General features: G+C 41.5%; 1 protein-coding gene across 1 annotated transcript; it reads left to right on the top strand.

Moving 5' to 3' along the window:
* The first annotated feature begins 29,683 nt into the window (after nucleotides 1-29,683).
* Nucleotides 29,684-41,664, top strand: LOC137756365 (nuclear RNA export factor 2-like). The gene is given in 19 exon segments (XM_068532644.1): nucleotides 29,684-29,779; nucleotides 30,389-30,472; nucleotides 30,588-30,692; nucleotides 30,809-30,889; nucleotides 31,028-31,097; nucleotides 31,244-31,332; nucleotides 31,452-31,559; nucleotides 31,744-31,853; nucleotides 33,653-33,689; nucleotides 34,082-34,150; nucleotides 34,234-34,289; nucleotides 34,433-34,536; nucleotides 34,643-34,705; nucleotides 34,814-34,929; nucleotides 35,025-35,067; nucleotides 35,951-36,023; nucleotides 36,566-36,748; nucleotides 41,423-41,483; nucleotides 41,620-41,664. Coding segments are annotated over 19 exon segments (1,593 nt in total).
* Nucleotides 41,665-72,089: the final 30,425 nt, after the last annotated feature.

The following is a 72,089-nucleotide window of genomic DNA, read 5'->3' as shown; positions in this document are numbered from 1 at the left end:
GGGGCTACTAACTGTCAGAGAAGAAAGATATGTGTCTGGAATATAACTATCAGTCATCCACTTATTCATTCATTCATGCACCTAGTACATGTCAAGCTTAGTGCTAAGAAGGGAAGATAGGACCATGAAAAAATTCAGACAATGTCTCTGTCTTCCTGAAGATTAGGAGTCGAAATAGAGAACTGCAAGTGGCTCTGGTTGCTAAATAGTAAGGGAAGTATTTGGTGAGATAATTGGGCCCCCAAAAGGTCTAACCGCAGTGCACAGAAGCAACTTTTCCCCTTCTGCATGTCTCATAGACAATGCTGTGGCATAACCTAGAATATAGAGCTGTTAGAATAGAATGAACCTGAACATTCTGTGCATAAATGGCTGAGGAAACAGCTTTCCAAACCTTCCACCCAGCAAACAGCCCTGATTATGTGCAGAAGTATATCTCAATTTCATTGAATTCTCACAGTTGGAGTTGTATGACTAATTATTTTATCTCTGTATCTAATTAAGAAGCTGAGGTTAAGAAGGGTCAAGTATCTTGGAAGAAAATAGCAGATCTATTGATAATAGGAAAGTGTTAGATTTTACGCTGTGAGCTATTAACTAGTGTGGAATACTAGTTCCCATCCTTTAGGTCCAGGCTGAGGTAGTAGCAATGCAAATTTCTCAGTCAAATGCCTGGGATTCATTCATTGGCCATTAGAGAATTTTAGGAACTGGAGAAGCTATAGGAAAATGAAAGCCTAACATACCATCCTCCTGCCTGCTCCACATCATTGTTCCTGCCTCTGCTCTCTTGTTTTCTGTGATAATGTCATCTTAACATTAGGTTTGGTTATTGACTGAACTGTGTTCTCCCAAAATTCATACACTGAAGCCCTAATTAGCAGTGCCTCAGAATGTGACTGGATTTGGAGATAGGGCCTTTAAAAGGTGATTAAGTTAATTTACGGCTGTTAGGGGATACGTTAATCCCATCTGACTGGTGTGCTTATAAGAAGAGGAGTTTAGGACACACAGAGAGACAGCAGAAGTGTGTATACACAGAGGGACAACCATGTGAAAAAGCAGCAAGAAGATGGCCATCTTCAAGCCAAGGAGAGAGGCCTTAGAAGAAATCACCCCTGCTCACACCTTGATCTTGTACTTCCAGCCTCCAGAACTGTGAGAAACAAATTTCTGTTGTTAAGCCACTTAGTCTGTGGTATTTTTGTTGTGGCAGTCTGAACAGTCTAATACAGGCATTATGAACGTGTTTCAACAGGTCATGAAGCAGGTAGAGTAGACTGTCAGAAAGGATGAAAATAAAGTGATAGAAAAAAATAGCAATGATCAGTAAAACTGAAAGAAACGTGGTTAATTTGTATTACTATCAGGCAAAATAGGCATCAAGCAATTGCAACAAAGAAGGCCACTATCAAATCATAAAAGAAAATGTATTAAGAAGATTAAAAATTCTGAACTTACATTCACCTGATAACATATCTTCAAAAACATATATAGCAGTAAGTAACGAGGTTACAAGTAACAGAAAGTAAAATCCACTTTTGTGTATACGATAAGGAAATATATTTGCTTACATAACTGAGAGCCCAGAGGTAGAGGAGACTTTAGGTTAGTTGATCCAGTGACTCAAAGATATAAAGACTCAGGCCCAATCTTGAACCAATGACTGTGGCTAGGGACATAGGATTATTGCGTGAGATCTAGAGTAACTCTGGTCTCACCCTTGGAACTAGCAGTCAAATTCCCCCCAAACGTGACTGTATGAGGGAGGAAATACACTCATGAAAATTTGAGACCAGTTAGGAAGAAGAGGAATGTATATTGCGTAGGTAAACAAAAATGTCACCTTCAGGCACCATTTGAAAGCACAATTATCAATATGAGCATAATACCCACAATACTCAAGCTCAAATGGTTTTCAACTACTATGTCTTTCCAGGTAACAGATACTTCTATTCAGGAAATACCTACATTGAATTAGTGAATGGGTAGTTACAAAGCACTAGAGCTCTCACCCCTGCAGTAAGTTTAGGAAGAACCACAAAGGCATCCATGGTAGCATAGTTAAATCTCATTTTCCTTCTCAAATTTTTGGCAAAGCTTTTTCTTTACTATCATACTTTGATATTATTGTGTCAGGATAGTTTGACTAGAAGGGAATGGATTCTTTATAGTTATAATTTTATCAAGTCTTACTATTCTGTAAACATACAACACAGAGTTCATAAAGATATGAAAGATGAGAAGCAAGAAACTTGTCAACATTTATGATCAGCAACAATTTTCTTTAAAAATTGGAATATCTTTAAAAGCTTTAAGCTTTTAGAAGAAATTCAGTCTCATAAAATGTAATAAAATTAAAGAACAGCTTCTGTTAATGTACATATTTGTAAATATGTAAAACAGAATATTCCTCTTGGAACACTAGCCCAAGAACCACCGCAGCCCTGCCGCCTGGCATACCAGGACCCAGCACATACACCAACAGGCTGGCACCAGCTCTGGGACACATTGGGCCCCTCAACCAGCTGCTCCTGGATATGGCCCCACTCACCAGTGGGATGACACCAGCTTTGGGACACGCCAGACCGCATACCCAGCCATGTCAGGAACTGGCCCCACACACCAGCAAACCGACACTAGCTTCAGGACTCCAAGGCCCTGCAGCCAGAGACCCAGGAACCTGGCTCTGCCCACCAGCGAGCCAGCACTAGCTCCAGGACTCCCTGGGCCACAGCCCCACCCACCAGCAGGCCAACACCAGTTCCAAGACATCTTGGACCCCTCAGCCAGCTGCCCTGGGATCCAGCCCCACTCAAGAGTGGGCCATCACCAGCTTTTAGACACCCCCAAACCCTGGAGCCAGCCATGTGGAGCTGGCCCTGCCCACCAGCAGGCTGACACTAGATACAGGACCTCTAGCCCCCACCACCACCCACTGCAGAGCCTAGCACCACCCACCAGTGGGCCAGCACTAATCCCAGGGCTTCCTGGGGCACTGTAGCCAACAGCCTCATGACCCAGCCTCACTCGCCAGTGGCCACCAGCCTCTGCACAAGGCAGGGCCTGGCATCCCATTGGACCAGGGGCCAGCCACACCTACCATACCACCCACAATAATGTGCCGGTCACAACAGAAGGACACACGCAGCCCTAACAGGGGCACCCTTAGAGCATATAGCTCTGGTGACCAGAGGGGAGAGCTCGGCTGGGACACATAGGACGTCTCCTACAGAAAGCCACTTCTCTGCGGTTGGGAAATGGAGCCAACCTACCAGATACAGAGAAATAAAATAGCAAATGGGACAAAATGAGGCAACAAAGGAATCTATTCCAAACAAAGGAACACGATAAAACCCCAGAAGAAGAACAAAGTGAAGTGGAGATAGGCAATCTACCTGATAAAGAGTTCAAGGTAATGATCATAAAGATGTTCAAAAAACTCAGGAGAAGATTGGATGAACAGAGTGAGAAGTTTTTAACAAAGATTTAGAAAATATGAAGAAGAACCACACAGAGAAGAATACAGTAACTGAAATGAAAAATACACTACAAGGAATCAACAGTAAATGAAATGATGCAGAGGAATGGACGAGCAAGCTGGAAGACTGAGTAATAGAAATAACTGAAGCAGAATAGAAAAAAGAAAAAAGAGAAAAAGAAATAGGACAGTTTAGGAGACCTCTGGGACAACAGCAAGTGTACTAACATTTGCATTATAGGGGTCTGAGAAGGAGAAGAGAAAGAGAAAGAGAAAGGGGCAGAGAACATATTTGAAGACATGATAGCTGAAAACATCCCTAACCTGGGAAAGGAAAGAGATATACAGGTTTAGTAAGCTCAGAGAGTCCCAAACAGGGTCAAGCCAAAGGAGATCACACCAAGACACACTGTAGTTAAAATGGCAAAAATTAAAGATAAAGAGAGAATATTAAAAGCAGCAAGGGAAAAGCAACAAATAACATACAAGGGAACTCCCATAAAGCTATCAGAGCAACTGGAATGAATCCAACTGGATCACGGTGTATGATCCTTTTTAATGTATCATTGGATTCGGTTTGCTAATATGTGGTTGAGGATTTTTGCATCTATATTCTTCACAGATATTGGCCTGTAATTATCTTTTTTGGTCATGTCTTTGTCTTGTTTTGGTATCAGGGTGATGGTGGCTTCATAGAATGAATTTGGGACTGTTCCCTCCTCTTCAATCTTTTGGAAGAGTTTCAGAAGTATAGGTATAAGTTCTACGTATGTTTGGTAGAATTCACTGGTGAAGCTCTCTGGTACTGGACTTTTGTTTGCAGGGAGGTTTTTTGTTTTCTTTTAATTACAGATTCTATTTCACTTCTAGTGATTGGTCTGTTCAAATTATCTGTTTCTTCTTGACTCAAATTTGGCAGGCTGTATATTTCTAGAAACTGGTCCATTTCTTCTTGGTTGTCTAATTTGTTGGCATATAACTGTTCATAGTATTCTCTTATGTTTTATGTTTTGGGTTTTTTTTTTTTGTATTTTTGTGGTATTGGTTGTTGCTTCTGTTTCATTTCTTATTTTGTTTATTTGGGCCCTTTCTCTTTTTTTCTTGGTGAGCCTGGCTAGAAGTGTGTCGATTTTGTTTGTCTTTTCAAAAATCTAGCCCTTGGTTTTATTGATCTTTTCTATTTTTATCTCTATTTTATTTGTTTCCCTCTGATCTTTCCCAAAGAACTGACTTTGGAATTTTTTTGGTTCTTCTTTTTCTAATTCTTTTCCTCTTTTTGTTTACTTGAGATTTTTCTTGTCTGTTGAGGAAGGCCTGAATCATTATGTACTTCCCTCTGAGAACTGCTTTTGTTGCATCCCATAGATTTTGGAAGGTTGTGTTTTCATTGTCATTTGTCTTGAGGTATTTCCTGATTTCTTCTTTGATTTCATCATTGACCCACTGGTTTTTTGGGAGCATGTTGTTCAGTCTCCATGTATTCGTTCTTTTCCCAGTTTTCTTTCTGTGGTTGATTTCTAGTTTCATAACATTGTGGTAAAAAAAATGCTTGAAGTCATTTCTATCCTCTTAAATGTGTTGAGGTTTGTTTTTTGACCTGGTATGTGGCCTCTCCTAGAGAACGTTCTTTGCACGCTTGAAAAGAATGTGTGTTCTGTTTATTTGGGGGATGTAGTGTCCTGCAGGTATAAATTAAGTCCAAGTGGTCTATTGTGTCATTTAGGGCCTCTGTTGCCATATTGATTTTCTGTCTCGAAGATGTGTCCATTGATGTCAGTGAGGTGTTAAAGTCTCCTAGCATTATAGTATTCCTGTTAATTTCTCCCTTTATGTCTGTAACTATTTGTTTTATATATTTAGGTGCTCCTATATTGGGTGTATATGTGCTAACAAGTGTAATATCCTCTTCTTTATTGATCCCTTTATCATTATATAATGTCCTTCTTTGTCTTTATGGACTTTGTTTTAAGTCTATTTTGTCTGATATTTGTACTGCTAACCCCACTTTCTTGTTTCCATTTGCATGAAATAGCTTTCCATCTCCTCACTTTCAATCTGTCTGTGTCTTGTGCCCTGAAGTGAGTCTCTTATAGGCAACATATTGTAGGTTCTTGTTTTTTGTTTTTTTAATCCATTCAGTAACTCTGTCTTTTGATGGGAGCATTTAGTCCACTGATATTTAAAGTATTTATTGATAAGTATGTACTTACTGCCATTTTAAACCTTGTTTTCCAGTTGACTTTGTAGTTCTCTATATCTTTCACTTTTGCCATTTTAATTATGCCACGTCTTGGTGTCACTCTACTTGGGTTCTTCTTGTTTGGGACCCTCTGTGCTTCCTGTACCTGGATATCGGTTTTCTTCTTTAGGTTTGGGAAGTTTTCAGCCATAATTTCTTCAAATAAATTTTCTATCCCCTTTTCTCTCTCCTCTTCTTCTGGTACCCCTATTATGCATATGACTGTGCACATTATGCATATGATTATGCATATTACGCAGGCTTTATATTATCCTATAGATCTCATATGTTTTCTTCATTTTTAAAAATTTGTCTTTCTGTCTGCTGTTCTGATTTGGTGATTCCCATTATTCTATCTTCCAGATCACTTATTTATTCTTCTGCTTTGTTTAGTCTGCTATTTATTGCTTTTACTTTGTTTTTTATCTCGGCAATTGAGTTGTCTAGTTTTGATTGATTTCTCTTTATAGTTTCTAGTTCCTTGTTGCAGTGATCTGCATTTCTATCAATAATCTTTCTTAATTTCTTTAGCCTTTTTCTTACCTCCTTTCTGAATCTGGGGTCTAGTAGACTGGTGAGGTCTCTTTCATTATTTGTTCCTTCAGGGGATTTCTCTTGTTCTTTCCATTGGGGATAGTTCCTCTGTTTTTCATTCTACTTAACTTTCTTTGTCTCTGAATTTAGGAGAAGCATGAATCTACTGTGTCCTTGAAGAGGATCCCTGTGTAGACGGTATGAGTCCAATATCTTTGGTGCAAGGGCTGGTTTTGGTGTGGGTGCTTGCCACGTATTTCCTTAAAGTGTGCTGGCCCTTGTTCCCTTGATGGGGGTGTGTTTGAACTTGTGTTGACCAGAGCCTGCACTGGTTGTTGGCTGGGGCCTCCTCTTTGCTTTATGGCTGTCACAGCCCTGTTGGGGCTGGGGTGTGCTTCCCAGCTGTTGGAGTAGAAGCCCTGAGGGTCAGGTTCAGTCAGGTTCCATTGCCCCTGAGCACATGCCCTGATGCAAAGGAGGTGACCACTGAAGCAAATGAGGTCCGTGTGGTCACCGCAAACCTATGTGCCTCCCGTTCAGGCATCCATGGTTCTGCCCAGAAGCAGCCCAAGGTTGCATCCCTTTCTCTGTTGTGTTCATTCCAGACCTAGTGCTGGGCTGTGGTGTGGAGTAGGCTGGTGCTGGGGGCCGGGGCCCTGTGGCTGCAGGAATTGAGGTGGTTGTGCCGCTGCCTGCAACCTGGGCTGCCTCTGTGGCAGACCTCTCCCAGGACCTGTCAGCTCCAGATCTGGCTCCAAGCTCTGGTGTAGAGTGAGCGGGGCCAGTGTGCTCCCACCGTGAAATGAACGGCTGCATACTCCTGCCCAGAGCCCGTCCAACTGAGATGCAGTGCCCAGCTGCTGTGCCTTTCCATGGCGCCATCTGGTGCACGTGCTGGCAAAGTCCACCATGGCCAGACCTGCCCCCACTGTGTGCACACTGACAATGGGCACTGTGGCAGGACCTGCCCCCACTATGTGCGGGCTGACAATGGGCTCCTTGGTTTGGCCCAGACCATACCCCAGGCCCTCCGGGCTGTCTCCACACATCTAGATCGAGTCCTCTCCCTGGACCTGTCTACCTAAGATTCAATGCTCAGCTGCTGTGTGCATCTGTGGCCCCACCACTTTGTGTGTGCTTTGGATTGGGAAGTGCAGCAAGGCAGCAGCCGCCAGTGCCAGTCTCTCTCTGCCCTGATTGTTCGCAAGCCAGCATGCATGCACTCCTTGTGAGTAGAAGTTAGGCTTTTCCAGCCCCTCCATCTATCCCAGCGGCTTTTCCAGTAGGCACGGGGGCTCCCCGGGGCAAAGGTCTGCCTATGTGTACCTTTCCTCCTTTACAGATCTCTCCCAGGGGTGCCAGGACCGTCCTCATGCCTTTAAAAAATTTTTCTGTCCTTCCTGGATATGTAGAGATATTCCTTGCAGCTTTGGTTGTATGGGAGACCTTCTGCCAGTTTCCGGTTGGTTTTCTGTGAGAATTGCCTCACATGTAGGGGTATTTTTAATGTGTTTGTGGGGAGAGGTGAGCTCCACATACTCCTACTCCACCATCTTGATCCCCCTCCCTATTTGAGAGACTTTGAATTGCATCAAAGTGTCCCATATAAAAACAGATACACTAGACTAAATTAGAATTTCAGAATCCAGTGATAGTCAACTATTGCAAGTGCCTGTCAGTTTTTAGGGAGCACAGGATATGCCATGTTTTTCCAGATTTTGTGAGGAAAAAGAAGGTAGAGCATCATGTACATTTTAGATTATCATTGGACCCAAACAGGCTACATGAAGTAGATAATTCAAAAATCATCTGGTGATGTTACGGAAATGCAAAGTTCATTGATAGAACTTAGTCCTCAAAGCCTGCTTTTATTCTAAAGAAAACTGGCAAAGGTCACTCATTTACATCATATGGAACATATCCACCAGCAGTAGATGGCAGTGTGATATCGTAACAAGAAAACAATGTGGCTGTTTACGTAAAAACCCGTCTCACACTACTCTCAAAGACTATAGTTAGAATTATTTGGGGGTGTGGCAAAAAAATAGTTACAATGAGTGGATAACAAGAGCCAAGCTAGGACCACTTCAATTCTCCCTGTCTAATAATTTTTAAAGTCTTGAACCACACTTATTTAATTTGTAAATAGTCTTCACATGGATGGGACTTTCAAACTGTACCAGAGAATGATACCATCACAAATGACATAGTTCATGAGCAAAATCCCTGTAAGGAATCCCTGCCTTCTTGCCCCTTTCCATCCTTTGGCCTCAAAAGAAGTTTTCACTGTGGATGTAATTTTCTGTTTCCAGGCTGTGGTAGTCCCCAAGAATGAGCTCATCCCCTAGAACTGTTAAAATTTACACTGTGCTGGGGGAAGGGAGCACACTGAGTACTCTGACAGGGAGCACCGTCTACAATTGTTTCTCTTCTTTCCCACTGCTTGACACTGACAGTAAAGTCACTTCTAGTTAATTAACGAGTTTCTTAAAGGAACAAAGAAAAACATGTTTCGATTACCATTTCTATAAAGGTACAGCAATATCTGATAAGTTCTCTTGGATAATGTTACCAGATTAAGTCAATTTTACTTTCTGAAAGTAAATTCACATAGGATCTCTACTTGAGTTGTACATATTTGTGTTTGAACCGAAAGCATTTGAGTATTTGTGTTTAATTTAACAGCATCACAAATGTCTGTTATTCTCCTTTCCCATTTCTCTGTGTTAAACAAAGCCTCTAGCACTGACCTCCAAAACAGAAGTATAAAAGAAGTAAAAGTTGTTCCCAGTAAACCTTGCCAAACAACATTCAAGAAGAATAGCTTATCAGCCTGCCTCACCTAAATAGACACAGCACCTGACACATGCAGTGCCTAAACTGCCTAGCTCATATAAGCTGTGTTCATACAGGTGTTTATCCATAGCCTTAGCGTCCCTTCCCCAATGTATGTTAGAAAGAACTGACAGGCACCCACTGGTGTAACTAAATATATTTTTTAATCCTAAAATAACTCCTGGTAATCATCACAGGGAAAGAATAAATGATATGACCATTAGTTCTGACAGGAGAATATCTGACCCTTCCCAAGAAAAGTTATAATTAGAACTCCAGGGTTTGTCTTTTGGTGAAAGAAGTTGACCTCAATCACCATTAGTGGATTTGTCCATTATAGAAACTACAGTTGGGACAGACATCAGGTCTTGATGTCAGATTCCATCGAGTGATTGTATACAGATGCTTCCTAAATCCATCTTGAAGTTTCAAAATAGGCTCTGTTGTAAACATGTGGCTCCATTTTCATACCCTGCATTTACATGTGTCCCATAAATAATTTTCCAAAATTATCTAAGTAACACCAATGTGCCCAGAGTCACTCCAAAAAATCACTACTTCCTTCAGTAGGCTTAGAACTACAAACACAGATTGTTATCCTTACTAGTATATTCAAATTTAACCATGCTGCAAAATTTGGTCTGTTGTATTTTCTTCAGGTTATTTATGTAGCCATGCCACATCGCAGGGTGCCAGCAAAATAATCCCACTGCTTGTAGAGCATTAAGTTTGCCTAAGCCAGCAAACGAGCAAGATCACATCAAATCTATTTTGGATATACAGACAGATCTTCAGTTTTCCACACAAATCAGCAAAAGAGGTGTTTGTAAAACTGCAATTAAAAAAAACACAAACCAAAATTATATTGTATATTCTCCTTTCCCCTTCCCTGTCCTTTCTAGGAAGATGCAAACAAAATATAAGTGCAGTAATATCTAATTCAGATTCTACTCATTTTTAACTTCTGGAATTCCGTTAAGAGCCATAAAGTCTGCAATATTTCTTTTTAGAGAAAAAGAGCCATACATGATATACTTAAAGAGATGAAAGGGAAGAATCTACAACCAAGATTACTCTACCCGGCAAGGATCTCATCCAGATTTGATGGAGAAATCAAAAGCTTTACAGACAAGCAAAAGCTAAGAGAATTCAGCACCACCAAACCAGCTCTACAACAAATGCTAAAGGAACTTCTCTAAGTGGGAAACACAAGAGAAGAAAAGGACCTACAAAAACAAACCCAAAACAATTAAGAAAATGGTCATAGGAACATACATATCGATAATTACCTTAAACGTGAATGGATTAAATGCTCCAACCAAAACACACAGGCTTGCTGAATGGATACAAAAACAAGACCCATATATATGCTGTCTACAAGAGACCCACTTCAGACCTAGGGACACATACAGACTGAAAGTGAGGGGATGGAAAAAGATATTCCATGGAAATGGAACTCAAAAGAAAGCTGGAGTAGCTATACTCATACCAGATTAAATGGACTTTAAAATAAAGAATGTTACAAGAGACAAGGAAGGACACTACATAATGATCAAGGGATCAGTCCAAGAAGAAGATATAACAATTATAAATATATATGCACCCAACATAGGAGCACCTCAATACATAAGGCAACTGCTAACAGCTATAAAAGAGGAAATCGACAGTAACACAATAATAGTGGGGGACTTTAACACCTCACTTACACCAATGGACAGATCATCCGAAATGAAAATAAAAAGGAAACAAAATCTTTAAATGACACAATAGACCAGATAGATTTAATTGGTATTTATAGGACATTCCATCCAAAAACAGCAGATTACACTTTCTTCTCAAGTGTGCATGAAACATTCTCCAGGATAGATCACATCTTGGGTCACAAATCAAGCTTCAGTAAATTTAAGAAAATTGAAATCATATCAAGCATCTTTTCTGACCACAACGCTATGAGATTAGAAATGAATTACAGGGAAAAAACACACAAAACACAAACACATGGAGGCTAAACAATACGTTACTAGATAACCAAGAGATCACTGAAGAAATCAAAGAGGAAAACAAAAAATACCTAGAGACAAATGACAATGAAAACACGATAATCCAAAAACCTACGGGATGCAGCAAAAGCAGTTCTAATAGGGAAGTTTATAGCTATACAAGCCTACCTAAAGAAACAAGAACAATCTCAAGTAAACAATCTAACCTTACACCTAAAGGAAGTAGAGAAAGAAGAACAAACAAAACCCAAAGTTAGCAGAAGGAAAGAAATCATAAAGATCAGAGCAGGAATAAATGAAATAGAAACAAAGAAAACAATAGCAAAGATCAATAAAACTAAAAGCTGGTTCTTTGAGAAGATAAACAAAATTGATAAGCCATTAGCCAGACTCATCAAGAAAAAGAGGGAGAGGACTCAAATCAATAAAATTAGAAATGAAAAAGGAGAAGTTAAAACAGACACCACAGAAATACAAAGCATCCTAAGAGACTACTACAAGCAACTCTATGCCAATAAAATGGACAACCTGGAAGAAATGGACAAATTCTTAGAAAGGTATAACCTGCCAAGACTGAACCAGAAAGAAATAGAAAATATGAACAGACCAAACACAAGTAATGAAATTGAACCTGTGATTAAAAATCTTCCAACAAACAAAAGTCCAGGACCAGATGGCCTCACAGGTGAATTCTATCAAACATTTAGAGAAGATCTACCACTCATCCTTTTCAAACTCTTCCAAAAAATTGCGGAGGAAGGAACACTCCCAAACTCATTCTATGAGGCCACCATCACCCTGATACCAAAACCAGACAAAGATACTACAAAAAAAGAAAATTACCAACCAATATCACTGATGAACATAGATGCAAAACTCCTCAACAAAATACTAGCAAACAGAATCCAACAACACATTAAAAGGATCATACACCACGATCAAGTGGGATTTATCCCAGCGATGCAAGGATTCTTCAATATACGCAAAGCAATCAATGTGATACAGCATATTAACAAATTGAAGAATAAAAACCATATGCTCATCTCAATAGATGCAGAAAAAGCTTTTGACAAAATTCAACACCCATTTATCATGAAAACTCTCCACAAAGTGGGCATAGAGGGAACCTACCTCAACATAATAAAGGCCATATATGATAAACCCACAGCAAACATCATTCTCAATGGTGAAAAACTGGAAGCATTTCCTCTAAGATTAGGAACGAGGCAAGGATGTCCATTCTCACCACTATTATTCAACGTAGTTTTGGAAGTCCTAGCCACGGCAATCAGAGAAGAAAAAGAAATAAAAAGAATACAAATTGGAAAAGAAGAAGTAAAACTGTCATAGTTTGCAGATGACATGATACTATACATAGAGAATCCTAAAAATGCCACCAGAAAACTACTAGAGCTAATCAATGAATTTGGTAAAGTTGCAGGATACAAAATTAATGCACAGAAATCTCTTGCATTCCTGTACACTAATGATGAAAAAACTGAAAGAGAAATTATGGAAACACTCCCATTTACCATTGCAACAAAAAGAATAAAATACCTAGGAATAAATCTACCTAGGGAAACAAAAGACCTGTATGCAGAAAACTATAAGACACTGATGAAAGAAATTAAAGATGATACCAACAGATGGAGAGATATACCATGTTCTTGGATTGGAAGAATCAATATTGTGAAAATGACTATACTACCCAAAGCAATCTACAGATTCAATGCAATCCCTATCAAATTACCAATGGCATTTTTTACGGAACTAGAACAAATCATCTTAAAATTTGTATGGAGACACAAAAGACCCCGAATAGCCAAAGCAGTCTTGAGGGAAAAAAACGGAGCTGGAGGAATCAGACTCCCTGACTTCAGACTATACTACAAAGCTACAGTCATCAAGACAGTATGGTATTGGCACAAAAACAGAAACATACGTCAATGGAACAAGATAGAAAGCCCAGAGATAAACCCACGCACCTATGGTCAACTAATCTATGACAAAGGAGGCAAAGATATACAATGGAGAAAAGACAGTCTCTTCAATAAGTGGTGCTGGCAAAACTGGGCAGCTACATGTAAAAGAATGAAATTAGAACACTCCCTAACACCATACACAAAAATGAACTCAAAATGGATTCGAGATCTAAATGTAAGACTGGACACTATAAAACTCTTAGAGGAAAACATAGCAAGAACATTCTTTGACATAAATCACAGCAAGATCTTTTTTGATCCACCTCCTGGAGTAATGGAAATAAAAACAAAAATAAACAAATGGGACCTAATGAAACTTCAAAGCTTTTGCACAGCAAAGGAAACCATAAACAAGAGGAAAAGACAACCCTCAGTATGGGAGAAAATATTTGCAAACGAATCAACGGACAAAGGATTAATCTCCAAAACATATAAACAGCTCATTCAGCTCAATATTAAAGAAACAAACAACCCAATCCAAAAATGGGCAGAAGACCTAAATAGACATTTCTCCAAAGAAGACATACAGATGGCCAAGAAGCCCATGAAAAGATGTTCAACATTACTAATTATTAGAGAAATGCAAATCAAAACTACAATGAGGTATCACCCCACACCAGTTAGAATGGGCAGCATCAGAAAATCTACCATCAACAAATGCTGGAGAGGGTGTGGAGAAAAGGGAACCCTCTTGAACTGTTGGTGGGAATGTAAATTGATACAGCCACTATGGAGAACAGTATGGAGGTTCCTTAAAAAAGTAAAAATAGATTTACCATGTGATCCAGCAATCCCGCTACTGGGCGTATACCCAGAGAAAATGATAATTCAAAAAGACACATGCACCCCAATGATCATTGCAGCAATATTTACAATAGCCAGGTCATGGAAGCAACCTAAATGCCCATCAACAGACAAATGGATAAAAAAGATGTGGTACATATATACAATGGAATATTACTCAGCCATAAAAAGGAACGAAATTGAGTCATTTGTTGAGACGTGGATGGGTCTGGAGACTGTCATACAGAGTGAAGTAAGTCAGAAAGAGAAAAACAAATATCGTGTATTAACACATGTATGTGGAACCTAGAAAAATGGTACAGATGAGCCGGTTTGCAGGGCAGAAGTTGAGACACAGATGTAGAGAACAGACATACGGACACCAAGAGGGGAAAACTGCTGTGGGGTGGGGATGGTGGTGGCTGAATTGGGCAATTGGGATTGACATGTATACAGTGATATGTATAAAATTGATGACTAATAAGAACCTGCAGTATAAAAAAACAAACAAAACAACTAATACTAAACTTTCATTGGGTTATTTGTATGGAAATATGTTAATATAAATGTTTCAGACATTACATGAAATTTCTAAAAATCTTATATGTTCTGGTATAATGTTATAAGTCATAATCCTAGTTATTACTTTAAAATGTATATCTCAGAAATAACTAAATTTCCTTGTCAATTGCATTATTATGAACTTTCATCAAATCTTTAACCGTGGTCATTTTTAAGTCTTTTGTCATTTACAGACAGTTCTGGGTGTACTCTGGTGGTTTTGCAAATATGTTCCTATAAAAGGGTTTCATCTTCAAGGAATTCATGGAAAAGACTCAGACAAGTACAGGTTTCTGGTAACTGACTGTACTGCTGAACTGAATGAATAAGCATTTTCAGAACTCTAATGAAAAATGGATGAACTCATAAAAGTGCTAACAAAAGATCAAGATTAAAAAAATTAATTACATGGGACTGAGTGAACTGATGAGGATGATTATAATTTTTGTGACTTTCTGTTTGAATTAAAAAAAAAACTAAAAAAAAATAAGAACCATAAAGTCTGCAATATTTCTCTTTAGAGTGTTTAAAAATAAAAGAAGGAAACGTTTTCAACTAACGTCTAGCATTTTATACCACCTTTTATATACACAAATACTTCACTTATTAAGGATAAGTTTATACTTATACCTTAAAATGAATCCGAGGGCCTTAACTGGCTTCAGCTTGGATTAGTTCTAATTACTGGTAGTACTGGAAATTATTTAAATGGCACTTTAAAGAGGTCCTCTATGATCTCCACTTTTCAGTAACTGCAGATGGCTTTCCAGTTAGTCTGAATAAGGAAGACTGAATTATTCTTAATTTTCTTTGGAGAATCTTGTGGGTGATCAAAACACAAAGTCTGGAGCCAGGGTGCCTGGGAGTAAACCCTGGTTTGGCACCTACAGGTTCAGTTACCTCTTAGGCAAGTGACTTAACACATCTGTGCCTCCACTTTCTCATCTGTGAAAACTGGAATAATAATCATAGTACCTAGTTTATAGAATTGCCACTATTAAAGGAGTTGACGCTTTAAAGTGCCTGACACATAGTAATCATTATATACATTTTTTTCCAAATTAAGAGCTAAAATTCACTTATTGAGTTTGCTTTAATTTCTCTTAGACTTGCATGAAATTACGGCAACAAAGCTTACCTGTACCCACTGCTTAGGTTTTTGAAGTGGTCCTTAAAATATGGCAATGCTTATGGATTTAGGGAGGACCTAGTCCATTGCTATGTGTTAATTTATGTGTTAAATTTCACGTGTTATTAGGGAAAAAATCAGCACATGAAAGAAGCACATTAGCACATTAAAAAGAGGTTGGCGCAGGTGAAGCCAGCTTGTGTTCTGCGGAAGATCATCCGGAGGCACCACCATCGACGGGAAGCCCAGGAATGTGGGCAATCTCAGCTCTCCAGGTCTCGTGAAGAGAACGACCTCCTGAAACATGCAGCCGGGAGAACCCTACTGTCACTATCCTACACTCAGGAGGCTGACCCAGCTTTTGAGCACCGTGGGCTCCTAAGGCTATGGTCACACGGATGCGGCCATCAAGTGGCAGGCCCAGACAGTTATGTGGCAGGCCCAGACCTAGTGGTCATGCCAGCACCATGAGCCCTTAAACCCTGAGCTCATGCAGTCTCTCTGGACCTATTGCCACTATGATCATGTGGTAGATCCAGCTTTTCAAGTCGCTAGAGCATGGCAGACTCCTAAACCCTGCCCATCATGTGGATTCATCCTGTCATGTGGCCCTCACTAGCTAGTGGCATGTGGAAGCCTCAGCCCTCCAAGTCACAAAGGTGACCCGCTTCTGAGAGTCGTCTGGATGCTATGGTCGGTCACATATCCCGCTTGGTCACATATCAGGCTCAGCCATCTCTATCTCGTGAAGATTGCTGGCTACCAGAATCTTCAGATCCCTGAGTCAACAGGGATGTGGCCGCTTCCATCACATGGCAGGCAAAGCGCCTGCAGTCATGTGAACACCGCACCGCACCTAGCTTTCGGCTGTTGGTCGTGTATATTCTACAGTCACGGGACATGCTGTGGTGTCTTGAGGCTCAGTTCTCTCGGTCACAGCTGAGGATTGAGGGCTCCTGAACCCCGAGGTCACCTGCATCCTTCTACTCCGTGGCCTCCCCCACCCAAGCCCCTGGAAGTCAGGTGGGGCCCCACGGCGGCGCACGTTACGTTACGTACGTCCCACAGTCATGTGACGCCGTAAGTCGCGACCGAGGGGGGCGCCCTTTCCGCGTGTGGAGAGCCTGCCCAGCGGTGGGTAGCTCGGCTTGGCCTTCTGAGGAGTCAGACCGAGAGGTGAAGACCTTTAGAATTAAGGTACTTGTCCTGGCTGAGGGGGAACTTTGATGAGGCTCTGGCTCCGATCCCAACCTTTCCCCCGACTTTCATATTCTGCCACGGTAGGCGGTAGGCGGTAGGCGGTAGGCGGTAGGCGGTAGGCGGGTAGGAGGGGCGCCCGCCTGTCCTAGAGGTTTACTCAGAATTGGCGGGACAGCGGGCGGCAGGCGTTCATGGGCTGCTCTCGGCAGCTCGGCTCGGGAAACTGGGTGGACCCCTCCCTTCCCCCTTCCTTCCCAACCCCCACATTAAAGCCCTACTCTTGCTAATCTCTCTTCCGTATTCCTATTCACTGCCTGCCATGTGATGGCATCCTCTGCCCTCCTCTGACCACGTTTGTTATTAAGAACACCAGAGAACTCCTAGATGCCAGTTCGTATCGATGATTTCAAATCTGATCGGAATTTCTGTCTCTTAATTTGTTCCGTAGAGAGAGGCAAGGAGAGAGACTTTTTTTAATTTGATATTTTTTCAGTAAAAGTGTGAAAGTAGCCAGCACGTTAAGGTTCAGAATTTGTTTTGTGTATTTGCTTTGCTGATCAGTAGTTTTTCAAAGTGTGTGTGGGGTGGGGTGCCATAATCTTTTTCTCCTTGGACTCTCTAAACGGCTTAAATTAGTCCAGCCAGACACCACTGGCTTCTGACTTTCCTCCTGATTTTCTAACCATTCCTTGCTACATTCCTTGAAAGCTCTCCCCTTTCCTTCATGTGGGAAAAAAACAGTGAATTTATTTAAGAAAACCATGTTAAGTAAAATTATAGATGATACATTTCATAAAAATCACATAGATGGTACTTAATGAGTAAAATGCAGCAAGAAAAAGATGGTGTTTACATTTGTGAGGGATTTAAATATTGTTTGAGAGATGGTTAAAGGGGTGGTATATATATTTTTTATTATATAATAGCCATTTCTTTCCTCTCATTTCAGCACTTTCAGGTTTGTTCTACAAGACACTATGTCTGAGAGACAGCAACAACAAAAATGGTTTTATCCATTGAAGAAATACGGGACATACAAAAATGAAGGTAAAAAGGATTTCTATATTGTCATATTTTTAAGATAATATGCCACTTGAATCTCAAAGAGAAGGGTAGTGTCTTAGCTTGTTCAGGCCGCTGTAGTAGAACACCATGGACCGGGTGGCTTATAAATTACAAAAATTTATTTTTCACGGTTCTGGAGTCTGTGAAGTCCAAAATCAAGGCACCAGCAGGTTCAGTGTCTGGTGAGAGCCTGCTTCCTGGTTCATAAAGGGCTGTCTTCACGCTGTGTCCTCACATGGCAGAAAGGGCAAGGGAGCTCTCTAGGTGCTCTTTTATAAAGGCACTAATCCCATTCATGACGGCACCTCCCTCATGACCTAATCACCTACCAAAGACTCTACCTGCAAATACTGTCACCTTGGAGACTAGGTTGGTACATAAACATTCAGCCTGTAGCAGGTAGTTTCGTCAAGCTCTATGGGAATGGAACATTTTTCCACAGACCACTGGAAGTACTAGTGTTCCTCAGAAAACATTTTGGGAAAGCCTGTTCAAACTAAATCTCTTGTACCGCATTAATACCTTGTACCTTTGTTTACTAAGAACAATGTATGCTTACTAATAATTATAATCTGTTCTTCTCATTAAGAAACTACTTATTGCTAACTCATTTTATCTTATGTCATTAGTCATTCTCTCTTTTGCTTAATCTTTCCACTTTTTCATTCTTTACATATAACCTCAATTTATGTTTCTGATATCATGATGGCAAGAAATAAATGCATAAGTGCTAGTCATTAGGAAGCCTTCAAAATAAAATAAAATGCCCCACTCTTGAAAAGACGATACAGCTTACCCGTAAGGATGAGTGGATGAAATAGCTCTCATTTTATACCAATTTTCCACACTTTTTCAAAACTAGTTTGTTATTATTATTTAATAATTATAGCTGCCATTTTTTGAGTTCCTGTTATATGTCAAGCACTGTGGCAACCTTGTCATACCAGCTTTGTCATTTAATCCTCAGAAAAATCCTGAGAGGATGTTATTTTAATTTACAGATAAGATACAAGAATCAAGATAGGCTAGATTATGCTGTGGTAATAGACAGTCCCCGTATCTCAGGGGCTTGTTCCTCACTTCGACTACATGTCCATGGCAGGTGCATGCCCCTCACGGGATGGTGGACAATGGGGGTCTGAGCCATTCTTGCTGGAATGACTTGGAGACCCAAAGTGACAGAGCAGCCATCATCTAGAGAGTTGTCAGTCCCTGTGCCTGAGGAGAAGAGGACCCTGCAAGGTCTCAAACCAACAACCATATGTTCTGGCCCAGAAATAGCACATGTCACTCACAACCCATTAGCCAGAACCAGTCACATACACAGCCCTGCCCAAACAAAGGAGGTCAAGAAGTACAGCTCTTCCAGGTCCCGGGAACAGGGACAAATGGAAACCCATGGCAAACAGCACTACTGCATGATGAAATTGAGGCTCAGAGAGGTAAAATACTTGCCTAAAATCACATACGCAGTAAGTGACAGAGCACATTCTGGATATATGATTTCAAAGTCCGTGCTCTTTCTGTTCCTACTCCTTTCTATATTGTATGCTGTCCTCTTCAATGAAGTTCATATGTACTTATCATAGCAGTTCCTTTGCTTCAATGCTGCAGTTCCATCTCCCTTAATCATCTGATATTCCAACAATGGATTTAATTAAACCCCCCACATTGGTAAGCCACAGGTCTTTTCCAAGTAATTAAATGTACTGGATATTTGGATATCCGTGCTATTCGAGGATAGCAATTATAAAAGAAAACATGACGGTAGATGAAAAGACTGTGGATTTGTCACATACTTGATACAAATCATCTCATGCATTTCCATATTGGCAAGAAAAAAATAATAAAAGAGCCAAAGTTAATGAAATCGATAACAGATATGGAAGAGTTGAGTAAAAATGCTAGATGTTAGTGCTTTCAAAATATAAAAAAAATAAGGAAAGCTTTGGCAGTACGGGTCAAGAAAATTAGAAGGCACAGATAAGCCACTTTCGAAGAAGGTGTCTTGCTTGTACTGACAGTAAAGATTTAAAAGATAATATTATGAAAAAGATATGCTGATAATTTGAAAATTAATACTAAATGGGTAAATTCTAGAAAAAAGAAATTTATATTGGGGAAACAGAAAATATTAATATTAAGCTTATTCTTGACAAAGCATGCATGAGAAGGCAAAATTACTGGTGAATCTTAATTAGTTATAAAAATGCCAAAAATAGAAATAAGATAATGGCAAACTTAATCCAGCAATGGCTAAAACAGATAATACAGCAGGGCAAAGTTGTGCTTATACCAAACTTGCAATGTTGGTTTAACATTAGGAGATTCATAATGTAGTTCAACACATTAATAGGTAAAGGAGCAAGAAGAGGATGATTATCACAAAGATTCCAGAAAAAAAATGCATGCAATAAAATTCAACAACCAATCAAGATTAAACAACCACAAAAATAACTCTTAGCTAACTGGGAATAGAAAGATATTTCTTTAAAATGATAATGTGTACTTTACAAAAACTACAACAAACACCGTACGTAATAGTGAGACATTAAAAGCATTCCATTCAAACTCAGAAGAGGCAAAGATGATTCATATAATCACTTCCGTTCAACATCTTACTGAGTCTCCTAGGCATTGCAGTAAGCCAAAATACATACGTACATTAATTAATACATGTGTAAAAGTGAAAGGGAACAAAACTGTGAGAATAATTGTCTTCATATAAAACTCAAGAGGATCTATGGAAAATTATAATAATAGTGATTAACCAGTTTATTGGATGCAAGACTAATATACACAAGATAATTGCACGAAATAGAAAATAATATTTTCATTGTGAGTATACCATTTACGAGAGCAAAAAAATTGGTCCTGTGGAATATACCTCAAGTTGGCTCAGCTGGCAACTATTCCAACACTCATAAACACTCTTACATGTTTTCCTGTACTGTAGAGACCTGGAAAGCTAAAAAAAAGAATGGAGACCTACGTTCGTATGTGTGTGTGTGTGTGTGTGTGTGTGTGTGTTTCCTAGACCCCCTTTTGTCTAGGGTCCCAAAGAAGATCTCTATGTATCAAGCCTATGCACCATAGTGAAACTTGGAGGTGGAACTGAGTAATGTGGGAGCCACAGGCAGCATCAGCTTTGTATGATGGGAGAAGTCTCTGGCTTTTACGGGCAGCCACAGCAGAGTGCCTAGAATTCAGTCTCTGTCATACATGTTGGTTAGCTCATAGGCAGCAGGGGTGTTTCAGCTATACCAGTCCCATGGTGTGAGGGGGCTTCCCCTGGCTGTGCGACATCCAAGCCCACTTTTCTGGCCCTCACAGAATTTTTGTAAGCTGTGTGATATGTTTTATTAAAGATGTCTTATTTTTATAAAATAGCTAGAATGAATATCTGGCATAAGGAAGTGGGAACTTTGATTAATAGAGTACTTGACACCAAAATTGGTTGCAAGCAAAGGGCCCTGAAGGAAGTGGGGGTCGGGGATAGGTCATCCAGTCTAGGTGGATCTGAAGATAGTAAGGACCCAGTTGGTAATAGAGGATGAATCATTAGTGTTCCATGGCACACAATGGTGAAAGAGTTGCAGTTGCGTTACTGGACAGAACTTGGGTCCACTCACCTGCTGCGCAGCAAAACCAATCTACTGACACTGGGTTGTTGGTGAAGGAAAGTACAGTGTTTATTTTCTGGGTGCCAAGCAAGGAGAACTGGCTGCTTGTGTTCAGAAGACTCTAACTCCCTGCTGACTTTCAGGGAAGGGTTTTAAAGGCAACATCTGGGGTGAGGGCTGCAGGGTGCATGACTTTCCTCTGATTGGTTGGTGGTGAAGAAACAGGGTGCTGTTTCAGGGATCTTAATCATCAGCATTCTGGTTCTAACCAGTCTGGGGTCTGTGTGCTTGTGGTCAGCATGGAGTCACCGTCCTCCACCTGGGCAGGGGATCTTAGTTTCTGCATAGCAGCTCAAAAATATGTATCAAGTTGTTATCTCTTGCGGAGAAACTAGGACTCTGCTTTATCACTGCACTATTGTTTCTTGACTGCCTTTCTTTCTTTCTTTCTTTTTAACATCTTTATTGGAGTATAATTGCTTTACAATGGTGTGTTAGTTTCTGCTTTCTAACAAAGTGAATCTGTTATACATATACATATGTCCCCATATCTCTTCCCTCTTGCGTCTCCCTCCCTCCCACCCTCCCTATCCCACCCCTCTCGGTGGTCACCAGGCACCGAGCTGATCTCCCTGTGCTATTCGGCTGCTTCCCACTAGCTCTCTGTTTTATGTTTGGTAGTGTGTATATGTCCGTGCCACTCTCTCACTTCATCCCAGCTTACCCTTCCCCCTCCCCGTATCCTCAAGTCCATTCTCTAGTAGGTCTGTGTCTTTATTCCCGTCTTGTCCCAAGGTTCTTCATGACCATTTCTTTTTAGATTCCCTATATATGTGTTAGCATACGGTATTTGTTTTTCTCTTTCTGACTTAACTTCACTCTGTATGACAGACTCTATGTCCATCCACCTGTCTACAAATAACTCAATTTCGTTTCTTTGACTGCTTTTCCTTTGTTTCTGCATTTCCTCACTTCCCTAATTAGTAACTGCTTGAGTCTGTTCTTTGGAACTCAGGGAAGGCCTAGGAGGCCAAAGCCTTTTTCTACAGACAAGAAACAGGGAACACAGCGGGGCTTTTGTACCCAGGAGGGCCCTGAAGGGTTCTGTTCAGTGTCAGTCCCCCCTTTTCTTTGATACTCCTCAGTCCTAAGGGGATCATGAGTGGGACAAGAGAGGGAATAAAGTTTTGGATAGAGAAGTTAATCATCAACCTGGCAAGGGAACTCGGTTTTAGGGGGACTCGGTTTCAAGAGTTACCACCTGTGGTCACTTGAATTGAAATGTCTTTGAAGTCAATGTGTTGGTGGACCAGGCAGCTGCTGTTTGGGACCCAGGGGACACTCCTTTCCCCCACAGCATTGAGAAACACATTAGTGTGGAGGGCATCTTCATCTGTGAAGTGTTCTGAAGTGGCTGACTTGTGTAGGCCACAGATGAGATGGGAGATTCTGCCATTGACATGGTCACCCTCATTTGAGTGGAGATGTTGGGGTTCTGGTGTTGCAGGCCCAGTAGGAGCACTTAATCTCCTGCCTCAAGGTGAGTGCTGTTTACCTAATGAACAGCAAGGATGGAAGGGTAGTCACATTGGTTTGACCTGTAGCAACCTCTGAATGTGGCTAATTGATCAACAGATCCCTTGGATCTTGAAATATCTGACATACTCCAAAGTTGCATTTGAGCAGTGTAAAAATAAATAAAATATAAATAAATATTTATAATAAAATATAAGAACATAAAAATAAAGAAATCAAGCTCTAGGTCTGGTGACTTGACCTATCTTGATGGCAAATGGTAGTCCCTTACTCAATTCCCACACTTGAGCCAGAACACCATGAATGAGTGGACTACTGAGGAAGGACCCTATGGTGAAGTCGCAAGTTACTGCAGTAAATCTTCTTCCCAGCCTTAGCCAAAGGGACCGTCAGCCATTTACCACAGTTACTGTGCATTTGCTTTAAGGACACTTGCTCTAAGCCAGAGCTCAGCAAACTCCCTGGAAAGGGCCAGGTGACAAATATTTGAGGCTTTGTGGGCCAGTTTGTCTCTTTCGTAACTACTCAGCTCTGCTGTTGTAGAGCGGAAGGCTCCAGAGAGAAGTATGGCTGTGTTCCAATAAAACTTTGCATATGGACATTGGCGTGTGGATTTCAAATAATTTTCACGTGTCAAGAAATATTATTTTTGTAACCATTTAAATATGTAACAACCATTCTTAGCTTGCAGGCCCTAGAAAAACAGGCCACAGGCCAGGTTTGGCCCATGGGCTGTAGTCTGCCAATCTCTAATTTAAGCTAATGGAATCACTAGGTCCCTAAAAGAACAGAGTGGAAAGCCAGCAAAATGAGGTGGCATCCATTCCTAGGGTCTCTGGCAAGCATAAACCAAAAGCTGATACTTTAATACAGTAGCTTTCAACTGTGGTAGCACACTTCAGTCACGTGGAGAATTTAGAAAATGTGGGTGCCTGGGTCTCAACCCAATTCTGCTTTAATTATTGTGGGTATAGCTTGGAGCTGGTGGCATTCTCAAACTCCCCAAGGGGCTCTACTGTGTAAACGAGGTGGAGAACTACAACCCATACTGTGGGATATTACTCAGCAATAAAAAAGGCAGGAACATAAACGGATTTCAAAAACATGATGCTGACTTTAAAAAGCCAGACACAAAGGTGTGCAGTATGTATGATTCCATTTACAAGAAATTCTGCAGCAGGCAAAACGAATATATAGGGACTGTGAGCAGATCAAGGTTTATATGGAGCTGGGAGATGGAAAGATTAACTGGGAACCATTTGGAGTGTGGTATGTGCTTTATATCTTGATTGAGGTGGTGGTTAGCTCTAATCCCTGATTTTTACATGTAAGTAATTTGAGATCAGGAGAAGTCGGGTGAATTGTCCAAAGTGATGTAGCTTAATAATCAGAAGACAGGTGGATCTGATTATCAGTAATTGTTTCTATTATGCTAGGTAATGAGTCAGTAGCAATAGTGCTTCCCCCCAAGCCCGTGGCAAATCCCTGACCCAGCCTTTTATACAAGTAGAGCATGGACATGAAAGTACACCTCTTGTGTATTCCAAACACCTACTCATAAGCACAGTTGACATTCTCATGTGTTCTTTATGTTGACTTCTTTACGTTTGTATTTACATATCCAAACAAAAACTTTTCTTAATATTTCCTTTTGAGTAATCACACTCTAATGTACAGGTTTAAAAATTATGGTAAAAATGCGTAACATAAAATTTACCATCATAACCATTTTTAAGGGTACAGTTCAGTACTGTTAAGTTGATTCACATTGTTGTGAAACCAATCTTCAGAACTTTTTCGTCTTTCAATTCTGAAACTCTACACATTAAACAGCAATTCCCCTTTGTCCCTTCCCCCCAGTCCCTGGTAACCCCATTCTACTGTCTGCTTCTATGAATCTGACTACTTTAGATACCTTTTCTTTTTAAACCCATGGACTCTGTTTACTATAGTTTTCCCAACTTTTTTTAAAAAAAATTATTTATTTATTTATTATTTTGGCTGTGCCGGCTGTTTGTTGCAGCATGCGGGATCTCTAGTTTCGGCATGCAGACTTCTTAGTTGCAGCATGTGGACTCAGTTGTGGCATGCAGGCTTCTTAGCTGTGGCATGCGGACTCTCAGTTGCAGCATGCTTGCAGGATCTAGTTCCCCGACCAGGGATTGAACATGGGCCCCCTGCAATGGGAGCATGGAGTCTTACCCACGGGAACACCAGGGAAGTCCCTAGAAACCTTATGCAAGTGGAATTATACAGTATTTGTCTTCTCGTGACTGGCTTATTTCATTTAGCATAATGTTCTCAAGGTTCATCCATGCTGTAGCATATGACAGAATTTCCTTCCTTTAAAAGGCTGAATAATATTCCATTGTATATATATATATACATACCACAATTTGTTCATCCATTTATCCATTGATGGGCATTTTAATTGTTTCTACTTCTTGGCTGTTGTGAGTAGTGCTGCTATGAACATAGATGTGCAAGTACCTCCTCAAGATTCTACTTTCAGTTCTTTTGGATATATACCCAGAAGTGGGATTGTTGGGTCATATGGGAGTTGTATTTTTCATTTTTTTTGGAAATTCCATACACACTCATAAAGAATGAATGGGTCAAAGAAGAAGTCACAAAGGAAATTAGAAACTACTTTGAGACAAATTAAAATGAAAGTTCATCATACCAAAACTTATGGGATGCAGCAAAGGTGTGCTAAGAAGGAAGTTTATAGCTTTAAATGTGTACATTGAAAAGACAAAAGATCTCAAATCAACAACGTAACTTTACACCTCAAGAAATTAGAAACAGAAGAATAAACTAAAGCCAAAACTAGCAGAAGGAAGGAGATATATAAGAGCAGAGATAAATGAAATAGAGAAGAAGTACAACAACAATAGAAGAAAAGTAAATGAAACTAAGAGTTGGCTTTTTGTTAAAGCTACACAAAATTGACAAACGCCTTAGTTAGACTCACTAAGAAAAAAAAATAGAAGACACTCAAATAATTAAAATCAGAAATGAAAGAGGGACATTACAACTGATACTACAGAAATTAAAAGGATTATTAGCGAATACTGTGAATAATTGTATGCCAACAAATTGGAAAACCTAGAAAAAATGGATAAAGTCCCCCAAACAGACAATCTAGCAAGACTGAATCGTAAAGAAATACATAATATGAACAGATCGATTAATGAGGAAGGAGATTTAATCAGTTCTCAAATATCTCCCAGCAAAGTAAATCCCAGGACCACATGGCTTCACTGGATTATTCTATCAAGTACTTGACAAGGCGATGTCTGAGATTGCTTGTGTCTGAATCACCTTGATGAGGGAGGTCTCTAGCCCTGTTTAGGCACCCGACATAGTTGGTCAGCCGGGGGACTGTGGTAGCTGTTAGCTGGACCCCTTCTACGCTTTCCCCTTGGCAACGTTATTTCTGAAGGAATGTGGGTTCTTGCAAATGACTCTGACTCTTCCTATACACCGTACATAGACCACACGCCCTTACTGCTCCCTTTAAAATGTGAATTTTTCCCTTTCATTGCTGGATTTTCGTGAAAACGAGTTGGTTGCCCGGCATTCTACAAAGGTCACCAATAAGGTTCCTCTTTGTTGTTGTTATTGTTGATGAGTATCATTATGAACTCCTGGCTTTTGAACATGTTGGTGGGCTTCAAACCATTGTTATGTGGTGTTGAGCAGAGGAGTGAAATGATTTGACTTGCGCTCTGCTGCTGGGTTGAAAGCAGACAGGTAAGGGAGCCAGGATGAAAGCAGAGGGGCCAGCTGGACAGCAGTACAGTCCAGGAGATAGATGTTGGTATCTTAGTCAGGGTGGTGGTAATGGAGGTGGTGAGAAGTGGCTGGCTTCTGGACATACTTTGAGAGAGGGGCCGAGAGAATTTCCTGACCAGTTGGATGTGGAGTGTGGGAGAAAGAGAGCACGCCAGGCCCCCTCCGAGGTTTGGGGACCGAGCAAGTGGCATTTGTGGGTCCAATGCCCTATCTGTGTTTACTTTCACTTCCAGTGCCACACAGGGAAAGTCCCAAGGTTGTGAGTAGCAGGATTGCCCTGACAGCGGGCCACACAGGGAAAGCAACGGCTCCTCAGAGGAGTTCATCTGAGGCCTGGTCGTAATCACTCCATCGTGGAGTGATCAGCCCTGGACGGATCTTTACTCATAAGCGTGCCCTGAGACAACATGGAATAGTTAATGTACAAAAGGCACAGCCCACAAACCTGGAGAGCCTTAAGTATTACAACCCAAAGGAAGCTGGTTTCTAACAGTGTAATTACCATAATCCTCCCTCCCCACAAGCCACTGGTATGATTATCTGCTGGTTCCCTGTTTCAGTGGAATGTGTTAAAAATAAAATACCCGTAGTGAATCCACCTATGGGGAAGAGAATTGACACAATCTTATTTCTGCAGGTGCCGAAAAACTTCCAAATCTTTTCCCATGGTGAATTAGATATGTTGGAGGGGAGAATTTGTGGGCGGAGGGGTGAACAACAACACAACTCCTAGGAGTGAATAAAAGGTGAGGTATAACCAGGACACTTTCTAAGCGTGCCTGTGGCTTCAGTATCCAATACAGTAGATGTCAGAGCAAAGAAAATGAACAAGAGCCAAAGAGAGGCCTTACAGAATGATGAAAGGATCAGGACACCAGGGAGACATAAAGATCCTAAATGTGTATGAACACAAACAACACAGCCTCAAAGTACATGAATCAAAAACTGGTGGAGCTGAAAGGAGAAAGAGCCAGATCTATAATTACAGTGGAGGCCTTCCACACCCACCTCCCTCTTAGCAAGTGACAGAATTACCAGAGAGAAAATCAACAAGGATATAGGAGACCTGAATAACACAGGAAACTAACGAGATCTTCATGACATAAATAGAACAGTCCGCCCACCAACAGCAGAGTACAGGTTTTTCCCCGAGGGTCTCTGTAACATTCACCAAGTTAGACCATCTCCTCGACCATCAGACAAGCCTCAGTAAATTCAAAAAGAACTGAGGGACTTCCCTGGTGGTGCAGTGGTTAAGAATCTGCCTGTCAGTGCAGGGGACACAGGTTCGAGCCCTGGTCAGGAAGATCCCACATGCCGCGGAGCAGCTAAGCCCGTGCGCCTCAACTACTGAGCCTGCACTCTAGAGCCCTCGAGCCACAACTACTGAGCCCGCGTGCCACAACTACTGAAGCCCTCGTGCCACAACTACTGAAGCCCGCGCGCCTAGAGCCCAAACTCCGCAACAAGAGAAGCCGCCGCGACGAGAAGCCCGTGCACCACAGCGAAGAGTAGCCCCCACTAGCCGCAAGTAGAGAAAGCCCGTGTGCAGCAACGAAGACGCAACGCAGACATAAATAAAGAAATTAAATTATTAAAAAAAAGAAGAATTGAAATGTCCCAGAGTGTGTTCCCTGGCCACTATGGAGTCAAATTAGAAACCAGTAATAGAAAGCAAAAGGAAGAATCCCTAAACACTTGGAAATGGTGGCTGACACATCATTCCAGGTTATCATTCACACCCTTGTTATAGAAGAGCTGAAGTGAGGAAGAGTTGCCTGCTGAGCTGAAAGGCATTTCAGGCTGGCCCAAAAGAGAGCTCATCCTGGCTCTTTCGAACAGAGTATTGTTCAGGGCAAGGCTGGAGGGAGGGAGACAGTTCAGGAGGCTGTGACATCAGTGCCACCTGACATTAAAGCTCCTAGTGCACTGGCAAAGGAAGTCCAGCTAGCTTGCTGGTTGTTAGTGGAATCGGTGTGGTGGCTGATTGGATTTGGGAAGCACGAGAGAGGTATTGGTGTGGTTGTTGGAAAGTCCTGAGAGAAGGCAAGATTCGGGTGCCTTCCTGGTACATATATGACTGGTGTCCAGTCTAACCCATGGACGCATACACCTCGGTTCCTTATCAGTCCTGCTCCACTGTGTTAAAAGTTTCAAGGCAGTTGTCCTCTCCTCCCTCCTCCTTCTCCTTCCTCTTTCTCCTCCTTGTCCTCCTCTTCCTCATCCTGCTCCTCCTCGATTCTTCCCCTGATAGTGCCATCTGTCAGATAAGGCTGTCCTCTCTGCACAGGCAGAAGATTGTCCTTTCTGAGGTTTGTGGGATTGGTCCCTTAGGCCAAGTTGGCACTTTGCCTGCCCTACCATCCTGTTACCTAAGACATGGTACATGGTAAGTGCACCACAGATGTGTCTTCAAACTTGTATTTTTGTTCCTCTTTTCAGAATACAGTGATGGTGGTAGACCACCTCAAGGAAGAAAGAAAGGTTGTAGTTCTTTCCCAGGTAATTCTGGCAAGAGGAGCCCTCATTATGAACACAGTGGGGGTGAGCCTCAGCCCTCACACCTCCAGGAGGATGATGGAAACGTGGTGAAGAGGGATGTCCAGGAGGACCCCGAAGTAAGACAGTAAGTGACCAGGCAGCAGGGTTTGTACACAGCAGCCCCTGGGACTATGCACCTCTCTCACTCTCCGTGGACGTGTTCTTCTTCTGTCACTGCAAAACTGAAGCATGCTAGAAGTGAAATAATGGTTGAGCGATCCTAATTGTAGTGCTGGTGTCAAAGAGACGAGGGTGTACAGAAGACTTTCTTAGCACGTATGGCCACTCACCCTCCTTCTCTCCACATCCCCCCTGCAGCTCTTCCTGTACCATCCGAGGCAACGAGAGGACAGTGAGATGGCACAGTGAAGGCCACATGCATATGACTGTGTGGGGAAACAGAAAACCTCTGGAGAGAGAAATGCAGGAGAACACACAAGACGGAACCCCAGGGAGCTGGTTCAGGGTCACCGTGAGTATCCTGAAAAATGGATGGAATGTGCAGGAGAGAAAAGTCAGGGGGAGTTGTGTTGGTCTCATGTAGAGATGCTGGTTTATTTCACTGTGGACAGCTTGTAATCTGTCCTTTTTATGACCAGGAGTTAACAGTCTTGTTCATCTAAGGGCAGATTCAGAGAAGCAGTGTAAAGGGAACAGGCTGACTGTGAGGAGAACGGAGGAGCCTGTCTCAGAGCAAAGATGGAAACTACTGCCAAGGATATGGAGCAACTCCACGTTGGAGGTCTCAGTTTGGCAAGCTGAGTGTGGGAGATGGAGGGTCGAGCCTCTGGAGACCTTGTCTGAGGGGCAAGCAGTGTCTGCACTGGGTAGGATCTCCTGGAAATTTATAAAAGGAAGATCATCTCTGACACCTTGATTATTTGGAAGAGAGTTTGACTGGAGAGAAAGAGTATTTAGGAAATCCATATTACGCACACCCATAAGAAATCATGCCAGTGGTCCCTTCTTTAGAAGCCCTTTCAAGCTCAGTAGAAGGCTGGAAAAGATCAGGAAAAGGTTCATCCTCCAGCCTAAATTCCCTGTTGTCTGTCCTCTCTCCCATCCCTTCTTTTCATCCTAGATTCCTTATGGGGTAAAGTATGACAGGACATGGCTAATGAACTCAATCCAGCGCCATTGCAGTGTCCCCTTCACTCCAGTGGACGTAAGAGAGGATGCCGAAGCCAGACGCGTGGGCACAGGGAAGGGGGAGAGAGAGACCTGGTTCAGCAGGGTCTGTTGGCTTCTGATACTATTGCTGTTGCATTCAATCCCTGTAGTTCCACTTTGTGAAAAATGGGGCTCGGTTCTTTGTCCAGGAAGCTAGCACTGCCTCTGCATTGATGGATGTCAGCAACAAGATTTGTGACGAGGAGAGCCGAAAGGTGTGTGTCGCGGGCATTACCTGTACCTCATCCTGAGGAAGGAGTACAGGCCAGGGGCTGCTTGTTTTCTTTGGAACTAGAGTTCCTGGTGCTTACCCCACCTCTTCTTCCTGCAGATACCTGTGTTTGTCAGCCCCTCCGCTGCTCCCTACTCTGTGCGGTATAAGTTGAAGCCAGAAGAAATGGAGCAGCTAAAGGTAATGCAGACTCAAGACATGTTTTGTGCCAACCCTCAGACCAACCTCTCCTTCCTCCAGCCCCCCGTCCCCCTCGCCCCCGATTTCCCTGCCACCACCACAGCCTCAGAGCGGCTCTCTCCATCTCTCACTCCGCAGCTGACCTTGATCAAACGATTTAATATCTACAAGCAAGCTCTTGACCTCCAGAGGCTCTGCGTTGACCCAGGTACGGCTGACAGCAGTAATTCTAGGGCGGGGGAGGGCAGAGGGGTCTTCCTGGAGGGAGACTTAGGGATGGTAACGTGGGGAGGGGCTGGTGCTGGCCCCAGACCCCACTCAGCCATCTGATTCCCTCCCCTCTCCTTCCTGAAGACTTGGTGGGCCATAATATTGATATAATTCTGAATCGAAGAAGCTGCATGTCCGCCACCCTGCAAACCATCGAAAAGAATTTCCCTGAGGTGAGGCTGTAGGCCCAGTGCTGGTATTAGTGTAGGGGGTGGAAGAGATGGGGTGGAGGGAAGATTTGTCTCCAAGGTCCTAGATAGTAACCTTCACTCTAGCTCTTCTTGCCCCAAAGCTGTTGTCCTTGAACTTGAGCAGCAACAAACTGTACCAGCTGGATGGCCTGTCTGACATTATACAGATGGCCCCCACGGTCAAGATCCTGAACCTCTCCAAAAATGAGGTGGGAAGAGGGAGCCAGATCAAAGTTGGGTTGAGAGTGGGGGGGGCGTGTTAGTGGCCATCAGAGTGATGACAGGAGGCAGGTGAAGGTACCTGTGGGGGAGGGAGGGCGCTGGGGCTGCAGGGATCCGGATGTCCCTCTTTCCCTGGGATTCCTTTCCCCACTTCCGCCCCATATTTCTCAGCTGATGTCTGTGTGGGAGTTGAACAAGATTAAAGGGCTGAAGCTTGAAGAGCTGTGGCTGCAAGGGAACCCATTGTGTGGCACCTTCCCAGACTGGTCCACCTATGTAAGGTCAGTGTGAACACCCTGTCACCCTTCCTGGTGACCTTCACCCATGGGAGCCTAGACTATCTGTGACAGTGCCCCTTTGCCAAAGGTGGCAGCCCTGGTCTTCTGGGAGGATCACAGGCCCCACCTTCTGCTCTCTCCTTGCCTATCACTGGTGAGGAGTTTCCTTCCCCTGACCTGCTCACCTCTGCAGGGGCTCTGGGGTCTGTTTCCAGCTCTCTGCGCCCAGCTATATTCCGCCAAGGCCTCCCAAGAGTGTGCCGCAGGAAACAGGGCTTCTCCTCCTCACCAGGACCAGGAGCGACCAGGCTTGATCCAGATGCTGGCGCCCTGGACTGAGAAGGGTCCTCTAGTCCAGGGCCTCTTGCTGAGACAAGCCTTCCTTCTTCGTGCTGAGATGGCGTTTGCCTCCCCCGTTCTGAGAGGGGCCCTCTTCCCCTTCCTCCAAAGGGGTCCCCCCTCGTCTCCCAGGTTGACATGGGGGCTTTCCTGCGCCATGCTGAGGGCTGAGGCCATGGGTGGCTGCTGTCATGACATCCATTCTGCTGGCCCAATGCCAGGAGCTGGACCCTCCTTGGGAAAAAGCAGGGCTCCTTGAGTCAAGGGGCCAGACGTGGGCCCCCGCCAGTGATCAGAGGGCTTCCTGAGGCAGGAGTGGAAGGCAGAGGGCAGAGGTGGTAGAGGAGACAGAAGGACAGGGCTCTCAGGGGCACTTCCCATCCCTCCCTGCACACGTCACATCATCCCATCTGGTCCTTCACAGGAGCCCTGGGCAGCCTGAGACAGGTACGATTCCTCAGATAAAGAACGAACTCAGACAGGTGCAGGGGTCATCAGGAGAGAAGACGGTGATCATAAGACTGGGCCACGGATCCTCAGCCCCATACTGAGCTGGGACCTGACCCTTTCCTCATTCTGGGGGAGATGTGCCCCCATGGCGGCCCTGTTTCCCATGCCCAAGTCTGGCTGAACTCACACAGGTGGCAAAGTTTCAACCAGCATCCAGTGGGGCCCCAGCCCAACATGGGCATATTTTCCATTCCTACCTGGTGTGTCTGGGCAATTCTGGGGCAAGTGAAGAGCCGCAACAGGGGCGCCGTTTCCCCTTTCTTCTCTCTTCTTCCCTGACCCCGACCACGGGAGAGCTTCTTTCCCTTCCCTTTGTTTTCTCTCTCTCCCCTGTCTCTGTGCCCCTATGTCTCTCTCATCTCTCCCCTCCTACCTTCACTCCCTTTCTGTCTTCATCCCCTCCATCTCCCTCCCTGAGCCCCACCTCACTCACCTCCCTGGCCCAGCATCCTGGGCCATCCCTGGGGGGTGTCCGGGTCTTGCCAGAGTGCTGGACCCCCAGTGAGGTAGCAGAGCCCCGGGCTCCCACCCCATTCCCTCTTCTCCCCACAGCCTTCAGTGGGGCCCTGGAGGAAGGAAGGGAGGAGAAGGAAGCCCTGCAGTATGGGTTTGAAATGCTGCTCCCTGTGGCACTGGAGAAGGGAGTGCGAGTAGTCTGGGTGGGAGCTACCCAGGCGAAGGAGAGGAAGGGAGGGAGGGAAGTAATATTAAAGTGAAGGTATTGAGAGAGATGAGGAGACAGTGCCTTTCAGACAGTAAGATGACAGATGCTCAGTGCTCAACAGGGAAGTGGACCGAAAACACTTAAAATCAGAAGCAGAGGTGGGCAAAGGGCGCTGCTGGATGGGCCAGAACACACTGATCTCTGTTTATGGTATTACTGTTTTAACTCAAAGGAAACATTGCAACCTTGAACTATCAACCATCTCTTCTCTATTTTTGGTTTTGGACAGGGCCGTCAGAGATTGTTTCCCGAAGTTATTACGCCTAGTAAGTGCCTACATAAATCATTGTCTCTTATGAATGTCGGTGATCTCTGCACCTGCCCTCAAGCCCTTTGGGTCTTGCCTAGATCACATATTAGCATCAGAACCTTAACCATTTTGGGGGGCATGGACTCCTGAAAATGACATGGATATACTTGCTGGAGAAATACCCATAAATACACACACACACACACACACACACACACAAGTTGCACATAACACTAGAGACTTCCAGGACCTCATGATGAAGACATCCAGTGTAAGCTTTCCCATGGAATTTCCAGGGCCCTTTCACACCCGACCTCTGACCCTCACCCTCCTGGGCCCATCCTTTTCCCGGATCATCCAGGGCCACTCCCCTGGTCTCCACTCCTGACTTCCTCTTCCCTTCTCCAGGATGGCCAAGAGTTACCGTCACCAGTTATCATTGATGTTGACACTCCCTACGTAATAAAGCCCTGCAAGGTGAGGAAGAGGATCAAACGACATTTGGGGTGTTACAGGGAGGCTTTATCCACTGCATAGTCTCAAATACCTTTTGATTCCAGGGCAGCTACTTTGGATGCGATGAGCTGAAGAGACAAGTCCTGCAATTCCTGCAGCAGTAAGTACCTCTGGGAAGCTGAGCAAGGGGGAGAGGGCGAGGACAGGTGAGGCCACCTAAGCACAGGTCTGCTCAGGGGAGTTTTCAAGTCTCATTTGAGGTCCAGACCACAGAGATAGACTGTCCTCATTGCTCCCCCTCAGGTACTACTCAATCCATGACTGTGGAGACTGACAGGGTCTCGTGGGTGCTTATCACGAGGAGGCCTGCTTCTCCCTGACCATTCCCTTCCACCCCGAGGACCCAGCCCCATGAGTATCACAGCACAGGCTCTGCTCCTGGGCTGTGTGGCTCCCCAGCAGACACAGGCCAGCTCCTGCAAACACCCACCACCCACTGTTGCTCTTTGTCTCCTAGAAGCAGCTTGTGCGAGTACTTCAAGGACAGTAGGAATATGAAGAAGCTCAAGGACCCCCGTGAGTGTGTGATGGGAAGACTGGGTGGGAAAGGGCGGTGAAGGAGTCAATCATAGGGCCCAGGGCGTGGCAGCCCCTGACCTTCGCTCGCTTCCCCTCCCCTCATAGACCTGCAGGTCCAGCTGCTGAAGCACACAAAACGTGACATTGTGCACACCCTCTGTGTGTTGCCCAAGACTCAGCATGACTTCAGCTCCTTCGTGGTGGACACGTGGTCCCAGACGGTGAGTGCCTGCTTCCTCCCTCAGGCGGGCCCAGGAAGCCACAGGTGGGTAGGAGGTGGAGGTGGTGAGTGGGCACCTCGGCTCTTCCCTTTCAGGAAAGGATGCTCTGCTTCTCTGTCAACGGGGTGTTCAAGGAAGGTGAGTGTGTGTAGACCCCCTCCCCAGATTCCCCACTGCTGCCTCCCCCTGGCCAGGCTCATTCCCAGAACCACCCAGCTTCCCTGACCCCTTCCGTCCCCTTCCCTTCCCTTCCCTTCCCCTTCTCTTCCCTTCTCTTCCCTTCCCTTCCCTTCCCCTTCTCTTCTCTTCTCTTCCCTTCCCTTCCCTTCCCTTCCCTGCCTTTCCCCTCCTTTCCCCTTCCCTTCCCTTCCCTTCCACTCCCCTCCCTTACCCCTCTCGTCGCTTCCCTTCCCTTCCTTGCCCTTCCCTTCTCTTACCTGCCTTTCCCTTCCCTTCCCTTCCCCTCCCCTCCCTTCCTTTCCCCTCCCTTCCCTTCCCCTCCCTTCCCTCCTCTGCCCTTCCCTTCCCATCCCTTCATTTCCCTCCCCTCCCCCTCCCCTCCCATCCCCTCCCTCCCCTTCCCCACTGTGTTCTCCAGCCCTCAGGCTTCCCACAGACAACCCAGGTCTGAGTTGTGTCCATGCCTGTCTGCCCTGCACACCCTGGGCGTTGGGGACACAGGCTGTGGAGTGTGGTGACTCTCATCCCAGATACTTACTCTGAGAACTTGGGCCGTTACTTAACCTCTCAGTTTCCTCATTTGAAAAATGGGGTAGTAGTATCCACCTCTTGGGCGGCTGTGAAAAACGCATCCTGTGAACCTGTGTAGTGGTTGTCAGGGGCCCTGTCACTGGGCGCAGACTGCTCCTATAGTTGCCATCCCCATTGCCGACACCCTGGCCTCCGTGAACAACTGCCCTCTCAGCATGAGTGTCCAGTCACAGCCTGACTGGGGACCGCCGTGTGAGCGTGAACAGCACGTGCGGCTCTAAGGGGTGCTGTTGTTTGTTTGCTGTTGAAGTGGAAGGAAGTTCTCAGGACTGTGTGCGTGCCTTCACCCGGACCTTCATCGCTACCCCTGCCAGCTACTCCAGGTGAGAGCCCTGTTGTGGGCGGGAATGCCCATCCCCGCCTGCGCTCAGGGGCGTGGGAGTGTGGTGGTGCAGACCTTAGGTTTACTCGGTATTGTGGAAAGCCAGCAGGGAGATCCCAGGAGCAGTCTAGCCTAGTGGTTAAGAAGAGCATGGGCTCTGGAATCGGCCTATGCGTTCTCTCCTTGACCCAACACTCACTCGCTGTGTGACCTTGGTCAAGTCACATGACCTCTCTGTGACTCAGTGTCTTCTTCCGAGAATGGGGATCAGAGCGTCCACCCCTTGGGCTGTGGTAAAGGGTAAATGCGAAATTGTTTGTGGGTTTGAGATAAACCTATGAATCGAGTGAAGGTGGTAGACAGTCTCTCCAAAGGTGGGCTCTGTGGGGAGGGGCAGAGGTACCAGTCAATGAACCTGGGGGACAGACACAGGAAGGGTAATGGAAGGAATCTGGTTGCTGAGTGCCAGTGGGAGCAGATTTGTTGTTAGGGGTGTGGTGGTGTTCATCTGTCCAATTATCTGAGTGACCGTTTTTCCTCCAGTCTTTTCATCGTGAATGACGAGCTGTTTGTATGGGATGTGAACCCTAAAAAGACCCAGAGTGCAGTCTCCATCCCAGTACCCACACCCTCCACCAGCTCCATGCCCAGTTTCTACTGGGAGCAACAGCAAATGGTACAAGCTTTCTCCACTCAGTCTGGGATGAACCTCCAGTGGTCTCAAAAGTGAGTATTGTGTGTGCATGAGGATAAGCAGGAGCTGGGAGAATAAGGGAATTAAAAAGGGAACACACAGACAATTTGGAAAAATAAGTATTTGGATATTTTGCTTCCAGAAAAAAAGGAAGCTCATGAAAAACATATCCTAATTTTATGATGATATATGTGAAGCATTTTAAAAATAGTATTATGCTCAGATGACATGATCTTTTACATGGAAAATCCTAAGAAATTTGCTAAGAAACTGTAAGAATACATAAACAAGTTCAGCAGAATCTCAGGATATAAGATCAATACACAAAAATCAATTGTATTTCTATGCACTTACAATGAAAAATCCTAAATTGAAATTAAGAAAACAATTTGATTTATCATAGAATCAAAAGAATAAATACTTAGAAAGAAATGTAACTAAAGAAGTGAGAAACGTATACTTTAAAATCTTCAAAACATTGTTGGAATAACTTAAAACCTAAAAAAATGGAAAGACATTCTGTGTTTGTAGACTGGAAGACTTAATATTGTTAAGATGGTAATACTATTCAAAGTGGTCTACAGAGTCTACACCATATCTATCAAAATCCCATTTGGCTCCTTTCCAGACATTGATAAGGTGATCCTACAATTCACATGGAAATGCAATAGACTCAGAATAGTCAAAGCAATATTGAAAGAGAATAAAGCTGAGGACCCACAAGTCCTGATCTTCACAATTTCAAAACTTACTACAAAGGTACTATAATCAAGACTGCATGGCACTGACATTTAATAGGTCAATGCAATAGAACTGAGAGTCCAGAATGAAACACTGACATTTGTAGCCAATTAATTTTCAATAGGTGCCAAAATAATTAATGGAGAAAAAAAATAGTCTTTTAAACAGGTGGTGCTGGGACACATGGGTATTAACATGCAAAAAAAAAGAATTTTGACCCCTATCACACACCATATACAAATATTGACTCAAAATGGATCAAAGACCTAATGTAGAATCTACAACTGTAAAAACTCTTACTGACTTATTTCACTTAGTATGATAACCTCTAGGTCCATCCATGTTGCTGCAGATGGCATTATTTCATTCTTTTTAATGGCTGAGTAATATTCCACTGTGTATATGTACCACATCTTCTTTATCCATTCCTCTGTCCATGGACATTTAGGTTGCTTCCATGTCTTGGCTATTGTAAATAGTGCTACAATGAACATTGGGGTGCATGTATCTTTTCGAATTATGGTTTTCTCTGGATATATGCTCAGGAGTGGGATTGCTGGATCATATGGTAGCTCTATTTTTAGTTTTTTAAGGAACCTCCATACTGTTCTCCATAGTGGCTGTATCAATTTACATTCCCACCAACAGTGTAGGAGGGTTCCCTTTTCTCCACACCCTCTCCAGCATTTATTGTTTGTAGATTTTTTGATGATGGCCATTCTGACCTGTGTGAGGTGATACCTCATTGTAGTTTTGATTTGCATTTCTCTAATAATTAGTTATGTTGAGCATCTTTTCATATGCTTTTTGGCCATCTGTATGTCTTCTTTGGAGAAATGTCTATTTAGATCTTCTGCCCATTTTTTGATTGGGTAAGTGAAGTAAGACAGAGAAAGACAAATATCATATGATATCACTTATATGTGGAATATAATAAAAACGATACCAATGAACTTATTTACAAAACAGAAACAGACTCACAGTTCTCAAAATGAAACTTTATGGTTACCAAAGGGGAAATCTGGGGGGGAAGTGATAAATTAGGAGATTGGGATTAACATATACACACTACTATATATAAAATAGATAACTAATAAGGACCTACTGTATAGCACAAGGAACTCTACTCAATATTCTGTAATAACCTATATGGGAAAAGAATTTGAAAAAGGATGGAGTCATATATAACTGATTCACTTTGTTGTTTACCTGAAACTAACACAACATTGTAAGTAAACTAAACTCCAATAAAATTTTAAAAAAACACTTAGACGAAAACAGAGGTGTATATCTTCATGACCTTGAATTAGGCAACGGTTTCTTGTATATGACACCAAAAGCACAAGCAACCAAAGAAACAAATAAATTGCACTTCATCAAAAGTAAAAACTTCTGTACATCAAAGGACACTATCAAGAAGGTGAAAATAAAACCCACGAAATGGGAGAAAATATTTGCAAATCTCGTATCTGATAAGATCTACTATCTAGAATATTGAAGGATTTTACAACTCAACAACCAAAAGATAAATATCCAATTTTAAAATGGGGAAAGGATTTGAATAGATATTTCTCTAAAGATTGTATACAAGTGACCAACAAGCACATGAAAACGTGCTCAACATCATTAATCATTAGGAAACTACAAATCAAAACAACCACTTCACATACGCTAAGATGGCTTTAATCAATTAAATAAAAGATAAGCATAGGTGAGGATGTGGAGAAATTAGAACTCTCATATATTACAGGTATCAAGGTTCAGTGGAGCACTCGCTTTGGGAAAAAATTTGGCAGTTCCTCAAAATGTTAAACACGGAGTTACCAAATGACCCAGTAATCCCACTCCCAAGTATCTACCAGGAGAAATGAAAACATATGTTCACTCTAAAACTTGTTCAGAAACGTTCATAGCAGCATTATTGATAATAGCCGAAAAGTGGAAACAACCCAAATATCCTTTAGCTGATGCATGGATGAATAAATCCGGTATGTCCATATAGTAGAATATTATTCACTCATAAAAAGTACAGTTCTGGGGCTTCCCTGGTGGCACAGTGGTTGAGAATCTGCCTGCCAATGCAGGGGACACGGGTTCGAGCCCTGGTCTGGGAAGATCCCACATGCCACGGAACAGCTGGGCCCGTGAGCCACAATTACTGAGCCTGCGCGTCTGGAGCCTGTGCTCCGCAACAAGAGAGGTCCATGCACCGCGATGAAGAGTGGCCCCCGCTTGCCACAACTAGAGAAAGCCCTTGCACAGAAACGAAGACCCAACACAGCCATAAATTAATTAATTAATTAATTAATTAAAAAAACTAGCTGTTTATCCTCAAAAAAAACAAAGTACAGTTCTGATATATGTCATGACATGATCAACCTTGAAAACATTATGCTAAGTGAAAAGCCAGTCACAAAAGTTGAATATAGTATGAAATGTCCAGAATCGGCAAATCCACAGGGGCCAAAAGCAGATTAGTGGTTGCCAGGTTCTGGGGGAAGGGGAGAAATAGGGAGTGATCACTAATGGTTAAGGAGTTTCTTTTCGAGGTGATAAAATTATTTTGGAATTAGATAGTTGTACAATCTTGTGGATATCCTAAAAAGCACTGACTTGTATTCTTTAAAATAGTGTGTGCATTATATCTCAAAAAAAGATGGCTGGAAACTTGTACTTAAAAATTTTTCACTTAATGGCCATCATCAAAAAATCTACAGACAATAAATGCTGGAAAGGGTGTGGAGAAAAGGGAACCCTCCTGCACTGTTGGTGGGAATGTAAATTGATACAGCCACTATGGAGAACAGTATGGAGGTTCCTTAAAAAACTAAAAATAGAACTACCATACGACCCAGCAATCCCACTACTGGGCATATACCCTGAGAAAACCATAGTTCAAAAAGAGTCATGTACCAAAATGTTCATTGCAGCTCTATTTACAATAGCCAGGACATGGAAGCAACCTAAGTGTCCGTCGACAGATGAATGGATAAAGAAGATGTGGCACATATATACAATGGAATATTACTCAGCCATAAAAATGAATGAAACTGAGTTATTTGTAGTGAGGTGGATGGACCTAGAGTCTGTCATACAGATGTGAAGTAAGTCAGAAAGAGAAAAACAAATACTGTATGCTAACACATATATATGGAATCTAAAAAAAAAAAAGGTCATGAAGAACCTAGGGGCAAGAAGGGAATAAAGATGAAGACCTACTAGAGAATGGACTTGAGGACACGGGGAGGGGAAAGGGTAAGCTGGGACAAAGTGAGAGAGTGGCATGGACATATATACACTACTAAATGTAAAATCGATAGCTACTGGGAAGCAGCCACATAGCACAGGGAGATCAGCTTGGTGCTTTGTGACCACCTAGAGGGGTGAGATAGGGAGGGTGGGAGGGAGGGAGATGCAAGAGGGAAGAGATATGGGGATATATGTATATGTATAACTGATTCACTTTGTTAGAAAGCAGAAACTAACACACCATTGTAAAGCAATTATACTCCAATAAAGATGTTAAAAAAAAAAAAAGACCAGTATGGAACCTAAAAGAAAAAAAATGGTTCTGATGAACCTACGGGTAGGACAGGAATAAAGACGCAGACATAGAATGGACTTGAGGACACAGGGAGGGGGAAGGGAAAACTAAACATAAACAAAAACAAAAGCAAAAAAATTTTTCACTTGTTATTTTCTTGAACATCTTCCTTGATCAGTGTATATTAAGTTCCCTTGTTCTTTTGCACAGCTCTACTTTTCTGTTTTGAATTCTAGTGGGCATGAATGCTAGTGATAGATGGTTTGGTTTTCACTGGGTCTTTCTTCGTCATTACACATAGTGTTCATACTGGTACATGTGTCCCAGCAAGAAAGTGGCATAGATTTAGCGGTGGCATTGCATGGTCAGCGTGACTGTACTGTGGTACTAATGGAGATCACCTGTTGTTCTCCCACTGCAGGTGCCTTCAGGACAACAAATAAAACTACACCAGAGCTGGTCAGGTCTTCAGTATGCTCAAGGTGAGGTCTGGGAATCAAGTGGGGGTAAAGATGAATGTTTCTGGGCCTTCAGGGAGGCCAAGAAGGTGGAGGCCGGTGGCCTAAGAATGGAACGTGGGGAGCTGGCTCTTCTGACATCCCGACTCCTTCTCTCCAGACTGAAGGCAAGATCCCAGAGGAGGCCTTCAAGGAAATCCCCTAAAAGGAGCGCTTGGATGCCGTCTTTGTCTTCATCATATCGTCATTGTTTCTCTTTTCTCCAGCCTCAGGCCATGCCCATGAACAGGGTTGGAGACCTGGCCGACAAAGAAGCCAAAGTTACCTTGTAGGCCAGGTAACATAGCCACCTGAAGGGTCAGTTGTTTCTGTATTTTCCCCACTCACGACTGCTGTTTGTTTTCATAATAAAGAGTGATGTTGCATGTTGTATGTTGTGTGTTCTGCATTGCTGTTCCCTGCCCCAATCATGAGCCAATGGGTCCAGGCCTGAAAGGCCTTGGTTGCCTTCCTGCCTGACCCCCATTGACCCTGGCAATCCCTAGCAGATATATCAGGCTTGACTCCATAGGTAGTTTGTCAGTAAATTCTGATGAGAGGGGACATGATATGCTTCCAGGAATTGGTTTTTGGAGGCAGTGTGACTCAGTCAGATGCTCTACCTGGAGACTCTCAGAAACAGGGATATGACCCGGAACAACAGAGGCTTTGCAAGGGATGCCGACTGGCTAGTGGAGGGCTTTGGAAGGAAGGAAGGAAGATGAGGATGTACATGTTTTACTTCTTGTCCATAATCATTTCCAAAGACCATACCGTGAACAATTTCAAGATTTGCATACAGGTGAATGAGAAACAGGCCTTTTCACACCTCTCACCATGCTTCCATAGGGATTCTCATCCATCCACTGTACTGCCCCCTCTCCCTTTCTGAAGGTGCACTGTGGGAGGGATCTCACCTCAGTACCTTAGAGTAGGGGAGAGTCAGCCTGTCTGCCCATGCATTTCTCATGTGCTTGAGGGGGTTGAGGCATTTCATTTCACTTCCAAACAAACAACAATAACATGGAATCTCACATTATGGTCAGGTCTGTGTGACCTTTCTCATCGATGCAATTAGCAGTACAGAATTGCAGGCAAGAGTTGAAAGGGACACTTGCACAACTTATTTTCTGTACTTCTGTAATTTTTGCACTTTAGACAACAAGCAGGCATAATTTTTGAAATTAAAATAATAGCAGTACCAAATTTCAAGTTACAATCGTATAATTGAAGACACAGGTGAGGTACCACCAGTTTACAAATTATGCCTCCATCTTTGGGTCTTGCATAAGTTATTTCCTCCCACTTGCCACTTTTCAGTTCTTTATGTCATTTACATGAAGGATCCATATATTGGCTTGTGAATGTCTTTAAAAATATGAACTAAGGAGATGATTGCCATTACATAAGGAATAATTCCATGTTATTCCATGTAGTGCCTCAATGATCAGAGACAATCTTGGCATTCTCACCTAAAGAACTGAACAGAGATCACAGTGTATACTTCTCAGCTGCACTGTGAAGAATAGAGGTAGACTCAGATGTAAACCAACAATTGCATTGTCTGGCTCAACTCAGGCTCTCTGAGCTGTTTGAGTTCCCTCGTGGACAGGGAAAATGTCTCTCTACATCATCAGGCTTCCACATCCTTCGCCTCCTTCCCTAGCCAGCTCAGATGCTGCCTTGGTCTTCCATTCACTTGTTCTCCTGCCAATTCCTTGCTTTCAATTCCCTTGCTCTCATGATCCTAGGCAAATGCTAACCCTGCAGCCTGCCTCTCTCTCTGTCTCTGTCTCTCTTTTTAATCTCCAACTAACTTGTGTGCCTTCCCTCAGAATTGCTCTGGCTCCTGTGTGGTACTCTCCACTCCCAACACTTTTTCCCAGAACTTTTGTCTGAACTGATGCCCTTACCCCTGGGATCCCTGCTTGTACCCTCCCACCCCCAGCCATACTACTGCTTATCTTCCAAAATATGTATTCCATTTATCCTATTTACCTGCTCATAAGGTTTTAATGGTATCATTCCCTGAATGATCACAGGATTTCCCTCCAGGCACTACTCCGTATGATCCTACCACCCTGTAACCCCTGTGCTGGAGAAAGCCAGTGTTTGGATGTGAACACTTCATTCCCTCAGTGGCCATATCGAAGGGAAGAAACCTCAGACCCATATCATGCAAGATTAGACATTGTACCTCGCCCACACCAAAATAATATAAAGAAGGAAGAATTGGTGTTCAGCTGTTCTTAGCACCCTAACATGCCTCAAAGAAAGGTGGTGAAGTACTGGTAGGAGGGCGCAATTCCTAGGGGTTGAGGATGGCGAGTGTCTGTGGCAGGGCCTGAAATTCTGCAGCTGTAACAGGATCCCAGGTGTGATGGTTAATTTTATGTGTCAAATTGTCTAGACTCTGGTACCCAGATATTTGGTCAAACACTATTATGGATATTTCTGTGAAGGCATTTTGGGGATGAGATTAATATTTGAATCAGTAGACTCTGAGTAAAGTAAATGACTCTCTATAATATAGGTGGGTCTCATCCAATTGGTTGAAGGCTTGAATAGAAAAATGACTGACCTCCCCAGAGAGAGAGGGAATTCTGCCAGCAGACTGCCTTCAGACTCTAACTGCAGCTCTTCCCTAGGTCTCCAGCCTGCCAGCCTACCCTGCAGATTTTGGACTGGCCAGGTTCCACAGTTGCATGAGCCAATTCCTTTTTAAAAAAATGAACAACTAGATGCCAACAAATTGGACAACCTACAAGAAATGGGAAAATTCTTAGAAACAACCTACCAAGATTGAATCAAGAAGAAATAGAAAATCTGAACAGACTAATTACTAGTAAAGAGATTGAATTAGTAATAAAAAATCTCCCAATGAAGAAAAGCCCAGGACTAGATGTCTTCACTGGTAAATTTCACCAAACATTTAAAGAATTAATGCCAATCCTTCTCAAACTCTTCCAAACAATTGAAGAGGAGGGAACATTCCGAAACCATTTTATGAAGCCAGCATTATTACCCTGATACCCAAACCAGAAAAGGACACTACAAGAAAAGAAAACTACAGGCCAGTATCCCTGATGAATATAGATGCAAAAACTCTCAACAAAACACTAACAAACTGAATTCAGCAACATATTTAAAGGATCATTCTTGTCTTTTTGACAATAGTCATTCTGACTATTCTGTGACGTATCTCATTGTGGTTTGGATTTGCATTTCCCTGATGACTAGTGATGTTGAGCATCTTTTCACGTGCCTGTTGGTGAAGCTGTGGAGAAAAGAGAGCCCTCATTCACTGTTAGTGGGGATGCAAATTAGTGCAGCCACTATGGGAAAAGTATGGAGGTACCTAAAAATATTAAAAATAGAACTTCCGTATGATTCAGCAATTCCACTACTGGGCATTTATCCAAAGAAAATGAAAACACTAATTCAAAAAGATATATGCACCTCAATGTTCATAGCAGCATTATTTTACAATAGCCAAGATATGGGAGCAACCTAAGTGCCCATCGACAGACAAATGAATAAAAACAACGTGGTGTGTGTGTGTGTGTGTGTGTGTGTGTGTGTGTGTGTGTGTGTGTATACTATAGAATATTACTCAGCAATAAAAAAGAATGAAATCTTGCCATCTGTGACAACATGGATGAATGTGGAGGGTATTATGCCTAGTGAAATAAGTCAGAAGGAGAAAGACAAATACTGTATGTTTTCACTTATATGTGGAATCTAAAAAATAGAACAAATGAATACATATAAAACAGAAGCAGACTCACAGATATGAAGAACAAACAGGTGGTTGCCAGAGGGGAGAGGGGTGGGGGGAGGGGCAAAGTAGGTGAAGGGGTTTAAAAGGTACAAACTACCAATTATAAAATAAATAAGTTACAGGGATGTAATGTACAGCACAGAGAATATAGTCAATATTTTATAATAATTTTGTATGGTGTGTAATCTATAAAAATATTGAATATGTTTTACACCTGAAAGTAATATTGTAAGTCAACTATACTTCAATGAAACATTCAAATAAAAATAAAGGATCAGGGGCTTTTCTGGTGGCGCAGTGGTTGAGAATCCGCCTGCCAATGCAGGGGACACGGTTCGAGCCCTGGTCCGGGAAGATCCCACATGCCATGGAGCAACTAAGCCCATGAGCCACAACTACTGAGCCTGTGCTCTAGAGCCCGCGAGCCACAACTACTGAAGCCCGCGTGCCTAGAGCTCGTGCTCCACAACAAGAGAAGCCACAACAATGAGAAGTCCACACACCACAATGAAGACCCAATGCAGCCAAAAATAAATAAATTTATTAAAAAAATAAATAAATAAAATAAAAAATTAAAGGATCAGTCACCATGATCGAGTGTGATTTATCCCTGAGATACAAGCATGATTCAATATATACAAATCAATAAATGTGATTCATCACATTAACAGAATGAAAGAAAAAACCATACGATAATCTCAATGGACACAGAAAAAACATTTGACAAAATTCAACATCCATTCATTATTAAAAACTCTTAACAAATTAGGTATAGAAGGAATGTACCTCAACATAATAAAGGCCATATATGACAAGCCCACAGGTAACATCATACTCAATGATGAAAGGCTGAGAGCTTTTTCTCAAAAATCAGGAATAATACAAGGGTGCCCACTCTCACCACTCCTATTCAACAGAGTACTGGAAGTCCTAGCCAGAGCAATTAGGTGTTAAAAAGAAATAAAATGCATCAGAATTAGAATGGAAAAAGTAAAATTGTCTCTATTTGCAGATGACAGTATACAGAGAAAATCCTAAAGACTGCCAAAAAACCTGTTAGATCTAATCAATGAATTTAGTAAAGTGGCAGGGTACAAAATTAACATACAAAAATCATTAGCATTTCTAACGCAAATCAAAACAACAATGAGGTATCACCTCACACCAGTCAGAATGGCCATCATCAAAAAAATCTAGAAACAATAAATGCTGGAGAAGTTGTGGAGAAAAGGGAACCTTCCTGCACTGTAGGTGGGAAGGTAAAATGATACAGCCACTATGGAGAACAGTATGGAGGTTCCTTAAAAAATGAAATATAGAACTACCATATGACCCAGGAATCCCACTACTGGTCATATACCCTGAGAAAATCATAATTCAAAAAGGGTCATGCACCACAGTGTTCATTGCAGCAGTAATTACAATAGCCAGGGCATGGAAGCAACCTAAATGTCCATCAACAAATGAATGGATAAAGAAGATGTGGCACATATGTACAATGGAATATTACTCAGCCATAAAAAGGAATGAAACTGAGTTATTTGTAGTGAGGTAGATGGACCTAGAGTCTGTCATACAGAGTGAAGTAAGTCAGAAAGAGAAAAACAAATACCGTATGCTAATGCATATATATGGAATCTAAGAAAATGGTACTGATGAACTTAGCGGCAGGGTAGGAATAAAGACGCAGATGTAGAGAACGGACTTGAGGACACAGGGAGGGAAGGGGAAGCTGGGACAAAGTGAGAGTAGCATTGACATATATACACTACCAAATATAAAATGGATGGCTAGTGGGAAGCTGATGCATAGCACAGGGAGATCAACTTGGTGCTTTGTGACTACCTAGAGGGCTGGAATAGGGAAGGTGGGGAGGGAGGCTCAAGAGGGAGGGGATATGGGGATATATGTATACATAGAGCTGATTCACTTTGTTTTACGGCAGGAACTAACACAACATTGTAAAGCAATTCTACTCCAATAAAGATGTGAAAAAAAATCTTTAGCATTTCTATACACAACAGCAAATTATCTGAAAAAGAAAATAATCCATTTACATTAGCACCAAAAACAATAAAGTAGTTAGGAATAAATTTAATAAAGGAGGTGAAATATATCCCTACACTGAAAACTACAAAACATTGATGAAAGAAATCGAAGAAGGCACAAATAATTGGAAAAGTCTCTTATGTTCATGGATTGGAAGAATTAATATTGTTAAAATGTCCACACTACATGAAGCTTTCTATAGATTCAATGCACCTATCAAACTTCTAATGGCGTTTTTTACAGAAGTACAAAAAATAATCCTAAAATTTATATGGAAACACAAAAGACCCTGAATAACCAAAATAATCCTGAGAGAGAAGAATAAAGCAGGGGTATCACACTTCCTGATTTTAAGCTATATTATAAAGCTATAATAATCAAAACTGTATGGTACTGGCATAAAAACAAACACAAAACCGATGGAACAAAATGGAGAGGCCAGAAATAAACCCAAGCATATATGGTTAACTAATATTTCACAGGGGAACCAGGAATACTCAATGAAAAATAATCTCTTCAATAAATGGTGCTGGATTGGATATACACATGTAAAAGAATAAAACTAGATCCTTATCTTACACCACCAATAAAAATTAGCTAGAAATGGATTAAAGGCTTAAATGTAAGACCTAAACCATAAAATTCCTAGAAGAAAACTTAGGGAAAAACCTCCTTGACATGAGTCTTGGGAATGATATTTTGGATATGACAACTAAAGAACAAGCAACAATATAAAAAATAAACAAGTCAGACTACACCAAACTAAAAAGCTTCTGCACAGCAAAAGAAATTATCAACAAAATGAAAAGGCAACCTATGGAATGGGAGAAATTTTTGCAAATCATATATGTAATAAGGGGTTAATATCCAAAATATATAAAGAACTCATACAACTCAACAACAGAAACAATCCAATTAAAAATGGGCAAAGGACCTGATTAGATATTTTTCCAAAGAGGTCATACAGATGGCCAAGAGGTACGTGAAAATGTATTCAACATCACTAATCATTGGGGAAATGCAAATCAAAACCTCAATGAGATATCACATCATGCCTGTTAGAACGGCTATCATCAAAAAGATGAGATAATAAATGCTGGTGAGGATGTGGAGAAAAGGGAACACTTGTGCACTGTTAGTGGGGTTGTAAATTGACACAACCACTGTGGAAAATAGTATGGAGGTTCCTCAAGAAATTAAAAATAAAACTACCATGTGACCTAGTAATTCCAATTCTGGGAATATATCCATAGGAGCAAAAATCACTATGTCAAAGAGATATCTGCATCTCCATATTCATTGCAGCATTATTTACAATAGCAAGTCGTGGAAACAACCTAAGTGTCCATCAACAGATGAATGAGAAAATAAAATGTGTATATATACATATACAGTGGAATAATATTCAGCCTTAAAAAAAAGAAGGAAACCCTGCCATTTGCTATAACATGGATAGAACTTGAGGGCATTATGCTAAGTGAAATAAGTCAGACAGAGAAAGAAAAATAAGTATGATCTCATTTACATGTGAAATCTAAGAAAACTCATAGAAAAAGAGACCAGATTTGTGGTTACCAGACATGAGGTTTGAGGGTGGGGAGATTGGATGAAGGTGGTCAAAAGGTACAAACTTCCAGTTATAAGATTAATAAATACTGGGGATATCATGTAAAACATGATGACTATATTTAAAACTGCTGTATAGTATATTGGAAAGTTGCGAAGAGAGTAGATTCTAAAAGTTCTCATCACAAGGAAAACAACCCTTTTTTCTTTTTTTAATATCTGTAGGAGAGGATGGATTTTAAAGAAACTTACTGTGGTGATCATTTCACAATATATGTAAGTGGAATCATTATGCTGTACACCTTAAATTTATACAGTGCTGTATGTCACGTCTCAATAAAACTGAAAGATAAGGAAATACACACACAGACACACACACACACATGTTATTGGCTCTGTTTCTCTGGAGAACCCTGACTAATACAACACGCAGTGCTGAAGCTGCTATTCCATGGGTCATACTTTGAGTAGCAAGGAACTAGAGAATATCTGGCATGTGGGCAGACAGCCTCATCTATAATAATGCTCATTTCAGCACTGATTGTGAGAGCAAAACTGTAAGAAAGAACAAAATATCCATCAACAGTGGTCCAAAAAAATACATTGTGATTCATTCTTACAGTGAAATATTATATAATAGTAAAAATGAATGCCCTAGACATATAGGATTTAGGCCATATATACATCTGAAACCTGTATGTTAAAATCAAGTTATCAAATGGAAGATAAGGGCACTTACAGTATGAAATACATATATATATATATATATATATATATATGTACATACATATATATATGTACATCTGAGGGGGAAGGAAGGATGGTGCAATAAGGAGATGGACTCAAAGCATTTGTCAGGTTTATTGCTTATAACCCGCACATTAGGGTATGCGTGTCCTTTTTATAGCTCTTTATACAGCTTTGTAATTTGATATATTTGATAAGTAACAAATCTTTTAGGGGCTGAAAGTTTTTTTCATCGTAAATGTAATGGACATTCATTTTACCAAATGATTGAAATACAGTTCACTACGGAGATGAAAACATCAATATTCAGCAAACCCACCATCACTGGAAAAAAAAAAACATTTTACTGAGTTCTGTTCCCTTAGTTTTAATTTGCTTGCATATATGCAAATATATTGTATATACATTACATTGACATTTCATAGAACTGTGATGCCGTATATACAGTTTTTATGTTATTACTGTCTTGTTGATTTTGTAATTACTATTAAATCACTTGGTATGGGGAAACAATTTAACTTTGATTTTTTAAAAAGAATTTATTATTTTAGAGCAGTTTCAGGTTCATAGCAAAATTGAGTGGAAGATGCAGAGATTTCTCTGCTCCCACACATGCATAGCCTCCCCTATTATCAACATCTGCACCAGAGTTGTACATTTGTTACCGTTAATGAACCTACACTGACACAGCATAGTCACCCAAAGTCCATAGTTTACTTTAGGGTTCACTCTTGGTGTTGTACATTCTATGAGTTTGGACAAATGTATAATGGCATGCATGCATCATTTTAACTTTGATTTTTATTGAACATTTATAGTTGTACATATCCAATTTCTTGAGCCATGCATCTTAATCCACACCCTTGGAAATGACACACCCATTTCATATTAAATAACGTATATATCTGGTCCTGCTCATGAGCCATGAGCTTTCAAGCCATGAGCTTTCTACAGTTTTTTTTTAAAAGATTTATTTATTATTTATTTATTTTATTTATTATTTTTGGCTGCATTGGATTTTTTTTTAACATCTTTATTGGAGTATAATTGCTTTACAATGGTGTGTTAGTTTCTGCTTTATAACAAAGTGAATCTGTTATACATATACATATGTTCCCATATCTCTTCCCTCTTGCATCTCCCTCCCTCCCACCCTCCCCATCCCACCCCTCCAGGTGGTCACAAAGCACCGAGCTGATCTCCCTGTGCTATGCGGTTGCTTCCCACAAGCTATCTATTTTACATTTGGTAGTGTATATATGTCCATGCCACTCTCTAACTTTGTCCCAGCTTACCCTTCCCCCTCCCCATATTCTCAAGTCCATTCTCTAGTAGGTCTGTGTCTTTATTCCCGTCTTGCCACTAGGTTCTCCGTGACCTTTTTTTTTTTTTTTCACTTAGATTCCATATATATGTGTTAGCATACTGTACTTGTTTTTCTCTTTCTGACTTACTTCACTCTGTGTGACAGACTCTAACTCCATCCACTTCACTACAAACAACTCAATTTCGTTTCTTTTTATGGCTGAGTAATATTCCATCGTATATATGTGCCATATCTTCTTTATCCATTCATCCAATGATGGACACTTAGGTTGCTTCCATTTCCTGGCTATTGTAAATAGAGCTGCAATGAACATTTTGGTACATGACTCTTTTTGAATTATGGTTTTCTCAGGGTATATGCCCAGTAGTGGGATTGCTGGGTCATATGGTAGTTCTATTTGTAGTTTTTTAAGGAACCTCCATACTGTTCTCCATAGTGGCTGTATCAATTTACATTCCCACCAACAGTGCAAGAGTGTTCCCTTTCCTCCACACCCTCTCCAGCATTTATTATTTCTAGATTTTTTTTATGATGGCCATTCTGACAGGGGTGAGATGATATCTCATTGTAGTTTTGATTTGCAATTCTCTAATGATTAATGATGTTGAGCATTCTTTCATGTATTTGTTGGCAATCTGTATATCTTCTTTGGAGAAATGTCTATTTAGGTCTTCTGCCCATTTTTGGATTGGGTTGTTTGTTTGTTTTTTTGTTATTGAGCTGCATGAGCTGCTTGAAAATTTTGGAGATTAATCCTTTGCCAGTTGCTTCATTTGCAAATATTATCTCCCATTCTGAGGGTTGTCTTTTGGTCTTGTTTATGGTTTCCTTTGCTGTGCAAAAGCTTTGAAGTTTCATTAGGTCCCATTTGTTTATTTTTGTTCTTATTTCCATTTCTCTAGGAGGTGGGTCAAAAAGGATCTTGCTGTGATTTATGTCATAGAGTGTTCTGCCTATGTTTTCCTCTAAGAGTTTGATAGTGTCTGGCCTTACATTTAAGTCTTTAATCCATTTTGAGGTTTTTTTTGTGTATGGTGTTAGGGAGTGTTCTAATTTCTTACTTTAACATGTACCTGCCCAGTTTTCCCAGCACCACTTATTGAAGAGGCTGTCTTTTCTCCACTGTATATGCTTGCCTCCTTTATCAAAGATAAGGTGACCATATGTGCGTGGGTTTATCTCTGGGCTTTCTATCCTGTTCCATTGATCTATGTTTCTGTTTTTGTGCCAGTACCATACTGTCTTGATTACTGTAGCTTTGTAGTATAGTCTGAACTCAGGGAGCCTGATACCTCCAGCTCCATTTTTCATTCTCAAGATTGCTTTGGCTATTCGGGGTCTTTTGTGTTTCCATACAAATTGTGAAATTTTTTGTTCTAGTTCTCTGAAAAATGCCGGTGGTAGTTTGATAGGGATTGCATTGAATCTGTAAATTGCTTTGGGTAGTAGAGTCATATTCACACTGTTGATTCTTCCAATCCAAGAACATGGTATATCTCTCCACCTATTTGTATCATCTTTAATTTCTTTCATCAGTGTCTTATAATTTTCTGCATACAGGTCTTTTGTCTCCTTAGGTAGGTTTATTCCTAGATATTTTATTCTTTTTGTTGCAATGGTAAACGGGAGTGTTTTCTTAATTTCACTTTCAGATTTTTCGTCATTAGTGTATAGAAACGCAAGAGATTTCTGTGCATTAATTTTGTATCCTGCTACTTTACCAAATTCATTGATTAGCTCTAGAAGTTTTCTGGTAGCATCTTTAGGATTCTGTATATATAGTACCATATCATCTGCAAACAGTGACAGCTTTACGTCTTCTTTTCCGATTTGGATTCCTTTTATTTCTTTTTCTTCTCTGACTGCTGTGGCTAAAACTTCCAAAACTATGTTGATTAATAGTGGTGATAGTGGGCAACCTTGTCTTGTTCCTGATCATAGTGGAAATGGTTTCAGTTTTTCACCATTGAGGATGATGTTGGCTGTGGTTTTGTCATATATGGCTTTTATTATGTTGAGGAAAGTTCCCTCTATGCCTACTTTCTGCAGGGTTTTTATCATAAACGGGTGTTGAATTTTGTCAAAAGCTTTCTCTGCATCTATTGAGATGATCATATGGTTTTTCTCCTTCAATTTGTTAATATGGTGTATCCCGTTGATTGATTTGTGTATATTGAAGAATTCTTGCATTCCTGGAATAAACCCCACTTGATCATGGTGTATGATCCTTTTAATGTGCTGTTGGATTCTGTTTCCTACTATACTGTTGAGGATTTTTGCATCTATGTTCATCAGTGATACTGGCCTGTAGTTTTCTTTCTTTGTGACATCTTTGTCTGGTTTTGGTATCAGGGTGATGGTGGCTGCGTAGGATCAGTTGGGGAGTGTTCCTCCCTCTGCAATATTTTGGAAGAGTTTGAGAAGGATAGGTTTTAGCTCTTCTCTAAATGTTTGATAGAATTCACCTGTGAAGCCATCTGGTCCTGGCCTTTTGTTTGTTGGAAGATTTTTAATCACAGTTTCAATTTCAGTGCTTGTGATTGGTCTGTTCATATTTCCTATTTCTTCCTGGTTCAGTCTCGGCAGGTTGTGCATTTCTAAGAATGTGTCCATTTCCTCCAGGTTGTCCATTTTATTGACAGAGAGTTGTTTGTAGTAATCTCTCATGATCGTTTTTGTATTTCTGCATGTCAGTTGTTACTTCTCCTTTTTCATTTCTAATTCTGTTGATTTGAGTCTTCTCCCTTTTTTTCCTGATGATTCTGGGTAAAGGTTTATCAAATTTATCTTCTAAAAGAACCAGGTTTTAGTCTTATTGATCTTTGCTATCGTTTCCTTCATTTCTTTTTCATTCATTTCTGATCTGATCTTTATGATTTCTTTCCTTCTGCTAACTTTGGGGATTTTTTGTTCTTCTTTCTCTAATTGCTTTAGATGTAAGGTTAGGTTGTTTATTTGAGATGTTTCTTGTTTCTTGAGGTAGGATTGTATTGCTGTAAACTTCCCTCTTAGAACTTTGTTTGCTGCATCCCATAGGTTTTGGGCCATCGTGTTTTCATTGTCATTTGTTTCTAGGTATTTTTTGATTCCCTATTTCATTTCTTTAGTGATCTCTTGGTTATTAAGTAGTGTATTGTTTAGCCTCCATGTGTTTGCATTTTTTACAGATCTTTTCCTGTAATTGATATCTAGTCTCATAGCATTGTGGTCGGAAAAGATACTTGATATGATTTCAATTTTCTTAAATTTACCAAGGCTTGATTTGTGACCCACGATATGATCTATCCTGGAGAATGTTCTGTGTGCACTTGAGAAAAATGTGTATTCTGTTGTTTTAGGGTGGAATGTCCTATAAATATCAATTAAGTCCATCTTGTTTAATGTATCATTTAAAGCTTGTGTTTCCTTATTTATATTCATTTTGGATGATCTGTCCATTGGTGAAAGTTGGGTGTTAAAGTCCCCTACTATGACTGTGTTCCTGTCGATTTCCCCTTTTATGGCTGTTAGTATTTGCCTTATGTAGTGAGGTGCTCCTATGTTGGGTGCATAAATATTTACAATTGTTATATCTTCTTCTTGGATCGATCCCTTGATCATTATATAGTGTCCTTCTTTGTCTCTTGTAATAGTCTTTATTTTAAAGTCTATTTTGTCTGATATGAGAATTGCTACTCCAGCTTTCTTTTGATTTCCATTTGCATGGAATATCTTTTTCCATTCCCTCACTTTCAGTCTGTATGTGTCCCTAGGTCTGAAGTGGGTCTCTTGTAGACAGCACATATACGGGTCTTGTTTTTGTATCCATTCAGCCAGTCTATGTCTTTTGGTTGGAACATTTAATCCATTTACATTTAAGGCAATTATCGATATGTATGTTCCTATTCCCATTTTCTTAAATGTTTTGGGTTTGTTATTGTAGGTGTTTTCCTTCTCTTGTGTTTCTTGCCTAGAGAAGTTCCTTTAGCATTTGTTGTAAAGCTGGTTTGGTGGTGCTGAACTCTCTCAGCTTTTGCTTGTCTGTAAAGGTTTTAATTTCTCCATCACATCTGAATGAGATCCTTGCTGGGTAGAGTAATCTTGGTTGTAGGTTTTTCTCCTTCATCACTTTAAATAAGTCCGGCCACTCCCTTCTGGCTTGCAGAGTTTCTGCTGAACGATCAGCTCTTAACCTTATGGGGATTCCCTTTTGTGTTATTTGTTGTTTTTCCCTTGCTGCTTTGAATATGTTTTCTTTATATTTAATTTTTGATAGTTTGATTAATATGTGTCTTGGCGTGTTTCTCCTTGGATTTATCCTGTATGGGACTCTCTGTGCTTCCAGGACTTGATTAACTATTTCCTTTCCCATATTAGGGAAGTTTTCAACTATAATCTCTTCAAATATTTTCTCAGTCCCTTTTTTTTTCTCTTCTTCTTCTGGGACCCCTATAATTCGAATGTTGGTGCGTTTAATGTTGTCCCAGAGGTCTCTGAGACTGTCCTCAGTTCTTTTCATTCTTTTCTCTTTATCCTGCTCTGCAGTAGTTATTTCCACTATTTTATCTTCCAGGTCACTTATCCGTTCTTCTGCTTCAGTTATTCTGCTATTGATCCCTTCTAGAGTATTTTTAATTTCATTTATTGTGTTGTTCATCATTGCTTGGTTCCTTTTTAGTTCTTCTACGTCCTTGTTAAATGTTTCTTGCATTTTGTCTATTCTATTTCCAAGATTTTGTATCATCTTTACTATCATTATTCTGAATTATTTTTTAGGTAGACTGCCTATTTCCTCTTCATTTGTTAGGTCTGGTGTGATTTTACCTTGCTCCTTCATCTGTTGTGTGTTTTTCTGTCTTCTCATTTTGCTTATCTTACTGTGCTTGGGGTCTCCTTTTCACAGGCTGCAGGTTCATAGTTCTTGTTGTTTTTGGTATATGTCGCCAGTGGCTAAGGTTGGTTCAGTGGGTTGTGTAGGCTTCCTGGTGAGGGGGACTAGTGTCTATGTTCTGGTGGATGAGGCTGGATCTTGTCTTTCTGGTGGGCACGTCCACGTCTGGTGGTGTATTTTGGGGTGTCTGTGGCCTTATTATGATTTTAGGCAGCCTCTCTGCTAATGGATGGGGCTGTGTTCCTGTCCTGCTAGTTGTTTGGCATAGGGTGTCCAGCACTGTAGCTTGCTGGTCGTTGAGTGAAGCTGGGTCTTGGTGTTGAGATGGAGATCTCTGGGAGATTTTTGCCATTTGGTATTACGTGGAGCTGGGAGGTCTCTTGTGGACCAGTGTCCTGAAGTTGGCTCTCCCACCTCAGAGGCACAACCCTGATGCCTGGCTGGAGCACCAAGAGCCTTTCATCCACACGGCTCAGAATAAAAGGGAGAAAAAATAGAAAGAAAGAAAGAGGATAAAATAAAATAAAGTTATTAAAATAAAGAATAATTATTAAAAAAAAATTTTTTAAGTAACAAAAAGAAAAAAAAATAAATGGACGGACAGATCCCTAGGACAAATGGTGAAAGCAAAGCTATACAGACAAAATCTCACACAGAAGCATACACATGCACACTCACAAAAAGAGGAAAAGGGGAAAAAATAATATATCTTGCTCCCAAAGTCCACCTCCTCAATTTGGGATGATTCGTTGTCTATTCAGTTATTCCACAGATGCAGGTACATCAAGTTGTTTGTGGAGCTTTAATCCACTGCTTCTGAGGCTGCTGGGAGAAATTTCCCTTTCTCTTCTTTGTTTGCACACCTCCCAGGGTTCAGCTTTGGATTTGGCCCCGCCTCTGCATGTAGGTCGCCTGAGGGTGTCTGTTCTTCGCTCAGACAGGGCAGGGTTAAAGGAGCAGCTGATTCGGGGGCTCGGGTTCACTCAGGCCGTGGGGAGGGAGGGGTACAGATGTGGGGCGAGCCTGCAGCGGCAGAGGCCGGCGTGACATTGCAGCAGCCTGAGGCGTGCCATGTGCTCTCCCAGGGAAGTTGTCCCTGGATCTCAGGACCCTGGCAGTGGCGGGCTGCACAGGCTCCCGGGAGGGGCGGTGCGGATAGTGACCTGTGCTCACACACAGGCTTCTTGGTGGCGGCAGCAGCAGCCTTAGCGTCTCATAGCCGTCTCTGGGGTCCGCGCTGATAGCCGCAGCTTGCGCCCGTTTCTGGAGCTCGTTTAGGCGGCGCTCTGAATCCCCTCTCCTCACGCACCAGGAAACAAAGAGGCAAGAAAGAGTCTCTTGTCTCTTCGGCAGCTCCAGATTTTTCCCGGACTCCCTCCCGGCTAGCTGTGGTGCACTAGCCCCCTTCAGGCTGTGTTCACGCCGCCAACCCCAGTCCTCTCCCTGCAATCCGACCGAAGCCCGAGCGTCAGCTCCCAGCCCCCGCCCGCCCCGGCGGGTGAGCAGACAAGCCTCTCGGGCTGGTGAGTGCTGGACGGCACCGGTCCTCTGTGTGGGAATCTCTCCACTCTGCCCTCCGCACCCCTGTTGCTGCGCTCTGCTCCGTGGCTCCGAAGCTTCCCCCCTCTGCCACCCACAGTCTCTGCCCGTGAAGGGTCTTCCTATTGTGTGGAAACCTTTCCTCTTTCACGGCTCCCTCCCACTGGTGCAGATCCCATCCCTATTCTTTTGTCTCTGTTATTTCTTTTTTCTTTTGCCCTACCCAGGTACATGGGGAGTTCCTTGCCTTTTGGGAGGAGGTCTGACGTCTTCTGCCAGCGTTCAGTGGGTGTTCTATAGGAGCAGTTCCACGTGTAGATGTATTTCTGATGTATCTGTGGGGAGGAAGGTGATCTCCGCATCTTACTCTTCTGCCATCTTCTCCTCTCTCTGCGTTGGGTTTTAGTTGTGGCACGCGGGATCTTCGTTGAGGCATGCGGAATCTTCCTTGCGGCGCGTGGTCTTCTTTCTAGTTGTGCTGTGCGGGTTTTCTCTTCTCTAGTGCGTGGGTTCCCCGGGGCATGAGCTCTGTAGTTTATGACACGCGGGCACTCTCATTGAGGCACATGAGCTCAGTAGTTGTGGCACGTGGGCTTAGTTGCCCCAGGGAATGTGGGATCTTAGTTCCCTGACAAAGGATCGAACCCATGTCCCCTGCATTGTAAGGCGGATTCTTTACCACTGGACCACCAGGGAAGTCCCTTTACAGTTTTCTCCCAACAATGATGAAATTAACGGCACCACAGAACAATTACGTTTCCTGGCCATGCAAATCTCCCCCTGCAGGACTCTCCTTTTGGATGGCTGTAGGAGTAATGGTAATTACAATGAATACTGCAAACATGTATTCAGCACCGCAGGTGCTGCTCATTGCTCTGAGTGCTTTCAATATAGTGTTTCATTTTATCTTCACCATAACCTTAAGGAGCAGATACCACCTCAATTCCCACCTAAGAGAAAATGTGAGACTCAGAGAAAGGAAACTAACTGCTTACTAAAGCTCATGCATTCTGCAACTAAAGGCACCTAGGATCAAACCCACGCCTTGAACCACAGTTTCTGTATTGATCATTCTTCTGTGTTAAAACTGAGGTCAACATAAGGTAAGGGACTCACCGAAGGTCCTGTGTTTTGGCATGGGCACAGGTCTGCTGAACACAGTCTTCTGTCCAGCAGACCTTTTATTGATTTGTACCCATATACTCTCTCTTCATCTGAGGCTCAGTTGGAAACTGCTGCTCCAATATCAAACCAGAAGGTAAAAGAAGGGGACAGGAAATCACCTGGAGTAAAAGCAAATTATTTTCTTTTCTTTCTCAAAATTCTCGCATAATTCATCCCACAACATAGAAATGACACCAAAAGCTCATGCATCAAGTAAATATCTGTAGTTTCTCTTCCTTGGCTACATTTCCAGGTGCTCTCTATGACAGATATGCTCGTTGGTTTATTTAAAAGTAGTCTCTTTCATGGGAGGGAGGAGCAGGTTGGGCAGTACTGTTTGTCCTAGTCCTACAATGTGCCAAACATTTCTGTATGTTTTCTCTTTTTTTTCACACCAGGACTCTGTGAGGAAGGTATCATTATTCCCATTTTATGAATGTTCAAGGATAGGCCCACAGAGCATGGTACTCTTCCAGGGTCACGCATCGAGTCAGGAGCAGAAATGGGGTACTCTCTCTCCCCCCCCAATATATCCATTAGCTTCCCTTTTCAAGGATAGGCTTTCAAAGCTTAAGGACTGACTGTTTCAAACTCTCCTGGAATTGTGTCCATGGATACTTAACATGATACTGATTATGAGATGAAACATTTCACCAGGATGGTTGAGCTGGTCCTTGAAGTGTTAAGCAAGGCTGACGTGAAAGCAGAGCCATTGCTCCCTCTGGACGGTGACCTGAGAAAGGGTTACTGACATTTACACAAGGACTTTAATCAATAGGTACTTTATAATCTAATTTAATCCTTACAGCTATTCAAGTTGCTGTTCTTTGTTGACATAATTCAGATCAGGGTACAGGACTTATGAGAATTTAGGCAACTTTCCCCAGGGAAAAGAACTTTGTAAATTAATGCTCAGAAACTCAAAATCTGGAATTACACAAAGTGCCAATGTTTTACTGCTCTGTTATGTGGGCAGGCAGTCCACAGGAAGCCTAAGTGTATTGTTTAGGGTTTCTCTTTAACATGAGCTTTACTGCTTTTATGTCTGAAGATATATATTATATATATATGTGTGTGTGGTGTTGTGTGGTATATATCTGTATATATGCTATATATACACACTGTATATATATAAAACACATAAAAGTACAATGTATATAAAAGGGTGGAAGAAAATATTTGCAACCTGTATTGCAGATATGGAGTTAATATCTTTGATCTCTTAACCAACAGAGAAATGAGCCAAAGATTACAACAGAGAATGTGCATTAAAAGCAATATAAATACCCAATGAAACACTTGAAAACATGCCCGAACCTACACTGATGAAATGCCAAAAGAGCTCTCATTCTAAGTAAAACAGGTAAATATCAACACAATATGCAGAGAGTGATCACAAGTTTGTAAAAGAATATGCTTTTAGGGCTTCCCTGGTGGTGCAGTGGTTGGGAGTCCGCCTGCTGATGCAGGGGACACAGGTTCGAGCCCTGGTCTGGGAGGATCCCACATGCCACGGAGCGGCTAGGCCCGTGAGCCACGACTACTGAGCCTGCGCGTCTGGAGCTTGTGCTCCGCAACGAGAGAGGCCGCGACAGTGAGAGGCCCGTGCACCACGATGAGGAGTGGCCCCCGCTCGCCACAACTGGAGAAAGCCCGTACACAGAGACGAAGACCCAGCACAGCCAAAAATAAATAAATAAATAAATAAATTAAATTTTAAAAAAAGAATATGCTTTTATACTTGGATAAATATATATACATTTTATTAAGATATATACTGGAAATATCAACAGAATATGTATCAAATGATTTATAATGTCTATCTTCTGGTTGGGGTGGGAGTTTGGACTAGAGTATTAATATCCTGATATATTAATTTGGCAAAATGAATAAAATCCCCAAAATGCTATTTTCAAATACTGGTGATAGAACACTCTTTTCAATAAAATAATGATTATCCCTATTCTGAAGTGACTATTTTCCCTTCCTCTTTCTTATTTTAAAATACATAATTCAATTTAAGAGCTACCATATTTAAATGGCTACAACCCTTTGCTGAGAGAGCCAGTGGACAGAACTGCCTAGGGTCACAGTAAAGAGGCTACAATGTGCACAGATGTAATGCCCCTAGAGCAGTGGCCTGGATACCAGAAGTAAGTGATGAGTGCCAGTATATGTCACCTCCCTGAAGGCGGAAGGGACCAGTTACAGCTCAGTAGTAGTGAACAGTGGATGCCAGAGAATATCCTTCTCAGGAGAGTATCCATAAAATGTCTGTGCAAGGGGGAAGTAGGCAGATATAGGATCAGTGTTAGGGGGGAGTGTCTACACCGGACACACACATTTACAGACATAATTAATATGCCTGATGTATTAGGAAATCTGACTAGTTGAAAGAGTCTTGTTCACATGTACCAACAGGTAATTCAAAGAAGAAAAATGAATGACAATCAAACATAAGTAAAATTGCTCAACCACACCAAAAATGAAAGAAATGCAATAATGAGATACAGAACATAATGTACAACATGATCTAAAATTTGAAGAACATACATTTTCATAAGAATGTACATATGTTATTTTAAAATAAACAATCTCACACAAACATATCTGGAGAATATTAAGAAATATATCAAATGGTTATCTTGAGGTGGGACATAGAAGTTGAAGAGGGGAGATACAAGATAATTCCTTTTATAAATGTATATTTTGTCAGTGTTTCCAGGGGCTGGGGGGAACGTGTACACTAATTTTTAGTAAGCAAAATAACTAAGATAAAACGATGACAGCATGAGATAAACCTGGTTGCGTTTTTATTTACAAAAGTAATGCTCAGAGGAGTGGATAAAGATGTGCATATATGCAGTGGAATATTACTCAGCCATAAAAAAGAACGAAATAATGCCATTTGCAGCAACATGGATGGACCTAGAGATTGTCATACTGAGTGAAGTTAGACAGAGAAAGACAAATATCATATGATGTTTCTTATATGTGGAATCTAAAAAAAAATGGTACAAATGAAATTATTTACAAAACAGAAATAGAGTCACAGATGTAGAAAACAAACTTATGGTTACCAGGCGGAAGCGGGTGGTGGAGGGATAAATTGGGAGATTGGGATTGGCATATACACACTATTATATATAAAATAGATAACTAATAAGGACCTACTGTATAGCACAGAGAACTCAGTACTCTGTAATGACCTATATGGGAAAAGAATCTTAAAAAGAGTGGATATATGTATATGTATAACTGATTCACTTTGTTGTACACCTGAAATGAACACAACATTGTAAATCAACTATACTCCAATAAAAATTTTAAAAAGTGATGCTGAAAAATATATATTTAGGACATTAAAAGATGTTAAAAATATTGTAAAGTTAAAAAGTTACACAGATTTATAACTACACACATACATGTACTTTTTTAATTTGAGAGAAGGGCCAAAGAAAACTTCCTGTCAAAGGAGTTAATATCCATGGGTTCTGTCTGCATCACCATTTAACATTTCCTTTGCCATTTAAATCCCAGAAAGTTTCCTCCAGTGGGCTCTGACAGAGGAAGTCCTGGGACTTGCCTGGTGGTGCAGTGGTTAGGAATCCGCCTGCCAATGCAGGGGACACGGGTTCGAGCCCTGGTCCTGGAAGATCCTACATGCCGTGGAGCAACTAAGCCCGTGTGCCACAACTACTGAGCCTGTGTGCCAAAACTACTGAAGCCCACGTGCCTAGAGTCTGTGCTCCACAAGAAGAGAAGCCACTGCAATGAGAAGCCCGTGCACCGCAACTGAAAGTAGCCCCTGCTTACTGCAACTAGAGAAAGCCCACGCGCAGCAACGAAGACCCAACACAGCCAAAAATAAATAAATAAATAAATAAATATTTTTAAAAAAGAAAAAGAAGAAAAAAAAGTCCTCTTTCCCTGTCTCCCTTGTAGGCCTCTTGCTAAAAAGTGATGCCAAGCTGCAATTTTGGATTTGGTCACCAGATGGCACTGACCTCCAATTTTAATTTTATCTTCCAATGGAAAAAATAATCATTTGGCAAAATGAGCAAATTCTACTTTGAATGGAGGTTATGAAACTATGTAAAATAAAATCATGATTAATTCCTTAATTCAGCAATAAAAACATTTCAAAACACTCCTTCAAAACATTGACAATGAACTGTACTGATTTCTTCATTATAAAAATCAATGAGATTGAAAGATTAAAAGATGTATGAAAAATTGGAAAGGAAATTATCCACATACACCTCAGAAAACACTTTATATGCCAGGAACTCTCTTGAGCTAGGATACAGATAAATAAATGAAAACTATAGGATTGTGATTAAACTTATGAAAAGATACCAACTATAAATATACAAATTAAAGTTTTGATAATTTTATCCTTAGCTAAAAAAAAGGTAAATTGCATGATAATGTTTGCTGTAATCCCATTCTCACACACAAAAAATATGTGTACATCTGCTCATACATCTTGTATATCTGCATGTATTGTGTACATATGTATTTGAAAAAAGCCTCTGCAGAATGTGTTCCACACTACTGACAAAGGGTATCTCAGCAGAGGGAAATGAGGTAAATACAGGATCATTTCATTTTCTACATATACATATCTTTATCTTTTGATTTCTACCAATTACAAACACACATTAGTTTTATAATTGAGTAAAATGAATGAGATACACTTTTGAAAACAGGATAAAGACTTGTTATAATCCAATCTCAGAAACGTTTCATATAAATCTACTGGCCTGAAAAGGAATTCACAGTTAATTGTTGAATTAAAAAAAAAAAGGATTACATGATGTATGAACAATATAATCCCAATTGTTGTTGATAATACACCTATGTGTATGTGTAAGTACATATATAAAGCATTGTGTCTAAAAGGATATAACCAAAAACAGCCATGCACACACAGATATACATTCCCTCAGAGACCCTCATTCTGGCTGCTTTCTCTACATGAGGTAGGGGTGGAACTTCCTGTAGAGAGCTCAAGAGAACCAGGCAGCATCTGATACTGTAAGAAGGTCTGTCTGTGCCATTCAAGCTTCCAGCAAGCCCTGGTTGGTGGGTCAGACCAGAGACCCCTCCTTTCCAGAATCCTTACCTAGCCGCCTCCCAGAGATATTGAGAGATGTCGTTCTGGCTCTGACCAGCAGGTGACGATCATCTCAATAGGCTACCTTTACTGCAAAGAAAATGTATCAATTTTTGCAAAGAGAAACAAAGACAATATGAAATGAATAGTCCTAAATATACTTGAAAATTTCATACATATATGAATTTTTCATATATATATGAAACTGAAAGTGTATGTACAGTTTCAGTTGTTGGTAATGATTCACAAAACTGAGTCTTTCACAACAATTTATTTATTCAGCACATCTACGTAGGGCACTGCTAGCTTGAGTCCTTTTGTCCATCCCACTCTTCTCTCTGATCCCCGGATTCTCATTTCCAACTACCTACAGGACAGGTTCACTTGGAGAAAGACGACTACAATTCCTTTCTACATGAGTGGAGTCAGTGTGTGTGTGTGTGTGTTTCTGGTGTTAAACTGAAGAGTAAAGAATCAGATAGGATAACTCATTAAATAATAAAAAAAAAATGGCACAAATATCCTATCCTCTTCCAAACTCCATCAGGAAACATATACAACAACAAAAACAACAAAATAGCACCACAGCCCATAAATGTGTGTACACTTCATGTCTTGTGGATAAATATACATATGCCCTTTATTATAGTTATGCTATTTATTTTACATCAAAATCTCCTCATTTATGGAAGGGAGGACTCTGGGACTAACGTTTCTTAAAGGCCTAGTATGTGCCAGATACTTTCTATAGTTCATCTGTTCTTCATAAAAATTCTGTTAGCAGGATTTTTGCTGCTAAGTAATATCTATTTCTTTTGTTATTATTTTCCATTCATATGTACATATGATAAAATATTACATATGTGCATGTGGTAATAAAGATGTAATTAACTATCTATGAAAACACTGCATTGATGCAAAGGATGGAGACAAAGAAAAAGGTCACAGCCAACATCTATCACACTTCAGCAGTCACCAGTGCAGAGAGCAACCTGGTGCCACAGGGTCAAGTAAGCCACCACTGCCCCTGGCCTACAAACACCACCCTACAAACACCCATATAACCAAAACCTCATGAAGGAGAATAGTTGGGTTGAGGGAAATGCCACCCTGAGATACTGTATAGTCTCAAGGGGACAGATGGAGGGTGCTGGACTAAGCAAAGCCAGGTGCAGTGGGAGCCAATGAGGACAACCACACGAGTTATACAGAGATAAAAGCCCTACGTAGTTTTGCTCCTCTGAGTGCAGAGTGAGCAAATTTGGGCACTACTGTGCTAGAAGGTAATCAAATTGGAATTCTCTGTTTAGTGCTCAATGTATAAGTCCATATTTCAAGTAAAAAGTCTATTGCCTTTTCATTGTGGACATTTACCTCTTCACTATGTAGTAACACCCTGGGGGGAGACCTTCAAGATGGAAGAGGAGTAAGATGTGGAGATCACCTTCCTTCCCACAAATACATCAGAAATACATCTACATGTGGAAGAACTCCTACAGAATACCTACTGAACGCTGGCAGAAGACCTCAGACGTCCCAAAAGGCAAGAAAATCCCCACATACCTGGGTAGGGCAAAAGAAAAAACAGAGACAAAAGAATAGGGATGGGACCTGCACCTCTGGGAGGGAGCTGTGAAGGAGGAAAAGTTTCCACACACTAGGAAGCCCCTTCACTGGTGGGGATGGGGAGTGGGGGTGTGAAGCTTCAGAACCATGGGGGAGAGCGCAGCAACAGGGGTGCAGAGGGCAAAGCAGAGAGATTCCTGCACAGAGGATCAGTGCCGACCAACACGCATGAACCCGAGATGCTGATCTGCTCACCCAGTGGGGCGAGTGAGGGCTGGGAGCTGAGGCTCGGGCTTCGGAGGTCAGACCCCAGGGAGAGGACTAGGGCTGGCTGCGTGAAGACAGCCTGAAAGGGGCTAGTGCACCACACCTAGCCCAGAGGGAGCCCAGGAAAACGTCTGGACCTGCCAGAGAGGCAAGAGACCATTGTTTCCGGGTGCACAAGGAGAGGGGATTCCACAGATGGCAGAGCACTGACTAAGTGAGGTCCAGAGATGGGCCTGAGCCACAGCTATCAGCTTGGATCCCAGATGGGCATGGACCACTAACACAGCCACCGTTGCCAGCAAGAATCCTGTGTGCAAGCGCAAGTCACTACCCACACCCCCCTGGGAGCCTGTACAGCACGCCACTGCCAGGGTCCTGTGATCCAGGGACAACTTCCCTGGGAGAACACACAGCACACCTCAGGCTGTTGCAATGCCATGTTGGCCTCTGCTGCCGCAGGCTAGCCCTGTATTCCAATTATGACTACCATACCCCTCCCTCTCCCCGGCCTGAGTGAGCAAGAAAGACCTAATCAGCCACTGCTTTAACCCCCTCCTGTCTGGGCAGGGAACAGACGCCTGAGGGTGGCCTACACTGAGAGGTGGAACAAAAACCCAAGCTGAACCCCAGGAGATCTGCGAACAAAGAAAAGAAAGGGAAATTTCTCCATGCAACCTCAAGAGCAGCAGATTAAATACCCACAGTCAACTTGATAAACCCTGCATCTGTGGAATACCTGAATAGACAAAGAATGTTCCCAAAATTGAGGCAGTGGACTTTGGGAGCAAATGTAGACTTGGGGTTTGCTTTCTGTGTCTGACCTGTTTTTGGTTTTATGTTTATCTTAGTTTAGTTTTTAGTGCTTGCTATCACTGGTTGATTTGTTTATTGGTTTCATTGCTATCTTCCTCTTCTTTTATTAATATTTTTTTAACTTTTAAAATTTTGTTTTATTTTTTAATTTTTCAAATTTTTAATTTCTTTACCTTTTTCTCTTTTTGTGAGTGTGCGTGTGTGTATATTTCTTTGTGTGATTTTGTCTGTTTAGTTTTGCTCTTACCATTTGGTTTGGGGTTCTATCTGTTCAGTTATTTTTTTCTTTTCTTCCTTTTCTTCCAAGACATGCAGCGGGCAGGGTCTTGGTGCTCTGGCTGGGTGTTGGGCCTGAGCCTCTGAGGTGGGAGAGCCAAGTCCAGGACATTGGGCCACAAGAAAACAGCCGTCCCCGTGTAATATCAATCAGTGAGAGCTCTCCCATATATCTCTGTCTCAACACTAAGACCCAGCACCACCCAATGGCCAGTAAGCTCCAGTGCTGGATGCCCATGCCAAGCAACTAACAAAACAGGAACACAACCCCACCCATTAGCAGAGAGGCTGCCTAAAGTCATACTAAGTTCACAGACACCCCAAAAAACACCCCTGGACATGGCCCTGCCCACCAGAAGGACAAGAACAATCCTCAACCACCAGAACATAGGCACCAGTCCCCTCCACCAGGAAGCCAACACAAGCCACTGAACCAACCTCACCCACTGGGGGCATACACCAAGAATAACGGGAACTATGACCATGCAGCCTGTGAAAAGGAGACCCCAAACACAGTAAGTTAAACAAAATGAGAAGACAGAGAAATACACAGCAGATGAAGGAGCAAGGTAAAAACCCACCAGACCAAACAAATGAAGAGGAAATAGGCAGTCTACCTGAAAAAGAATTCAGAGTAATGATAGTAAAGATGATCCAAAATCTCGGAAATAGAATGGAGAAAACACAAGAAACGTTTAACAAGGACCTAGAAGAACTAAAGAGCACACAAACAATGATGAACAACACAATAAATGAATTTAAAAATATCCTAGAAGGAATCAATAGCAGAATAACTGAGGGAGAAGAACGGATAAGTGACCTGGAAGAGAGAATAGTGGAAATAACTGCAGCAGAGCAGAATAAAGAAAAAAGAATGAAAAGAATCGAGGACAGTGTCAGAGACTTCTGGGACAACATTAAACGCACCAACATTCGAATCATAGGGGTCCCAGAAGAAGAGGAAAAGAAAGGGACTGAGAAAATATTTGAAGAGATTATAGTTGAAAACTTCCCTAATATGGGAAAGGAAATAGTCAATCAAGTCCAGGAAGCACAGAGAGCCTGATACAGGATAAATCCAAGGAGAAACACACCAAGACACATATTAATCAAACTATCAAAAGTTAAATACAAAGAAAACATATTCAAAGCAGCAAGGGAAAAACAACAAATAACACACAAGGGAATCCCCATAAGGTTAAGAGCTGATCTTTCAGCAGAAACTCTGCAAGCCAGAAGGGAGTGGCCGGACTTATTTAAAGTGATGAAGGAGAAAAACCTACAACCAAGATTACTCTACCCAGCAAGGATCTCATTCAGATGTGATGGAGAAATTAAAACCTTTACAGACAAGCAAAAGCTGAGAGAGTTCAGCACCACCAAACCAGCTTTACAACAAATGCTAAAGGAACTTCTCTAGGCAAGAAACACAAGAGAAGGAAAAGACCTACAAAAACAAACCCAAAACAATTAAGAAAATGGTAATAGGAACATACATATTGATAACTACCTTAAATGTAAATGGATTAAATGCTCCAACCAAAAGACACAGGCTCGCTGAATGGATACAAAAACAAGACCATATATATGCTGTCTACAAGAGACCCACTTACGACATAGGGACACATACAGACAGAAAGTGAGGGGATGGAAAAAGATATTCCAGGCAAATGGAAATCAAAAGGAAGATGGAGTAGCAGTTCTCATATCAGACAAAATAGACTTTAAAATAAAGACAAGAGACAAAGCAGAACACTACATAATGATCAACAGATCATCCAAGAAGAAGATATAACAATTGTAAATATTTACGCACCCAACATAGGAGCACCTCAATACATAAGGCAAATGCTAACAGCCATAAAAGGGGAAATCAACAGTAACACAATCATAGTAGGGGACTTTAAGACCTCACTTTCACTAATGGACAGATCATCCAAAATGAAAATAAATAAGGAAACACAAGCTTTAAATGACATATTAGACCAGATGTACTTAATTGATATTTATAGGACATTCCATCCAAAAATAACAGAACACACTTTCTTCTCAAGTGCACATGGAACATTCTCCAGGATAGATCATATCTTGGGTCATAAATCAAGCCTCAGTAAATTTAAGAAAATTGAAATCATATCACGTATCTTTTCTGAACACCACGTTATGAGACTAGATATCAATTACAGTAAAAACACTGTAAAAATACAAACACATGAAGGCTAAACAATACGTTACTAAATAACCAAGACATCACTGAAGAAATCAAAGAGGAAATCAAAAAATACCTAGAGACAAATGACAATGAAAACACTATGACCCACAACCTATGGGATGCAGCAAAAGCAGTTCTAAGAGGGAAGATTATAGCAATACAATCTTACCTCAAGAAACAAGAAACATCTTAAATAAACAACTTAACATTACACCTAAAGCAATTAGAGACAAAAGAACAAAAAAAAGCCAAAGTTAGCAGAAGGAAAGAAATCATAAAGATCAGATCAGAAATAAATGAAAAAAAATGAAGGAAACAATAGCAAAGATCAATAAAACTACAAGCTGGTTCTTTGAGAAGATAAACAAAATTGATAAACCATTAGCAGACTCATCAAGAAAAAAAGGGAGATGTCTCAAACGAACAGAATTAAAAACGAAAAGGAGAAGTAACAACTGACACTGCAGAAATACAAAGGATCATGAGAGATTACTACAAGCAACTATATGCCAATAAAACGGACAACCTGGAAGAAATGGACAAATTCTTAGAACAGTACAACCTTCCAAGACTGAACCAGGAAGAAATAGAAAATATGAACAGACCAATCACAAGCCCTGAAATGAAAACTGTGATTAAAAATCTTCCAACAAACAAAAACCCAGGACCACATGGCTTCACAGGTGAATTCTATCAAACATTTCGAGAAGAGCTAACAGCTATCATTCTCAAACTCTTCCAAAATACAACAGAGGGAGGAACATTCCCAAACACATTCTATGAGGCCACCATCTCCCTGATACCAAAACCAAAGATGTCCCCCAAAAAGAAAACTACAGGCCAATATCACTGATGAACATAGATGCAAAAATCCTCAACAAAATACTAGCAAACAGAATCCAATAGCACATTAAAAGGATAATACACCATGATCAAGTGGGGTTTATCCAAGGAATGCAAGGATTCTTCAATATACACAAATCAATCAACATAACACACTATATTAACAAATTGAAGGATAAAAACCATATGATTATCTCAATAGATGCAGAAAAAGTTTTTGGCAAAATTCAATACCCTTTTATGATAAAAACTCTCCAGAAAGTTGGCATAGAGGGAACTTACCTCAACATAATAAAGGCCATATATGACAAACCCACAGCCAACATCGTTCTCAATGGTGAAAAACTGAAACCATTTCCTCTAAGATCAGGAACAAGACCAGGTTGCCCACTCTCACCACTATTATTCAACATAGTTTTGGAAGTTTTAGCCACAGCAATCAGAGAAGAAAAAGAAATAAAAGAATCCAAAATGGAAAAGAAGTAAAATTTTCACTGTTTGCATATGACATGATACTATACATAGAGAATCCTAAAGATGCTACCAGAAAACTACTAGAGGTAATCAATGAATTTGGTAAAGTAGCAGGATACATAAATAATGCACAGAAATCTCGTGCATTCCTATACACTAACAACGAAAGATCAGAAAGAGAAGTTAAGGAAACACTCCCATTTACCATTGCAACAAAAAGAATAAAATACCTAGGAATAAGCCTACCTAGGGAGGCAAAACACCTATATGCAGAAAACTATAAGACACTGGTGAAAGAAATTAAAGATGATACCAACAGATGGAGAGATATACCATGTTCTTGGATTGGAAGAATCAACATTGTGAAAATGACCATACTACACAAAACAATCTACAGATTTAATGCAATCCCTATCAAACTACCAATGGCATTTTTACAGAACTAGAAGAAAAAATTTCACAATTTGTATGGAAACACAAAAGACCCCAAAGAGCCAAAGCATTCTTGAGAAAGCAAAATGGAGCTGGAGGAATCAAGTTCCCTGACTTCAGACTATACTACAAAGCTACCGTAATCAAGACAGTATTGTACTGGCACAAAAACAGAAATATAGATTAATGGAACAGAATAGAAAGCCCAGAGATAAACCCATGCACATATGGTCACCTTATCTTTGATAAAGGAGGCAAGAGTATACAATGGAGAAAAGGCAGTCTCTTCAATAAGTGGTGCTGGGAAAACTGGACAGTTACATGTAAAAGAATGAAATTAGAACACTCCCTAACACCATACACACAAATAAACTCAAAATGGATTAAAGACCTAAATGTAAGGCCAAACACTATAAAACTCTTAGAGGGAAACATAGGAAGAACACTCTATGACATACCTCACAGCAAGATACTTTTTGACCCACCTCCTAGAGAAATGGAAATAAAACCAAAAATAAACAAATGGGACCTAATGAAACTTAAAAGCTTTTGCACAGCAAAGGAAATCATAAACAAGATGAAAAGACAACTCTCAGCATGGGAGAAAATATTTGCAAATGAAGCAACTGGCAAAGGATTAATCTCCAAAATTTTCAAGCAGCTCATGCAGCTCAATATCAGAAAAGCAAACAACCCAATCCAAAAATGAGCAGAAGACCTAAATAGACGTTTCTCCAAAGAAGATATGCAGATTGCCAACAAACACATGAAAGGATGCTCAACATCACTAATCATTAGAGAAATGCAAATCAAAACCACAATGAGGTATCACCTCACACTGGCCATAATGGCCATTATCAAAAACTATAGAAACAACAAATGCTGGAGAGGGTGTGGAGAAAAGGGAACCCTCCTGCACTGTTGGTGGGAAATGATTCAGCCACTATGGAGAACAGTATGGAGGTTCCTTAAAAAACTAAAAAAAATAAATAAATTGAGTTATTTCTAGTGAGATGGATGGACCTAGATTCTGTCATATAGAGTGAAGTAAAGTTAGAAACAAATACTGTATGCTAACACGTGTATATGGAATCTAAAATAAATGGGTCTGAGGAACCTAGGGGCAGGACAGGAATAGAGACGCAGACATAGCAAATGGACTTGAGGACACGGGGAGGGGGAAGGGTAATCTGGGACGAAGTGAGAGAGTGGCATGGACATATATACACTACCAAATGTAAAATGGATAGCTAGTGGGAAGCAGCTGCATCGCACAGGGAAATCAGCTCGATGGTTTTTGAAGACCTAGAGGGTTGGGATAGGGAGGGCGGGAGGGAGGCTCAAGCGGGAAGGGATATGGGGATATATGTATACATATAGCTGATTCACTTTGTTATAAAGCAGAAACTAACACACCATTGTAAAGCAATTATACTCCAATAAAGATGTTAATAGTGAAAAAAAAAAATAAGGTAACACCCTGCACTCATGCCTTCTGCCAAATCATTTCTTTTCCCAGTGCATGAAAATGTACTGTCTCAATGGG

The sequence above is a fragment of the Eschrichtius robustus genome, chromosome X, assembly GCF_028021215.1.
Source record: "Eschrichtius robustus isolate mEscRob2 chromosome X, mEscRob2.pri, whole genome shotgun sequence".
In the NCBI taxonomy this organism is placed as follows: domain Eukaryota; kingdom Metazoa; phylum Chordata; class Mammalia; order Artiodactyla; family Eschrichtiidae; genus Eschrichtius; species Eschrichtius robustus.
This window is presented reverse-complemented; position numbering and strand designations above follow the sequence as displayed.